The sequence below is a fragment of the Homarus americanus genome, unplaced genomic scaffold (genome assembly GCF_018991925.1).
Source record: "Homarus americanus isolate GMGI-L3 unplaced genomic scaffold, GMGI_Hamer_2.0 scaffold23578, whole genome shotgun sequence".
Taxonomy (NCBI): Eukaryota; Metazoa; Arthropoda; class Malacostraca; order Decapoda; family Nephropidae; genus Homarus; species Homarus americanus.
Window position 1 is genome coordinate 4,113,002 of NW_024733231.1, and position 71,190 is coordinate 4,184,191.

General features: G+C 38.6%; 3 protein-coding genes across 14 annotated transcripts; 2 read left to right on the plus strand and 1 right to left on the minus strand.

Annotated features, from left to right (window-relative positions):
- The first annotated feature begins 16,061 nt into the window (after positions 1-16,061).
- Positions 16,062-31,885, plus strand: LOC121869564 (zinc metalloproteinase nas-7-like). 3 transcript variants are annotated; one of them, XM_042370964.1, is made up of 12 exons: positions 16,062-17,050; positions 18,412-18,502; positions 19,730-19,836; positions 20,247-20,325; positions 21,305-21,428; positions 21,901-22,004; positions 25,141-25,281; positions 25,420-25,529; positions 25,719-25,881; positions 29,358-29,474; positions 30,615-30,740; positions 31,610-31,885. In XM_042370964.1, the coding sequence occupies exons 1-12, from the start codon at positions 16,529-16,531 to the stop codon at positions 31,729-31,731; spliced, it is 1,806 nt and encodes a 601-aa protein (XP_042226898.1). In that variant the 5' UTR covers positions 16,062-16,528; the 3' UTR covers positions 31,732-31,885. The 3 variants fall into 3 exon arrangements, with proteins under 3 accessions (XP_042226898.1, XP_042226899.1, XP_042226900.1); XM_042370965.1 differs by lacking the exon at positions 30,615-30,740; XM_042370966.1 differs by lacking the exon at positions 25,141-25,281.
- Positions 31,886-32,634: 749 nt separating this feature from the next.
- Positions 32,635-40,745, minus strand: LOC121869565 (E3 ubiquitin-protein ligase rnf146-like). Of its 2 annotated transcripts, none has more exons than XM_042370967.1 (4): positions 40,535-40,743; positions 39,380-39,525; positions 39,008-39,158; positions 32,635-33,908 (listed from the first exon to the last, which is right to left on the minus strand). In XM_042370967.1, the coding sequence occupies exons 1-4, from the start codon at positions 40,608-40,610 to the stop codon at positions 33,031-33,033; spliced, it is 1,251 nt and encodes a 416-aa protein (XP_042226901.1). In that variant the 5' UTR covers positions 40,611-40,743; the 3' UTR covers positions 32,635-33,030. The 2 variants fall into 2 exon arrangements, with proteins under 2 accessions (XP_042226901.1, XP_042226902.1); XM_042370968.1 differs by lacking the exon at positions 32,635-33,908 and adding an exon at positions 34,706-37,841 and having other exon boundaries at positions 40,535-40,745.
- Positions 40,746-43,196: 2,451 nt separating this feature from the next.
- LOC121869566 (interleukin enhancer-binding factor 2 homolog) lies at positions 43,197-60,737 on the plus strand. 9 transcript variants are annotated; one of them, XM_042370969.1, is made up of 9 exons: positions 43,197-43,290; positions 45,186-45,381; positions 45,711-45,848; positions 46,107-46,275; positions 46,732-46,900; positions 47,241-47,361; positions 50,853-50,982; positions 51,725-51,877; positions 55,777-60,737. In XM_042370969.1, exons 2-9 carry the CDS (start codon positions 45,199-45,201, stop codon positions 55,923-55,925), a joined length of 1,212 nt encoding a protein of 403 aa, XP_042226903.1. In that variant the 5' UTR covers positions 43,197-43,290; positions 45,186-45,198; the 3' UTR covers positions 55,926-60,737. The 9 variants fall into 9 exon arrangements, with proteins under 9 accessions (XP_042226903.1, XP_042226905.1, XP_042226904.1 ...); XM_042370971.1 differs by having other exon boundaries at positions 43,226-43,303; XM_042370970.1 differs by having other exon boundaries at positions 43,230-43,334.
- The last annotated feature ends 10,453 nt before the right edge of the window (positions 60,738-71,190 follow it).

Here is a 71,190-nt window from a genome sequence, read left to right on the forward strand (position 1 = left end):
TAAAGAAAAAAACACACTCCTGGATCTGATGTCTCAAAGATTCTCTCGTTCAGGTTTCCTTCTTGAGTGATGTGAGAACGTAAGGAACGCCCTTACTAAGACATGATATAAAGATGAATTCACTAACGTTCATACGACAATTTTCTCCCTTAACTAGTGATGTGAGAACGTAACGAACTCGCTCGCTTAACCTACAACACTGAGATAGATTCTTAGAGACTTGTACGGTAGACTTTCCTCTTAATTGGTAATGCGAAAGTAAACCAAGCTACCTTTAACTACGAGACGAAGATGGCAGTCAAAATGGCGTCTAAAATGCACTTTGACTCGACTGTAAATAATGTTTTTTTCCTATTTCCCTTCTATAAACACACACACACACACAAACTCTGTCACATACACACATTCACAAACTCTCTCTCTCTCTCTCTCTCACAGTACCCAGCCAACCGTGACCATCTTACATAAGTGGCCACGGCCTTGTCGGTCGGCCGGCCTTGTCGGTCGGTTGGTACCTACAGTCTTGGGAGTTACCTCACTAAATGAAAACCACCCGACGCTCTCACCCGAATTACCTTCTTCTTCTACCCACGTGAAAAATTACATTGGTGTTGGGGTGAGGGAGGGGGTGGGGAGAGGGGGGAGAAGGGGTGTGAGGTGGTGGTGTGTAGGGGAGAGGGGTTGGGGAGAGGGTTGGGGGTGTGGGCAGAGGTGTGTGGGCGTTTGGGGGGGGGGAGTTTATGAGGTGTGAGGGGTTTGAGGAAGGGAAGGGGATGTGAGAGGGGTAGAGGAAGGTAATTACCATACACCTGAGCTCACCTTAACATAATTAGGGATTTTGCTACATTTCTCTCATACATTCCATTTCCCTTTCAGTTAATTCAATTCTCAAAAGAAAATTACCTTACGAGGAAGGAATGAAGGAGGGAGTGAAGAGGGAGTGAGGAGGGAGTGAAGAGGGAGTGAATAAGTGAGGATGGAGTGAAGGAGTGAGTGAGGGAGGGAGTGAAGGAGGGAGTGAAGGAGGGAGTGAAGGAGGGGCTAGCCTTGGTAGTAGTAAAGACAACTGTATACACACACCTGTACCTGCTGCTATATCCACTACTGACGTCACATATGATAAAAACCTGTTGTGTTGTATGTGTATGTCAACGCCTAGTGTGTGTGTGTGTGTGTGTGTGTGTGTGTGTGTGTGCATTGCTGGCTTATTAATATCAATACGAGTACTAAAACATACTAAATAATAATAACAAAAAAACGACACACACACACACACCGACCCCAATACAAATACAATTCAACCCCCCAATAATAATAAATAAATAAACAAAAACACTCCCTATGGACCAGAGATGTATCGCCTCGCCCAGACACCGAATATTTATGAGACCATCCCCTTGAAAACAACAAAACAGGGAAATTACTTACTGTCACGCCATATTAAACCGCGACCCCGGAAATAGATGAAAGATAATAGTAAAAACCAAAATAGGGAAATTAAGAAGAGCTAGTTACCTATTTATTGACACGGTAGAGAGGATGGCTATTTTATAAGGATATTGCCATGAGACAGGGGCTAATGCAATGGACTATATAGGAATGAAAGTCCGTTATATAGAGTTTCGTTATATATAAAACCTCTATCTAACGGATTATATGGTGAGGAATCCGTTATATAGAGGGTTTCATTAGAGATAAAACCTCTATCTAACGGACTATATAGGAATGAAAGTTCGTTATATAGAGAGTTTCGTTAGATATAAAACCACCATCTAACGGACTATATAGGAATGAAAGTTCGTTATATAGAGAGTTTCGTTAGATATAAAACCACCATCTAACGGACTATATAGGAATGAAAGTTCGTTATATAGAGAGTTTCGTTAGATATAAAACCACCATCTAACGGACTATATAGGAATGAAAGTTCGTTATATAGAGAGTTTCGTTAGAGATAAAACCTCTATCTAACGGACTATATAGGAATGAAAGTTCGTTATATAGAGAGTTTCGTTAGATATAAAACCATCTAACCAAACCTCAACTAACTATACTCCCAGGGGTCAAACACAGCAGGAGGTAACCCCCACCCCTAGGTCACCACCAACCAGGGTCAGGGTCGATTATATTCAGGTCAACACAGTCTGGACCCTGATATACCGACCCCCCCCCACCATCACCTCCCTCCACTTCACTGACCCCTCGCGACCCTCCACGACCCCCCGCCCGCCCCCCTTTGTCCACGCCTGTCCTGCCCATCCAGTCATCCACCAGTAATTACATGACTCACGCTGCTCTCCCCGTGTCCGGATTATCGATACAACCAAAAGGTAAATTAACTTAAAGAGTGAAAATGCCATCACCACCCACAACCAGTAACCACAACAATAACAACCACAACAACCAACCACAACCACAAGAGCCCACAACTTTAAGTAAACACGATTCAACGTCAAGGAATAACCCAGGAAGATCAGACAACTCGTTAACTACACTGGCTAACCAATACCCACCCTCCCTGCCCCTGAACTCGATCCACCAATCAATTAACAGTCAGGTTCTCAATTAGTGCTAGAGAGAGAGAGAGAGAGAGAGAGAGAGAGAGAGAGAATTCTGAGGACCACAACAATTCAATATACCAAAGAAATGAGACAAAATTGGAGAGGAGAGGAGGGGGATAATTTTCCATAATAGGGTATCTAAGTGGACCCTATCCCCTCCCCTTCCCCCTCCCTTACCCCCTTCACCTCCAACCACGTCAAGGCAACATCACACGCCCTCCTCCTCCACAAACACCACCCACCACAGCAAGTTTCCTCCCCAACCAAGGACTGATTTACTCCCCGTGGTTGTAGTTCCTCCCCACTCAAGGATAGATAATCTTCCCTCTCTCCCCACTCAAGAATAGTCACTTCCCCTCTCTCTCCCCACTTAAGGGTAGACACTCCCCTCTCTTCTCCTTCTACATGACAGACACACACACACGCACTCAATCCCCCCACCTCAAACCCCTTACAGACACACTCACCTAATCTAGCAACTAACTAACCTGACCCCAAACAATCACTCTGCCTGCCTAAAATACCGAAGGAACGTAAAAAAATGCAGAATTATGCTCACAGAATTAACTGCAATCAAACAGTATTTAAATTACAGTCATTTACCAACCCGAATCTAATAACTTGCCTTTATGACGACAATTAATGGCACGTGTGGTGGTGAAATCACCAAATTGGAAGTGAGAGGGGGTTAGGAAATGAGGAGGGGGTAGGAGGAGGTGGGGGGGCAGGAGGTTAGGGGAGTAAGGGAGGGTGGAGGTGCAGGGGTGGGAGGGAGGGTAGGAGGGTGGGGGTAGGTGGGGGAGGAAGGATTATGGTGTAGGAGGGTAGGAGGAGGGTGGGGAGAGGAGGGAGGGTGAGGAGAGGAGAGGGTGGGAGAGAGGAGGACGGGGGAGGAAGGGTGGGGAAGGGGTGGACAGGATGTCAGCGCGATGTGATGGTGAGGGAAATCTCAGGGAGGGGGAGGGTTGTGGGGGGAGAGTTGTGGGGGGAGGGGGGTGAGGAGGTTGTGGGGGGAGGGTGGGGAGGATGTTGGGGTGGGAGGAGGATGTGGAGGGGGAGGGAGGGAGGGAGGGTTGTGGTGTAAAAAAATACAAAATAAAAAAAATACTACAAAAGTACAAAAATAACTAAAACAAATATACAAAAAAACTACAATAGCACACCACAAAAACTACAAAACTACATAAATCACTACAGAAATTACAAAAAAAACAACCAAAACTGACCAAACAACAATTAAAATCACTTATCATTATCCTTGGTTAGCACAGCACAGTACAGCACAGCACAATACAGCACAGCACAGTACAGCACAGCACAGTACAGCACAGCACAATTATTAGTCCTGAATGAATCACAAGGCTTCGCTCTCCTCTTAAGGACTCACAAATCGAACCATAACAATACTGGTAAGTGTAATGAGTAAAACTGGCGGCCTTTATGACGACGTGATGTAATTGTAAGCTACAACGTAATTATAACTGTTTCATAACCTCCAGAGAATTACAACACAAAGTCACAACATAATTATAACTGTTTCATAACCTCCAGAGAATTACAACGTCACAACATAATTATAACTGTTTCACAACCCCCAGAGTATTACAACACAACGTCACAACATAATAATAACTGTTTCACAACCCCCAGAGTATTATTACAACACATTAATAACTTTTATAACCCCCAGAGTGTTATAACAAATTAACAACCGTTTCATAACCTAGAGAATATTAAAGCACACCACAACACTGCCATAACCTTTTCATAACCCCCAGATAATTACAACATAATCATAACAGTTTCATAACCCGTAGAGTATTGTCATTCCCGTCACAACAAACCCCTAAAACAACATTTCATAACCCCGACAGTACCTATTACCATCACAACACTATAACAAAACCCCACAACTTACAACAAACATTACCTAACCTAATCACACATCACTATAGTGATTCAGGCGAGAGAGAGAGAGATATATCACCATTCCGGGTTGAATTATGCCCGACTCGTTTATGTCAGGTTATGTAGAGGTCATCACCACAAGAAGTATGATAATTCCAAGCATTATACTCCACAATGGCATCATTACTTCCTTATTACACCACATTGTACACCTTGGCATGATTCTTGACCTGGTTTTACAATGACAAGTGGAGGGAATTTCCAAGGTCATGTTTGAACTTAAAATCAACTGGTCATTATATTAAGAGTAAAATCATATGTCAATAACTTTCTAATAATACTTCCTAAAGACAGACAGACACACACACACAGAAAGACTCAGACAAATACAGACTCGGACACACACATACGGACTCAAGACACACACACACACACACACACATACAGACAGACTCTCTCACACACACACACTCATTGCTATTTCCTGTAACTATATCAATATTTATAAATAACCGTAATGAAAATAAACGTTCTTTTGTGTGTATAATATGATGATTGATATTCAGGTTAACGTTTATAGTAAATTGGGTAGTATTAGTAGAAATTTAATCCGAGTGGGGGGAGAGGGGAGGTTAGTGGGTGAAGGGAGGGAGGGAGGGGGTTGGAAGGGGAGTAAGGGAAGAGGTGGGATGGAGGGGGTGGAGAAGGTTAGTGTGTAGAGAGAAGGGAGTTTAGGGGGAGGGGTGAGGGAGGTAAGGGGGATGGGGGGGGGGTAGAGCAGGTGGTCAACTGGTCAATCTCTCCGGCCCTCCAGCGGTGGATCGGCTTAACTCCTCCAAGTAAACACTCGTAGCGTCAATTGCTTGTTAAATCCTCACTACCTGTGCTGTTGTTGTTACCTTAATCTCTTCTCTTATGCCCCCTGCCAGGTTATATTATCGTTTATAAGAGAGAGGGAGAGACAGACATACATAGATAGATAGAGAGAGAGAGAGACAGATAACAAGGTAGAGACAACACACACACACAGAGAGAGAGAGAGAGAGAGAGAGAGAGAGAGAGAGAGAGAGAGTCGAATTAATTCCTTTGTCTGAATCTCAATAGGTCCCCGTCACGGCTTCACGTGTGGAGTAAGTCTGTCTGTCTGTCGTGTTTCCACTAAATTACCAACACAACATAATTAAAACGCCAATAACTACCAAATTACTACTATAAATACTTCATTATATATATAGAGACCTAACCTTATGTACGAGGCCCCCTATGAGCTGAATAAAATCGTCTGTGTTAAGTCAAATTAGAAGTAGCCTTAGTATGTTTGTATGTATGTCTGCCTGCCTTGTGTTAGTATGAACGTGTGTCTCATTTCGACTACACTATATATAAAATGATGTAATTAAACAAGGTGGACGATAGTTAGGGAGGACCAATTGCTGACTTAACGACCAAATTACCCCCCCCCCCATAGATAGTTTATTTCACGATAAAAGATTAACCCATGGATTAATTAACTTAAGATTAAACCATGGATTAATTAACCAAACCCTACCTGAGGAGAGAGAGGGGGATTAGGTTAAAGTTAGGGTGGTTAATCTTCAGGTAAGCATCTCAGGGGTCAGTTGACAGGTGATCAAGACTAATTAATGATTTTATGGTATATTTTAGTTACCTGGGGAGGGAGATAGATAAAGCACATACATACTGTACATACATACATACATACATACATACATACATACATATCAACAAAGCAAAAAGCAGGTGGGCAAGGAGACGGTAAGCCAAACAAGCAATGATGTTTTACCTTTGTGTTGTGTGTGTGTGTGTTGAGGAGGAACTTTCTCAGAGCGGTATAGTTTCTCTGGTACCATCATCTCTCAGCTCGACAATGTGTCTCACCAGTTTCTCCTACCTCCCTCCTGTTTCCTCAGCTTCTTCCTCTCAGCTCGACAATGTGTCTCACCAGTTTCTCCTACCTCCCTCCTATTTCCTCAGCTTCTTCCTCTCAGCTCAACAATGTGTCTCACCAGTTTCTCCTACCTCCCTCCTGTTTCCTCAGCTTCTTCCTCTCAGCTCGACAATGTGTCTCACCAGTTTCTCCTACCTCCCTCCTGTTTCCTCAGCTTCTTCCTCCCAGCTCAATCTAGGCTGTTTTCTCCCTCTCTCATAACAACACACAATTTAACGATAACATATTAGGCTAACGACCCGAGTGGGTTAATTGACCCTTCAGGTGCCTTTACTATAAACCATTTATTAATCTTAATCATAAATCTTCATTAATCGCCAAAGTAATCTTACGTTAATCCACCATATTTAACATACAACACTGCTCTAGAAAGCATCATCTAGAACACAACACTGCTCTAGAAAACATCATCTAGAACACAACACTGCTCTAGAAAACATAATCTAGAACATAACACTGCTCTAGAAAACATCATCTAGAACACAACACTGCTCTAGACAACATCATCTAGAACATAACACTGCTCTAGAAAACATCATCTAGAACATAACACTGCTCTAGAAAGCATCATCTAGAACACAACACTGCTCTAGACAACATTAATTAGAACACAACACTGCTCTAAAAAACAACATCAACACAACACTGCTCTAGAAAACATCATCAACACAACATTGCTCTAGAAAACATTAATTAGAACACAATACTGCTCTAGAAAACATCCAAAACACAACACTACTCTAGAAAACATCCAGAACACAACACTGCTCTAGAAAACATCCAGAACACAACACTGCTCTAGAAAACGTAGCATCTGAGAGCATTAGAATGACTAGCAAAGACTTTTATGTTATGGTAGTGGACATCAGCTGATCGCCCAGGGGCATGGTACAAACAATAACATACCCCCCCCCCTCCCTACCTCCTTCCCTCCCTACCTCCTTACCTCCCTGCCTCCTTACCTCACACAACTCTTCTCACTTTCCCTCACTAATAACCTCACTTAATCTCACTTTCCACCTTACACTAATTACCTTTCCTCTCTCTCTCAGTTATGTCTCATTTAATGTTTTTTTGTTATTCTTTCACACCTGTGCTAAGACACTCACCTGGGGTAGTATGTTGTTTCTCACTTATTTCTTCAATTTTCAAGACATTCCTCCTCACGTTATAAATCCTGTCTCTCTCTCTCTCTCACTTCTTCCTCAAATTTATCAGTTTTTGTTTCTCACTGTAATATGCCAAGTGTTATCGTTCTGGGGGTATTTACTACGACAATTTCTCACTTCACACGTGTTTCTCACAGCTTCTGATAGTGTTTACCCTCATCAATGGGATATATGTTTCTCATTAATATCGTCTTGTAAACAACGTGGTGTCCAATCCCGCGCTGTGTGGATGGGAGGGGTGGGAGAGGTAGTGGTTAAAATCCCAGACGAGAGAAGCGTCACCCGTCCACACCCGTGTCTGCCGGTAAACTGACGGCCCAGAGAAGCTAGGGCTAGGTTAACGCCGCGCGCCACCACAGCCCACAGTAACACACACACACACACACGCTGCCCACCGCCACCTCCAGCAAGTCACGGCCAATGTTGGAATATAAACATGAACGCTTAATCATCACTATACGATTCCTCGTTAAACAGATACCACGAACCTAACCTAACGAGAGCATGGTGGTTTAGGTTAAATGAAGATAAATTCGTTACTGTTGGGAAAAAAACCTGTTCGTGGCTAATTTCTAACACTACACTGTTTACATTTATTACCGCCTTCCTCACATCCACAACACTTACCTCCCTTGTTTACTCTTCAATATTGCCTCTACCATCACAGATATTCAACTTTCACTCAAGTATTTATGAAAATGTATAGATCTTACAATAACCCCCACTGTATGGATGTCTGTATAGAGAATCACTTGAAAGGTGTTAGTGGTTCAGTAGTAACAGGAGTATCATATAAATTCGTATCCTGGGTTCGAATCCCGGCCTAGAACTGTCGTAGGAAGGGTATAAACGAATATGACACGACTAAACGTGGTCAGTAAATATCATAATAACGTAATGATAATTTTGTTTGTATATATCAGGTGTTCCAGTGTGTGTGTGTGTGTGTGTGTGTGTGTGTGTGTGTGTGAGGCCTCGCTGGGTCCCTGAACTGTGTATACGTTATGTAAACACGATACATGTTTCTTGAACTTTTATTTTACCTCTAAGTTTTACAGTTAGTTTCAATGTTTCATCCCCTTTATAACGTATAATAAATGCATAAGGAAAAATAATGTTTATCTTGTATTTACCGTAAGACTATGATGATGATGATGATGATGATGATGATGATGATGATGATAACATGGTATATATGATGATTTGATGATGATAAGTTCGTTCACAATATCAGCCACTGGTCACCCCCCTAAGTTAACCCAGCTGCTTAAAGGTACCTATGTTTACTTTATGGAAAGGTAGGACAGTGGAGTGGACTGTTCCCTACCTTGTCTCTCTGCGTACCGACAAAATAGTTCGGTGTACTGAACGTGATATTGGAAAGTGACGGCGCATAACCTGGTGTGTTGAGAGGTGTTGTGGTTGTTAGTTCAGTGACAGGTACCGCCATGTTGTATACCTGTACCGTCTATATTGTATACCTGTACCGTCTATATTGTGTACCTATACCGTCTATATTGTGTACCTGTACTCTTTATGTACTCTCGATAAAAATAAGTACCTCTCAGGAGTGGTTCGATGAATTTGGGACTCACCAATCGTGTTATCTCGCTAGGGTTGGTAGGCGTAATGATATATGATATAGCTATATAAACTACAGTAGTTACTTAATTTACATATATATTGACAACTTGAGGCACTGTCACTCATTCAGGGTTCAGTGAGTGCCATGACTGATAGTGAGGAGGGTCAGCGAGGGAGGTGTGTTGTCTTAGCGGGGGTGAGGAGAGGGAGGGGTGAGGGGAAGGGGGGTGAGGGGAAGGGGGGAGGGAGGAAAGGGGGAGGGAGGAAAGGGGGTGATGAGAGGGAAAGGGTCAAGGTATACTGACACACAAACGGGCGGACTAATGAACACACGCACACAAACACACACAGGCGGACGAACACACGTAGCAGTGATGAGTGGTACGTGTAATGCAGGTATTGATGAGTAACCAGGTGTTAAAGAGTGACCAGCTGTTAATGAGTGACCACTGACCAGGTACAGCATGATCATTAACCCCCACCTACTTCACACACTGTGGTCAATGTTTGTTGGTAGTCAATATTTGCTCTGTGTTGAACTGGGATGAAAGTTTATTTACATGAATAAGCCAGACGTGTGTTATGCCTCTGTGGTGTGTGTGTGTGTGTGTGTGTGTGTGTGTGTGTTAAGACAGTCAACCATCCAGAATAAAACAGACAGCGTGAGACAGAAGCCATATACCCTCTCTTATCCCAGGCTGCTGAACTGTCCAATTCGACGTCCTCTGTCTATTGTGGTGGGGGAGGGAAACAATCGTACAAAAACAGACGGGAAGTAGACGGTTCTTTTTACCAACAGGAATTAAATCGATTTGGGTGGAGGTTACCGGCGCTTGATGGCGGAAATACCATAATAATAATGTTGGTTAGTCAGTATAGGTGGATAGAGGTCACTTGATCCTGTCCTAAACCTGAACTTCTCTCCTTCCTTCCCTCCTTCACCCATCTACACTTGCCTCCCTTCCCTCATCCTCCCCTCCTTCCCTAACCCCCATCCTCCCTTACTCTCACCCTCCCTCCCCTCCTTCCCTCATCCTCCCTCACCCCCTTCCTCCCTCACCACTCCTACTTCCTCAGGTAAGTGACCACCAGTACAGGTATATGAGGTCACCAGCGTTGTCTCAGTCGACCACACCCATCTGCACCTCTGCTTCAATTACCCCGAGTGCCCGATGTTGACTGGGGGTATGGGGGGGCGGGAGGGGGGGGATGGGAGGTGGGGGGAGGCGAAGTAAGGGTGAGAGGGTAGTGGGGAGAAGATAGGAGGGACGTGGTGAGGAGGAGGAGGAGGACGAGGAAGGTTGTGGAAGGGTGATGGGCGGCTGGGTGGTGTGGTAGAGAGGAAGGCGAGGTAGGGGAGGGTGGGTGGTGAGGAGGAGAATGGGGTGTGGGGTGGTGGTGAGGAGGGCGAGGTAGGGGTGGTTGGGTACTGATGTGGAGTGGGGGATGACTGTGTGGTGGAGAGGGGTGGCTGGGTGGTGGAGAGGGGTGGCTGGGTGGTGGAGAGGGGTGGCTGGGTGGTGGGGAGGTGAATAGAGTACAGATAGAAGCAATGAGGTGGGGGTGAATGGGGTAAGAGTGGGTATTAGTGATAAAGGTAAGATGAACGAAGAGACAGAGACAGACAGACTCAGTTTCCCTAAAATACTCGTCACTTAGGGAGAAGCGGGTCACTGTGATAAGTGTGGGAGCGGTGAGTGCTGCTGATACACATACACACACACGTACAAAAACACACATCTACGATAGGAAGGCCTGGGATCACACCTCACTCATATAACACCATCTGTGAGGGAATTACTACACCACGTGAGGTCCCTCCTAACACCATCTGTGAGGGAGTTACTACACCACGTCAGGTCCCGCATAACACCATCTGTGAGGGAACTACTACACCACGTGAGGTCCCTCCTAACACCATCTGGGAGGGAGTTACTACACTACGTGTTTGCTGTTCAACACCTACATTAATCTGTATATTCCTTTACCTTTCTCTAATGAAGGCTATTGTTAAACCACCAATGTATGTAATAAGTCATTTATGTCCAATGTATATTTTCAGCCTTCGGGCTGCAGAACTTTTTCAATAAACCGTTAATTATTATTATTATTATTTATTATTACATACACAACAGTCATACATACGTACACATACACATGCAACTAGAGTATACATAAATATTTGCCACATTCGTTCATTCAGACACATACACCACATAAATTCATACAGACATACTCAATATAAATTAATACATACAAACACACATACTACACAAACATATACACATAAATCAACACATACACATACATAAATACATACCCACTGAGTCATCCACATAAACTAGGATGTTTAATCTTCAGGTGAAATAAACTGGAGCGCGTGTCTGAGCATTGGGTGATCCCAGATATCTATTAAGACAGATAATTGATACTTAGTGATAAGACGAGATATAGCTTGTCTGTGTTGTCCGTCTGTCTGTCTGTCATCCATCAGTCTGTCTGTCCGTTCGTCCGTCCGTCTGTCTGTCCGTTCGTCGGTCCAGAATCCAATATCCGGTACGTAAGTCAACTAGTCTTGTCATGGGTGTGTGTGTGTGTGTGTGTGTGTGTGTGTGTGTGTGTGTGTGTGTGTGTGTAACAGTCTTGTGTGTTACAGAGGTCAAAGGTCAACAGTTATTAGAGGTCAGGGTCAATAGTTACACTAAGATGTTGCTTGTCACCCCTTGAGTCAGTTTAATGCTGAGTTCACGTTACTTATACTGTACTTACTCTTATACACACATACATACATACATACATGCAATACATACTACATACATACACACACATATACAATCACACACACACCGTCACACACACACACACACACACACACACACACACACACACACACACACACACACACACACACCTTCTTTGTGACTTTCGCTGCATCACTCCCCTGAGCCCAACCAAGTGAATTAACATTAAAATTCCTCAAGTAATTTAAAGACAAAACATTCACTAGAGCAGAAAGATTATCAGATGATGTTTACATGTTTAATCTGTACCAACCTCACTCACCAGGCAGTAAATTGATGAGAGATGGCGTATGTCTGGGTGTCTGTCTGTCTGTATGTCTGGGTGTCTGTCTGTCTGTATGTATGTCTGGGTGTCTGTCTGTCTGTATGTCTGGGTGTTTCTTTGTCTTCATTAAACAAGCTTAATAGAGATAAACAAGATGGTTGGGTTGGGTTGGGTTGGGTTGCGTTGGGTTGGGTTAGGTTGGGTTGGATTAGGTTGGGTAATACACTACACAGCAAAGAGTTACGGTACGGTACAGTATTATCTCTCTTGGCAGGAAGAAGTGCCTCTTGCGTCATAGTGGGAAACTCCTAATACCATCTGGGAGGGAGTTACTACACTACGTGTTTGCTGTTCAACACCTACAATAATCTGTATGTTCACTGTATGTTCCTTTACCTTTCTCTAATGAAGGCTTTTGTTAAACCACCAATGTATGTAATAAGTCATTTATGTCCAATGTATATTTTCAGCCTTCGGGCTGCAGAACTTTTTTAAATAAACCGTCAATTATTATTATTATTATTACACACACTGGCCCAAGGTCTCATTATATGCACTTCAAGCATTTCACATTTCCGTCCACAACAAAAATATGAGATGTGTGCACAATAAACTAGCCACTGTAGCAAATATCACCCCCCCTCCTCCCAACAGTAAGCAGGAATTACACACTACTACTGCGAGGATTTATACATATACTTCAAGCATATGGATTCTGACCACACTCCCTGGCCGGCAAAGACGAGTAAATGTGGAATATCCAATAATAATAATAATAATAATAATAATAATAATAATAATAATAATAATAATAATAATAATAATAAAAACTAATAGAACTGTGAATATAATCAGTTGTGAGCTAACCTAACCAAACCTAACCCATCCTAAACCAACATAACCTAACCTAACACACCCTAACCTAACATAGGCTAACCTACACCTAACGTAACCTCGACGAATCTGAAGTGAAGCAATATGTGGAGGTGTTTCTAGGGCAAGCGTCAATCACACACCAAGTTTCTTATACTATCCTTAATAGAGGTGACGAGGTGAGAAGTGAGGTGAGAGGTGAGAGGTAAATTATTGACGGAGAGACTGATGTGTGTGTGTGTGTGTGTGTGTGTGTGTGTGTGTGTGTGTGTGTGTGTGTGTGTGTGTGTGTGTGTGTGTGTGTGTGTGGCCTCAAGTGTCACTCTTTTGGTTCTCACTGTCACTTAGCTGTCGGGGGGATAAACTGTCACTAAGCTGTCGGGGGGATAAGCTGTCGTAAAGCTTTTATCCAGCGTTTAATTCAACTAGATTTTCGTAAGTTACAAATATTTCGAGAATATCAAAATATCAGTTAGGTTAGGTTAGGTGTCTGTTGACCTCATAGGGTTAGGGAGGGATAGAGAGGCAGGGGAAGAGTGGGGGTAGAAAGGGGTAGGGGAGTTGGGGATAGGTTAGGTGTCTGTTGACCTCTGGGGTAGGAAGGGGTAAGGGGGCAGGGGTAGGGAGAGAGTAGTGGAGGGGTTAGGAGGTGAGGTTAGTGACTCCCTATCCGGATATGACCAACTTGGGGCAGTACTGTGTGTGTGTGTGTACTAGATTATAGATATGTTCTTTGAGGGTGGGGAGACTTTTCCATAATTATACTGCAATCTGTCTCGTTAAAATTATTACCGACATCTCCCCACCCACCCACCCCACACACCCAGTTGATGAAGGAACCCCCTCCCTTCCAGACACGTCCCTCCTAGCCAAGCAACACCTTCCACCCACACGCAAAGAACTCCCCCACCCACATCTCGAACCCCCGCCTCCTTCCCCACCCACACCTCTCCACCCCCCTATAAACAAATAACACAGCTAACGACCCATAGATGAACCATATACAGTAAACCAGCAGCCATTCCAATCAGCACTCCTGGCGACGCACTTGTGTAGGAATGAGTCATCCAATGTAAGTGTTTCTAGGGCATGTGTGTGTGTGTGTGTGTGTGTGTGTGTGTGTGTGTGTGTGTGTGTGTGTGTGTGTGTGTGTGGACTTTTCCTTAAATAGATCTAACGTTAATTAATCTTCTATTTATATAATGCATCACGTAAAGGAGGAAGAGATTAATGTTATGTTTATATCGTTTAAAGGGATGTTATGTGTACGGTGTTATGGTAATTCCTCTGTGTGTATGGAAGGTTATTTTGGGTTGTGTTAGGTTAGGTTAGGTTAGGTTAGGTTTTTTGGGGGTATTATTTTAAGTGTTTTGGAGTAAATGATGATGATGATAATAATAATAACAATGATAATAATGATGATAACAATAATAATAATAAGAATAACAACAATAATAACAACAACAACAATAATAACGAAAATAACAACAACAAAATACCATAAACAATAATAATAACCATCAACAATAACAACAAAAATAAAAACAAACAATATTACCAATTCTTTCCCAAATTCCTCTTCACACAACATTCTCGCCTCATCATCCAGTATTACCAACAAGAAGAACACACCTCACCATCCCAACACATTAAACTGAGGACGAATAACACGACCTCCTGAAATCCAATACTTTATTACTGTGTTGCGGTGTGTGTGTGTGTGTGTGTGTGTGTGTGTGTTTGTTTACGAGTTTGTGGTCACGGAGTCTATTTAGCTCGGCTATTGACCACCGGGTGTCCTACTGCCTGCCCCTCTCTCTCGTCCTTGCAAGACACTCTGCTTGCTTGACATTGTACTTGCATGAGAGTGAATGTATGACAAAGAGTGAATTATAACGCTACATACTTGATTAAAATGTGATTTCATGGCAGATTGAATGCACGACGGGGTTTTCCCATGAAGGCATACGTGCATCAGTGTGCTTGTATGACTGAGAGCGAGCATAAGTGATAGCAAGCTTACACCACACCTCGCATCTTAAACAATGTAAATGGATGACAATATACCTGCATGACGGCGTTCCTCACTGACATCTTATTGACATCTTGACACAGTCTTGCACTTGTCGACAGTGTGTGTGTGTGTGTGTGTGTGTGTGTGTGTGTGTGTGTGTGTGTGTGTGTGTGTGTGTGTGTCAGGAAATTCACAGTTACTGACATATATTAGTTGATTGCATAAAAAAATGTACCTCCAAGACACCATGCTTAAATAACCCCGTGCTTGCAAGAAGTTAAATGACCCCGTGCTTGCAAGATAATATACTTTAATAACCTGTTGCTTGCAAGAGCTTAAATAACCCCGTGCTTGTAAGAAGTTAAATGACCCCGTGCTTGCAAGATAATATACTTTAATAACCTGTTGCTTGCAAGAGTTTAAATAACTCCGTGCTTGCAAGAAGTTAAATGACCCCGTGCTTGCAAGATAATATACCTTAATAACCTGTTGCTTGCAAGAGTTTAAATAACCCCGTGCTTGCAAGAAGTTAAATGACCCAGTGCTTGCAAGATAATATACTTAAATAACCTGTTGCTTGCAAGAAGTTAAATGACCCAGTGCTTGCAAGATAATATACTTAAATAACCTGTTGCTTGCAAGAAATACAACACAATTAATTACCACCGTAGTTACCTAAACCTCGTAGTTACCTGATAGCGTACTAAAGTCACCCCCATTATACTCGCACGACAAAAACTCAGGTGTGACAAGTGCGACAGAGTAATTAAAGAGTTCAGTCACCAGAGCATGTATGAGGCATCTTGGAGGCCTTGCAACGGTATCTCTTTACACGTGGAGACAGGTTATTTCCCACCACCACCACCACCACCACCACCACATTCCACCACTATCACCACCACCAGTCGCTTCGTGTACACGGCAGTGACTGTGTGTGTGTGTAGTGAAGATAGACGTATCAGTGTCTTGTGTAGTGAAGAAACAATGGCTTAACGCACACTCACATATTCAACAATACGATGGTGAGTGTGTGTGTGTGTATCTGGTATATTGAAGACACACTTAATACGGTGCTTTGGGTGTGTGTGTGTGTGTGTGATACGTAAACAAACCAAACACAAACGGTAGTGAGTGTGTGTGTGTGTGTGGTATACGCAAGAAATACTCAAGAAAAACGGAAAAATAAGAGGAAAAATCACATAATAAACAGGAATAAACACAGTGGCCACTTAAGAAAAACGGGAAAAAACGCAGGAGAGACATATCCAAACGGAAAAACAGGAAAGTCACATTGAAAACGGAAAAACGCTAAACACTTAAAAACGGAAAACTAAAGGAAAAGTCACTCAGAAAAAACGAAAGGTGGGACTAAACGCTAAATAATATGTATCACTGGCGTTTAAAGATCATGGTGATGTGGTCACTGTTGGCGTGTAGCGTTGACAGCCTCAGTTACCACGCCGCCACCCACCAACGCCACAACGCTGGTAACCTCAACGCTAACAACGAAGGCTATAGTGTTGTAAGTGACCGTCTCAACGCTATACACGTTCTGGGGAATGCTAATGAAGTCTCCCTCAACGCCTATAACGCTCCCTACACCACAGACAACGCATCCTACGCCACAGACAACGCCTACAGCACCTCCTACGCCACAGATAACGCCTCCTACGCCACAGACAACGCCTACAGCACCACCTACGCCACGGACAACGCCATTTACGCCACAGACAACGCAAACCTCCACCCACAACTCAACGTTCGTAGGTCACGTCAAATACACAGACGGACACAGGTGGATGATCAGACGCGGCGAGGAGAGGTCAAGTCAATGACCCAACAGGTGGTGGTCATTAACTTCACTGCAGAGTTGAGCAAGGTCAACCCCTACCAGCCTCTAGTCACGGTCAGTACCTTAGTGAGGGAGAGAGAGAGAGAGAGAGAGGTGGGGGTGAGAAACATACCCCCACCAACCCCCATACACAGTCCCTTAGTCTTCCCCCTTTCCTTAAATTCCTCCTTCAATCTTTCTCCCTCATTTCCTTATCTCCATTTTTCCTTTGACCCTTGACAGCAAAACACCACACACACACACACACACACACACACAGAACATCAACAATCCTGACTCTCTCTGTTGACCCTTGACCTCCCAGTTTGACCTTACAGACTATGCAAGAGGATACCCAATAAACTAGCCTCCTCGCTCGGCAAATTCAAATTCCTCAAAAAACACCTGACCTCGCTTCTCTCTCTCTCTCAGGTCAGCAGCATAAGAGGTCAGGTTATGCTGAGACCTAACCTGACCCTGGTGGATGTAGTTGAGGTTGTTGATATGAGCTGTGGGATATTTTGGTCTTTCTTTCTTTCTGTCTCTCTCTTTTTCCCTTCTGCTTTCTCTCTCCTTCCTCTCTCTGTTTTCTTCCTTCCCTCTCGCCCTCTCTCTCTTCCTCTTCTCCCTCTCTCTCGTCCTCATTCCTCCCCTTCTATCGTCCTCCTCTTTCCTTCTCTCCCTTCCTCCTCTTCTCTCTAGTCACCCTCTCTTCCTCCTTCCTCTCTCCCTCCTTCCCGGTGAAACGCCTCTTGCTTCGTACCACACAAGGTCGTCAGATAGCGCTAGCATCTCGTGTGTGTGTGTGTGTGTGAGAGGCTGTGAGGTCATTATCATCCAACCACTTATTCACAAATTCAAGAAAAACTATAATTTCCTCTCCCGGCCATCCGTTTGTGCGTCCATCTGTCTGCGCGTCCATCTGTCTGCGCGTCCATCTGTCTGCGCGTCCATCTGTCTGTGCGTCCATCTGCCTGTGTGGTGGACCGTCACTCTCTCTACCACACGTCATCACCACTTATGGACAATCTTGAGGCGTTGTGGTTTCCGAAGACCATCAGCCTCACACACACACACACACACACACACACACACACACACACACACACACACACACACACACACACAACGTCACTCTGTTCTTGACGGATGTGTGGGCCGCTATGGGCTAACAATGTGATCTGTTATGACATTGCAATCGTCCAAAAATGTTGCAAGTTACAATGTTGTATAAATGTTGTAACTTGTAATGTTGAAATGTTTTAACTTCTCAATGTTACAGGATATTGGGGGGAAAACTAAAGAAATTTCACCATTGGAACTTGCAACATTTCTCCGGCATTTTAACTTTGAGAGAGAGAGAGAGAGAGAGAGAGAGAGAGAGAGAGAGAGAGAGAGAGAATATTGTCCACCACTAACTCAGGAACCATTAACAGGGCGAGAGTGAGGATGAAGGCACACCACTCACTGACGAAGACTGGAGCCTGGCGGAGGAGTTACTGGACCTACAACACGACACTGCTGCAGGTAGGTTGTTCAGTAGTTAGTGTCACCACCCAACACTCTTCTCCAACCATAATCACAGGAAAGAGTCACCAAAACCATATAATAAATACAGTAGCAGGAAAATAGTCATGCCTTAACCTAACCTAACCTAACCTAACCTAACCTAACCTAACCTAACCTTACCTTACCTTACTTCCATCTGCACCAGAAACACTACACTACCTTTATAAACCACAACTTTAAGTGTTACGTTAGGTTAGGTTAAGTTAAAGTTAGATTAGATTAGGTTAGATTAGATTAGATTTGGTTAGGTTAACATGTATACAACTGCTACCTATTATAATGATATCTTAGATGTGTTAAGCTGTGTACTTACCCCACACCTGCACGCTCCTGTCTCCCGCCGCCTGTAAAAACATAAACCAGTTCCATAAGACCATTTATTAAACCATTAAATCAACTCCTGTAAAAAAAATGGTAAACTGCTGCCATGATAATAGAAATAATTAAAATTCAAGTCCATTATCTTACCCCCCCCCCCCAAGGCAAACACGTAAACATAACCTAACTTATTACCCCTAACCTAACTTGCTCTACCCTAACACAAACCGCTTCTAACCTAACCTCCTTAACCCACCTCTATCATAAACACATTCCCCTCTAACCTAACCGAACCTAACTTGATCTACCTTAACCTAACCAAACACCAACCTAACCTAGTCCCAACCCACCTCTAACATAACCAAACACACTTTTAACCTAACCAAACTCCCCTCTAACCTAACCTAACCTACCTCTTAACATAAACAAACACCCCACTAACCTAACCTACCCAATAAGCCTTAACCAAATAGCAACCAAACACAACCTGTCCGAGAAGATAGACGCGACCCAAAACCTTCCCACGTATATATAGTTTTTATTTTTTATTATTATTATTATTTTTTTACAGGGAAGAAAAAACTAATTATAGGAAGTGATAAGATTAGGAGAGGAATTATCAGAGATTCCTAACAAGACTGTGAGCCGCCAATTAGTCTTGTCTCTCTCACACACACAGGCGACAGTAGGGAATCCTTTCCTCGGGGGGTTCCTTACATGGGTGAGGGGGTGGGGGGGAGGGGGTTGTTGGAGTGTTTATAATGTTAATAATAATAATAATAATAATAATACTTAAATATAATAACCAATTAGGCCTAAAAAAATCAATCAAAACACGTAACCTAACCAGAGAGCCATTACCCACAGACAGCGACGGGTTAAGAAATCCAACGACAGATGTGTTAGCGCAAGACCAACTGTTCGAGGGGGACATTGTCATCACCTCGTCTCAGGAACTAGTCAACGCCTTCATGGTAAGATCACATTTATTATTGTTGTTGTTTTCATTCTGTGGTTCATATGGTCGTTCTTCTGTTATTATCATGCTGCTTAGTGTTATTCGGTATTATTAACTCGTTTTGTTCAGGTTTTTAAGTATTTTAACTCGTTTTCTTCAAGTTATTCATCATTTTAACTCGCAATCAGTATTTCTAACTCGTTTTTCAGGTTATGCAGTATTTCTAACTCGTTTTTTCAGCTTATTCATTAATTTAACTCGTAACCGGTATCTTAACTCGTTTTTCACTATTTTTAACTTCTTTTTCACTTAATTCCGTATTTTCATTTGTTTTCGCTCCCGTATAAAGAAACACTTATAAAAAAAAAGATGTTACCGCAACTTATCAACAGGTAACCGGAACATTTTCTCACTAATTACTTACAGGTGACCAGGAATGCCATCGTCGACAATAGGAAGATGTGGCCCAAGGGAGTGGTTCCTTATGCCGTGTCTAGCAAGTTCAGTGAGTAATTTTTATTTTGTTTTGGAAAATAAGAGTAAATTGCCTTTCTCATCTAAATATATCGATTCAATTTATCTCAACATTGACGATATTTACCTAAACATGACTTGTCTTAACTAAACATCGCTCTGACTTACCTAAACATTGGCGATATTCACCGTAAACATCGACTAAATTAACCTAAACACCACCCGACTTACCTAAACATTGCCCTGACTCACCAAATGTTAACCAAACTTACATTAAACATCGATTACTGTACATTTACCTAAACACTGACTAAAACTCATCAAAATACCATAAACTTGACCTACCACACACACACTTGTCAACCACCAGCGAGACAAGACGTGCCCTGAAGGCGCTCCCAGTTTGAGCAGCCAGGCCGAGTCTGTTTGGCCCTGCCGCCCCCCCTCCCCCTGCTATATTCCAGCGCCCTACCAGCCTTACTACACCGGGATTTATTCAGCAAAACATTCAAGTGAACAATGAACGACTGACTACCAAACAGTGTTCCTATAGTGCACTCCAAGGAAAAGCACGAACACACAGCAGTGTAATACTGAGTGTGGCTGGATCTGACCTAACCTGAAGGATGGAGCACACCTGCATTGCCCCAAGCTACTGTCCTGGCCACGTGGACACACACCTGCCCAACCGTATCCAGCCCATACGAGCACGTACTGATTACTATAAGAACAGCCCAGTCCCAGCCACTGTAAAAATTATCAACACCTAATTATTATATATCATATTTGTATCACTTATGTTACCTGTGTATTATTTGTTAATCAAGAGACCCGCTCCCCAATTATGTAATTGTATATTTTCAGCTTTCCGGCTGCCATGCTCTTTCAATAAACCGTTAATTATTATTATTACACACACACCCACAACTACCCCGTCACTCCCCCACCCACGCACCACTACTCCGTCACTCCCCCACCCACCGACACCACTACTCCGTCACTCCCCACAGCTAAAGCAGGTCGGGCGGCCATAGCAGCGGGTATCGTGCAGTTTCACAGGTCCTCGTGCGTTAAATTCATCCCTTATCAGCAGGGGACCCACACTGACTACATCTTCTTCATCGCCTCCTCCACGTAGGTATTATGTTCTTATGTTCTTATTCTCTCACATTCTGCTTCGTTTTCTTCGTTTCTCTCACATTATAGTCAATAATAATGTATATACTAACCATTATAGTCAATAATAATGTATATACTAACCATTATAGTCAATAATAATGTATATACTAACCATTATATTCAATAGTAATGTATATACTAACCATTATAGTCAATAATAATGTATATACTAACCATTATAGTCAATAATAATGTATATACTAACCATTATAGTCAATAATAATGTATATACTAACCATTATAGTCAATAATAATGTATATACTAACCATTATAGTCAATAATAATGTATATACTAACCATTATAGTCAATAATAATGTATATACTAACCATTATAGTCAATAATAATGTATATACTAACCATTATAGTCAATAATAATGTATATACTAACCATTATAGTCAATAGTAATGTATATTGTTTCCACAGGTGCTCATCTAGTGTGGGTCGTCAGGGGAAGAAGCAGTTGGTTAGATTATCCAAGGCTTGTTTATCACCTGGAGTTGTGGCCCATGAATTGATGCACGTCTTAGGTGGGTGCCAACCAAATGTCACCCTGAGTAACCAAATCTCAGTCTCACTAACCAAAACTCAGTCTCTTACCTAATCTCAGTCTAACCTAATCTCAAATGGCTAATCGAATTTCAGTCTCACTAAACTAATCTCAGTTAGGTTAGGTTAGTGTTTGGGTAGTTAACCTTCAGGTGAAGTTAAGGTATATATGGTGTCTCATCTTTAAGTGGTCCTTTAAATCTTATCCAGACAATACAGGTAAAAAAGTCGCCAATACACACACACACACACACACACTACTAGCCAACAGTAATGTAAACAAACGCATTCTCCAGGTGTGTGTCATACGGGACAAGGGCAAAATGCCACACCCCTGTTATTAGTCTACTACTATTGTGTTATTCCCAGGATGAACACCGACTCTTTCGTGTAGTGTTTATGTTGTTGTTTACCTAACGACGAACAACTTTACCCCCTTCCTATACAGTAAAACCTCTATTTAACGGACTATATGGAGAGGAGAATCCGTTATATGGAAGGTTCGTTAGATGTGAAACCTCTATCTATTAAAGTACATAGAGATGAAAGTTCCGGTATATCGAAGGTCTGTTAGATATAAAAAAAACCCATTTAACGGATTATATATAGAGAGAAGTCCGTTATATGGAGGTTTTACTGTATGTGCATTAAACTTTGTCCTCAGATATTAAGTTACTCATCCTCAGTTCAGTTTTATGAGTTAATATCATTATACAAATTTACATTAACTCACCATGTATATAGACAATGCAGATGATACATTTCAGAATATATACATAGACACAGGAGGCACAGGACTGGACGCTCACTGTTGAAGAAAAAGTAACAAATTTTAGGAGAATTTTAACATTTTATAGAGCTCTCCGTATCGTCTCTCTCCTCACAATATTTGTTTACATTAACGAGGCTTTTCACCCAAAGGCCCCTTAATTATACCTTTATGTCATATATGTAAACAAGAGAGGAACGATCTGATTGGTTGATTTGTTAACCAATGAGAGGAGTCGGAATGAAAACGCGTACGAAAAACTTAAATTTGGGTCAGAAACAATAAGATGTTTTGTTTTGAACGCTAATTAATTGTCCCGCTCTTCTCCGTCACATTTGTTTTGATGCTACTCGTCTCTCATTGGTTAAAAAAAAAATCTAACCAATCAGACGCCGTTGTTCCGATAATGGATATCTATTGTCTAAATCTATGGCAACAGGAGGGGCAGGTTTATTTCAGCCGTGACTGTATATATATTCATGTGACTTGTGTGAACGTCAAACTGTTGGCACCTACACGAGGGTGCCAGCTGGTGGTTCAGGTACGGGGTGTCGCAGAAAGAGTGGTGGCCCTTGAGTTGCCCCTAACAGTGTTGTGTCAAGTGCTTGTTTCCCCACGGGTGTAATGCAAACAATATCAAGAGGGTTTTTAAAGGCCACTTGATACAATGATTTTTTTTTATCAATTTAGTGTTTTTTTTTTTAGTTTGATATTTTCTTATTTACTTATTACTTAATTTGTTTTGCTTATATTAATACTATTATTATCAGTATTAGTAGTAGCAATAGTATCCTCAATCCTATTATCATTACCACTATTATTACTATCATCATTCTAAATAAATTCCCCCTAACTCACAATTCTCATCTTGCCATTACCACACCCTCCTCACAGTCAGCCTTCACAGAACACATAAATAACAGATGATACGTCAGGACCTATGTAAGTAAGTAACCTTTTATTTAGGAGACATTTCACAGACGAGAAACACCCCCCCCCCCACACACACACGCTTGTAATATACACAACTATAAATAGCTTCGAGTGCTTTGTATATTCTGTACTATATGGCGAATTTTCCCACCTAAAACTTAATAATAATAAAAAATAATGAGAAGAAGGAAAATGGCAATAATAACAAAAATAATCACAATAATAATAATCTCATCAACATTAAATAAGAAAACCCAGTAACATAATACAGGAGACAACTACTGCCACCACACAAGTAAGGTCAAGGGTGAGTGAGGGCGGTTGTGTGAGTCAGTGTACCTAGTGAGTCAGTCAGTATGAGTCACCAGATGAATGGTTTCGAGAGATTCAGGACCACGCATTACTCTTAAGATATAAATAAGAACGGGGGGAGGGGGAGGTCGAGGTGTTATAGTCTTAAAAGATTCGTAAGTTAATTCCTCTATCAAATGGTATAGTGTTTTAGTGTAATTTAAACGTCATTTGAATCTTACGTTGAGTCTCTTAAGAAATCCGAATTTATCTCTGATTCACTGGCATTCGCGTAATTGATGATGACGTCACGAATACGGTAATGGATTCGCGTGAGTTTTCAGTATTTTAATTTACGTATTATTCTATTTAACGACTCATAAATAACTGTAATGGGTTGTGTTCAGGTTTAAGTACTAGTACAGGTAACACAGGTACAAGTAACACTCACAGGTATAGGTACAAGCGTGATACATATACAAGTACAGGTATACAGGTAAAAGTACAGGTATTAATACATAAAGAAATACAGGTACAGACGGATATAAAGCTTCAGACACAAATACATACTAAAAAACATAATTAAACCTTCCACAGGAATGATTAATGGCCAATGACCTCCAAAAACATGATTGCACTCTTCACTCAATCACAAATTAATGGTATTATTTTAGTTTCGGTCATCCGGGGAATCTTAAGAATTTAACTATTGGAATTGATAGTTTAGACAATTCTGAGACACTTTTCTTTCCCTGGCTAATGACCTGACCTGACCTCCTAAATGTCCCCCCCCACGACAGTTTTAGTATATATAGTGTCACTCATCACTATCAATATTAATCCTATAAACATTACCCTATCACCATTAATAATCATGTTGTCACTATCACCACATCACCATCACTATGTATACAGTTTCCCCATCACCGACGTCACCATCTCTCCACGACACCATTTAATGTCACCATCATTCACCATCCCACGTTACCATCTCCTACGCCACCATTCCCCTCACGTTACCATCTCCTACGTCACCATTAGCCACAATTCCCCTCACGTCACCATCTCCTACGTCACCATCCCCCCACGTCACTATTTAATATCACCATGTACACCATACTCAGGGTTTTGGCACGAGCAGGCGAGGGCAGACAGAGACAACCACGTGACCATTGTGTGGGACAACATACCAAACGACAAGAGACAGAACTTCGCCCGCAGAACCACACTTACGGCGCAAGATTTCGGCGCTCCCTATGACTACGGTATGTAACTAAATCCCCACGACTTCTGCAACGACCGACTTGAGGACTACTGAACGACCACAATATGATATTTTACCATCTATTGTACAACCATAGTACGATTGATGTACCCTAATCTACCCCCTCCCTCATCCATAGGTTCGGTAATGCACTACAGTTGGAATCACTTCGCTAAGGACCCGACCTCTCCCACCATTATAACGAAGCAACCTGGCGCCATTATAGGACAGCGGGAAGCCCCAAGTCCTGTACGTTAAAGAGACATCGTAGAGTACAAAATATCCTTCCTCCCTTGATGATAATTTTAATCATAAGTGGAGTACAACGATGACTGAGTACTGTAATGTAAATACCATATATAAAAACCTGATCCACTTTCTTATTTTTATCTGTAAATTTGCTTTTAATTACCCACTCAACCTAACCTAACCCAACAGACAGACATCTTCAAGGTAAACGCCCTATATAGTTGTGCGGCTGCCATCAACAACCCGGGTCTTCCAGTTGGACAACCTAAACCAAATCTGTTTGTAGCTCAGCCTCCACCACTGCTCACCACAGACCAGCCTCCACCACCTCTACTGGTCATAACCTCTACCCGTAAGTACCTCAATACCATCACTGTTACTCCTATCACTCTAACCTAACATGACTATAATTGACCACTAACAAGTACAGTGTTCATGGGTGCTACTCTGTACTGTATTAAATTATCGAGAAAATCCGCTAAATCTGTATAAAATAAAAGTATGTCAGTATTATCGCTTCGGTCATCCAGCGAGGTTAGGTTTAGGTCAGGTTAGGTTGAAATGATGTTTTTCCGATGGTTTTTGATGTGTTTGGAACGATTCTGACCTTAATTTCAAATAGGTGGGTGACCTAGACGATAATTTTCTCACTATAACTATTATCCAAAGTGATTATCGCCTCAGAAAGTTATGTTGGGAGATTAATCATGAGTTTGTCTTTACTATGGGTAGTGGTAGAGATAGTGTTGACCCATTATTTATCACTTAAGATACCGTAATGCTGTTCCTCCCTTGCAATATTGGCTACACCTCGCACTCAGAACACAGCCATTTACAGTCTGTTATTCGTCGACGCTCATACACAGGATAGTCTTAGAAAAACTCAGATAAAACGAAGCAGGAGAGAGATTTACCTCCTTCTAACCTAAAAATTTGGTAATAATGATGATTTCTTGTAGTATATAGCACCAGTAATGCCCTCTGCTGACACTTAATATTGTCAGCAGCTAATCATAAACTGAGGAAAATATAATAAATGTCAAATAAAAGTCCTGACTCTCTTGATACAAATAGTAGTAAATAGTAACCCTTATCCAACACTATTTCCTCTTAAAGTTTTAACTGGGATCTTTACTATTATTTCTATTATAATGGATAACTTACACATCAAAGGGCCTCTATAGACATTAACATCAAAAGACCCATTAAATTTAGACAATAAAAATAAACATCCCACATCAGTGTTTCTGGGACAATATGTAATCAAATAAATCCTGAAATCCTCTTTAAAAAAAATCATATACAGATTAAAAAATACTCAGGGTAAATTTGCTTTAAATTGTCCCTACTAACTTAAACTAACTCAACCCACCATGTTAGGTACTCACCAATATGTCAACCAGTATCATCAATTTCCAAGGTCCCAGCACTCGGGAAATGTGGGTCAGTGTAAAGTGGAAGTTGGCGTAGAACCAAAACAACATTAAAGTCCTCGACGCACGCCTGAGTAAACATTGCGTAAGGGGATTGTAGTAGTATTAGCCAGCCAGGTACAATCACTATACGCGGTCCACCTGTCGGCATTCAAACTTGGTCCATCTGAAAAGGGAGAAAATTCTTAATAAAACAAGTTTAAGGTAATAAAATAGTATATAATTTACTAATAAAATAAAATAGCATAGAACACAAGAGTATTCGCATATACCTTACTAATAGTGTAATAAATAGCATAACCTCCTACGAGTAATAAAATAGCCTATAACTTAGTAATAAAGAAATAAAATAGCACATACCATACTAATACTGTAATAAAATAGCAAATAACTTAATAGAACAACAAAATAGCCTATAGTCTCCTAACCTCACTGATAATAGAGCAACAAAATAGCCTATAACCTCAACTCTGATCTATAATCTCAACTCACTGATGTATAACTATTGTGCTCAAGACAACGCCACAAAATAAGACCTTAGCTATCATACATGTCACCACGAAAACATACTGTACATATCAGCCGCCTAAAACCTTCCAAAACACAAGCTTCGTCTCGTGTGGATGACTATAAAACACCTGCAGCTGAGTATAATGCATTAACCTTCACTAGCTGATTGAATGAGTGTTGGGGTGGTGACGACGAGGCTACACACATCACACTCTCTCTCTCTCACTCACACACTGAAAACGAAATAGAATGTTTATTTACCTAGAAGAGATACAAATTGAACAAAAACACGGATACGACTGGGTCTTCTGAGTGCTATTGCGCTCTTCAAATAATATTGATAACTACTGTACATTTACCTCAAGTAATTTATAAAAAAAAAATAATAATAATATTTCAAACTTAAAAACGTCAGCTTATCAACACTTAACCCCGATCACTCAATAACTACTTGAGGAGCGTTATTGGAGCCAATCAAAACCTTACATTTTTGCCTCAATTTGTGAAGCTGACTGTAAATTAATGCATGCAAGTGGGTAAAGGTTAACCCCTTCACACACACAACCTCCCCACGCACACCATCACCTCCCCCCACGCACACCATCACCTCCCCCACACACACACCACCTCCCCACGCACACCACCACCTCCCCACGCACACCATCACCTCCCCCCACACACACCACCTCCCTCCAGGGCCATCAGAAGCAGCCTTGAGTAAAGAGGATAATAGTAACTAGTCCTTGTTGTCTAGTCACCTCACCTTCACATGTGGTGGCTGGCTGTTGACTATGATAAAACCAGCCTGTGTGATATTGTTTTTAATCGGGTGTTTTTGGCTGGTTTCTTCATCAAGGTTTATTATTATTATCATCTTTATTATAACTATTATTATTATCTTTTTTATTATTATTATCGGTCATCAAAGTATTATTACAACATTATGCATTTTACTGTCCCATTTTGAGGTAATTTAAACATAACCTACTGTATGATATTTATCGAAATGAACACTGCAGTATGACAGAAAATTCCATTCCATTAACATATGATGATTTACATAAATATAATTACTAGTATAAAATAAGATAGGTATTTGTTCAACTCACCAACGATGACAGCAGCCCAAGAATGCCTCGGCATTTTCAAAGGTTCCTGGTCAAATTTCCCGAGTACAGTTATCTATCAATAAGAAATCCCATCCCAGTGACTCGCTAAAGTTGCGACGTAAAAAAATTATCTCAAAGGGCATCAGAATTCCACCCGAGGTCCCATTCTGGGTATCAATCTTGGGTAACATACACCCTACTGTCAGTACACAACACACTGCAGCGGTCTGGTGTGGTGTTACAGCATTACTTTACACTTGGTACATTGCGACGCCCTTGATAAATAAATAGGAATGTGTTTAACAATAAGTAAATATACAAATAAATTTCACAAACAAATTCATTTAGGTACATTATTTTCTTTCCATAGTCTACCTGTACACTGTGCTTCCATTATATTACCGCAAACTTCATTCTCCCTTTAATGTAAAATAAGAATCACCTTTACACTAGACACCCCAGATTATTTCACCTGAAGATTAACCACCCTAACGCTAGTGGCCGGACTCTCAAAGGTTTCTACATATTGTACAGTATTCCTCTTTCCCCGTAATTGGGATGAAAATGCGTTCTATTTATCTTAGTTTCAGTTAAATTTATACGACAACTCCAATTAGGGAGGGGAATTATGTTCTGGGAAGCTTATTAAGTTCTCAGTTGCGTGAGACAGAAAATGGTTTTATATTTAATGTCATGTTATTTTTTTCCTAGTTGGTGAAGTGTGATGTAATGGTTATACAGAAGAAGGAGCAAATAATAGACTTTTTTTTCTGCAGCTGGTGACAAGTGTGAGGATGTCGCTAGTGTGTGCAAGGTGTGGGCGGCTGGTGGGCAGTGTACCGTCAACCCCTCCTGGATGAACAACAATTGTCCTCGAGCTTGTGGTCGCTGTGGTTAGTACTACTCACTCTCACATATCCCCTTCTCTCACCTTTCACCTCTCTAACACAAGTTGCGTCATCACCGTCTTTATTTTAATAGTAACAGATACAGAGAAACTCGGTTAAATCCTCTCACTTACTCACTCACTCACTTATCCACTCACTAGGACAAAAAATGACATCAACTGACACGCTGCTAATAACTATTGTATCTTATTGTGACGTTATCATACTAATCTAAACTAAATTAAACTATAACTTAACTAAATTTAGACGTGTCTGGAGCTCCACTGTACAGGTCTTCTCTGTAATGTCACTGACGCCATGAAGAATGTGCCTCACTGGCCAAGATAAATTATTTCAACAGTTGCGAGACATAGATAGTTATACCGTGTGGATATTTTCTCCGTCAAATCGTCAAATACGTTCAGTGATGCATCGTATACATAGACAGTCCAATATATACATAGTGCAGGTATAAAACAGTACATTAAGATATTGCATGTATACAAACCATATAGACAACGTAGGTATAAAAACAACATTCAATACAGGTATACAAACAACAACAGTGCAGGTAAACAATCAATAATAAGCACCTAAAACACCACAGTATTCAAGACATGAAATAAACAAAACACAAACGCGCGCCTTCTCAACAGCTGGTGGTGGATGACATCTCTTAACATTAGTGTCGGCAACTGAACGACAGCCAGGTGTAGGGATTGTCACCTCTCCCCCCCTTCTCTCTCTCATGTACTGACTTGGCTCATTTCATTGTCAGAATTTTGGCGGTAGTGCACAAGACGTAAATAATTGTTGTCAGTGCGTGTCTAGGTTGTCAATGTGTGCGCGTGGATGTTGCCAGTGTTCAAAACGTTATAGCATTTCCGTACCCAAACTTATCTAACAAATGTAACCTAACCTAACCACACCAACAAAACCTAACCAACGAAGCCTCTAATCCAAACCCTCTTAGACTAACCAAACTAATATGAAATAAAACTTACCAAATCAGTGAAACCTTGACCTAACTAAACCAAATTAATCTACTTTAAAATAATCCAAATTAGTTTAATTAGAATAAAATATTTTGGCAATGATGTTGAAGTTCGTATTACTTTTCTAATGGTGTGTGCGTGTGTTTGGCAGGTGCAACGTGTAAGAACAATTCTCCATACTGCGGTTACTGGGCAGGTACCGGTCAGTGTTTCATCAATCCCCGGTACATGTTAATCCAGTGTCCCCAGTCATGCACCAGCTGTAATCTACCCCCAGGTGAGTTCCGTATCGTCTATCAATCGTTGGGCGAAACATTCAATCGGGTTTAATTTACTATATTACGAGGATATTACTTACCTTGTGTTATTCTGAGTATCGGCTACAGGAAGATTTGTTATTTGTATATTCATAATAATATAGGAGCTATATTTTATCATTCACAAGACTAAAAACACGTCAAAAATATATATCTCTGCGGACCGCGGCTACCATTTGCATGTCATGGAGGCCGCCTGCTGTTGCTGGTGTCAAGCGAGCTATTAATTATGTTTAAAAATGTACATATTAACAGCTCTCAATATTTTCAACAATTAACTTAAAAAAATAGACGTATTTAATTATTCCTATTTTTTTTACAGCATGAAATAGCCATAAATGTAATACAGTACACGGAAAGTTCCCGCCCAAAAATTCAAGCGAGGGTCTGCTTGTAACAATGGCAGCTTAGCCTTTGAAATACTTATTACACAGCAATAATGATATGACTGAGCCTTTTGAGTATAGGAGCTCTCTTGATAGCCCTTGATGAGTACTGCACATTTAACTCAAGATAATTATTAATAAACACAATGAATGGTGCCGCATTTTCATATACACAGTTTTAAATTTTTTCATTATTTTTTAACAGCGTTTTAGTTACTTTTGACTGTCATGGACATCCATAGTGACTTCAAGTTTTATCAATTACTTAGTAACCATGATTTTTTTTGCATTTAATAAATTTACCCTAAATATTAATAACAAGCCCTAATTACCTTGTATTTCCACTGCTTGCTTTCTCTTTCCACCAATAAACCGTTTATTATTTCTAGACATACACACATATACAGTATATATTTATATTAATATATCTTCTTTTATTTCAGATATTAACCTGAGTTGTTTGGACAAGTTGCCCTTCTGTGATTACTGGACCAAAAAAGGCGAATGTCAAATTAACCCCAAATATATGTTGAAAAACTGCAAAAGTTCATGTAAACAATGTTGATTGTTAAGAACGTGTAGTAACTGTCAACAACAATAATGTAACCAGTATTAATAATTGTTAAAACTTTCATGTGCCAGTAAAGCCTATACAGGTTAATGTATTCCTGTCTTGAGTTTTACTGAACTGTACCAGAAATAAAGATTACACAAACAAATTGACAGTACATGTAAATTCCTCTCACAACCAATATTAAACTTTGATTAGTTTGTATTTGTTGAAATTTAGTGAAGAACAAAACGAAATAAGTTGGGCTATTAACCAAACTGGATTCATGTAATGGAGTGTGCTCTTTGGTTATCTACAGTACTTAGATAATTTTTGTATATATCTTGGAAAAAAACTAGAAATTAACATGTGCAATTAACTGGAAACTTAAAGCCACTCACTTCATTTTACCTAGAATTTCATCCTTTAAATGCTTCAGCTACAAAAAACTTCATTCACTAGTAGTTTGAGAACATGAAATATATTCCAAAAGCTAAGGCATCTTTCAAGTCATGTTTTAAAAGCATTCAACTTCTGATCACTTCATATTTGGCCATGTTAAGGAATCCATCTGCCGGGGTAGTAACAGATAACTGAACCAAGTCATCAACTAACCTGGTTTCAATATAGGGACATTATCAACTGGCCATTATGAGCCTTCAATTCTCCACTGCGAACTTCAGACAGAAAACTATAAGCTGAATACACATCATAATAAGTACTGTAGCTATATATTTAGCTGATATTGTTGAGTGTGTAGTACAGTAAGTGTGTGTCAGTGCTGGTAAGTGTTGGTGATGGTATTCTTAAACCACTTGTGTACGAGGGTCTCACGTATTGCTGAAGAAATCCTCTGACCTGTAATGTAACTAATAATTATCAGTTATAATCATTCATCTGGGTTATAACTGTGACCTAAATAGTCATCCAATTTATTTCCACAATAAGCTACATCTTACACCATCACAGATTCAGAACTCTTGTAACACACTTCCACGATCGCCCCCAAAAAATACTGTCATTCACTCGAGGAATAAAATTTTTATTCCAGAAAAAGAAATTAAAGTCACTACTGTACTTTATAATCTTTGTCAGGCTATTTTAAAAAGACTTGAACAGCATTACTTGAAGATATAAACCTTCAAAATTCTGTCCAATATTCTGTGTAAAAATTATAAGACTACATTTTTATCTGTGTTGCTAATTGTTCCCATTAAGTGTTCACCACAGAATTTACTTAGGTGTAGACAATACAGGTATTTATAATAAGGAAAAGTCATGTTAAGCATCACAAACATATCACAAGTTATAAAATCAGAGTTGTTCATCTTCCGAAGACAGGGTTAGGTGGTATTGTTCTGTCTCCTCGGTCGAATCCTCTGTCAAATCGAGCGGATAAAACTCGGGAGCATCTGCTGATAGAGTTAGTTGGTCCATTTGGTATACGGCCGCCTCGAGGTCAGTGGTGGCCGGAGTTACACCTGGGAGGCTGGGCACAGGAACTTCATCTGGTCCGCTGTCTGTTGCTGGTGATACGGAGTCGAGGTGCTGCTGAGATTGATGGTGACTGGATTGTTGAGGTGAGTGTATAGTGTGTGCTAAGATATTATGATCACTACTTGTGTTCAAATTATGTGTGAGATGAGGAGGGATGTGCAGCTGGTGATGATGTAAGTGATGATGATGTTGTGGTAGATGGTGATAGTGATGATGGTGAGAATCTGTACTTAAAGTGTGTAAATGTGTTGGTTCGGTGGTGTCGGGGGATCCACTACTACTACTTGCTGCACTCGGTGTATGTGGGGTCTGGGGGGTGTTGCTCGGGGCGGTGGGAGTACGTGGGCACAGATCGTTGCTGTTTGTCGTTGAATCAATATTATCCACTAAATCACTCGGTATAGTGGGGTCTCTTGGATTCGGTATGTGTATTGCATGGGCTGCTGAATGAAGGGCCGATAATTCTGCCTCTAACTGGCTTGGAAGTTTAATACCTGCGACGCCCTTTTTAGGAATAGAGCTCAGGTCTCTTTTAATGCGTCGCCTCCTACTAGGATCATTTCGTCTCAGCTGTACCATTCTGTCAAAGTCAATGATGTAGAGGAACCCTGCGACCAGCACCTCACAAGCACGCTGACCAGATCCATAAGCAGCCTCGAGCTCGTAACTAGTGCGTTCATCGTACTGCCACCAGCCTGTAAGATAAATACATAAGTTTACTATACTATACAGCCCAGTACCTGTATATATTAGTATGTATGGGTGTTCATGGGGCTCCAATTATGTGTCCATATTAGCAAGGTGAACAATTCAGTACTGTAAATATGGAAACAAATCCTAACACTTAGAAAATTCATGAAAATATATGTTGTGCAAGCATTAAATAAATACAGATTGCTGAAAGAACTACTATAGAATATTATAATTAAATGAATTAGAAGTTCACCAGACACTTGAAGTGATCACTATCTAATCAACATTAATTACTGTATTAATTATGTTATGCCCAAACATTTGTGGAGGTTATGAGTGTAGGTCTTTCTGTACATGTTCCTTTACCCTCAGGAAGCAAACTGTTTATGTCACTTCCCTTTCGTTACATAACTATCATTAGTTTATGTTTAGTTCCCCAGCTGTCTGACCCCTCTACTGACCTTAAAAATATATGATAATTACATGAAAAAATCACTAATAATGATTAATGACTGAGTAATTTGTATGGTAATTACCTTCATGGTGATGAGATCTTTGAAGATATGCAGTCACCCACAGACCCAGACTGTGATCAGTGTATGCACAGTAATCAAGTTTAATGTCAACAAGACCTAACCTAACCTAACATGATGATTTAATGGCATAAAAGATGATCGTCCAAGTGGGATGACACTCTCCTCTCTGCCTCACATCATTACTCCTCTACATTCAACTTCAACCAAAACACTCCAGGCAGGTGACGAGGTGAACACAGACCATTGGTTAATCATATAAATCATCTGTTTCATTTTAACATTTATATTACTATTAACAGTGTATAAAGTAATTCAACCTTTTAAAATACAAACGTAATAGATAAAAGGAGGCACCTAAAAAAAAAATACTCTATTTTTGAAATAATACTAATTTTGTGAGCAGACCTTTCCCAAACTAAACTTCTACTAGACTATACCATAAGTTCCATAACAACAGGTAATTGTAACTTACAGTATGCCTTTTCCACCTCAGAGTAGGAAGATGCTAAACATATTGTAAAAAATAGTGTCGTGGATAAAACTTCCCTGTTATATAAAGTACATTTTGATTGGATGAGCAATATATCTGAGGCATTCGGAATCATATAACCTGCTGTCCGCCATATTGGCTTGTGGCAGGCGGAGCTTATGATTCACAATGCCTCATATAAACTGTACGATACTGAATAACTCTTATCATCTATAACCAACCAGTCTCCCTACAGGTCCACTTGGGTTCAGTGTTATATGTAAGAAAAAATTGGATTACCCTGAGGAAACCTGTGACGTTTGGTTGAGTCACACTAGACAACACCCTTCTCATGTCTGACCCAGGCAGGGATTGAATGTGAGTATACTTAATATGTATACTGGAATGGGTTAAATTAGAATACTTTTGATTAGGAATGGGGTAGAACAGGTTAAGTTAGGTCGGGCCAGAGTAGGTTAAGTTAGGTTGGGGGCAGATTACTTCCGTTAGGTTGGGGGCAGATTAGGGTCCATTAGGTTGGGATCAGATTAGTGTCCATTAAATTGGGTAAAGTCCAATCAGGTTCCCAGGTAAAGGGGCTTTACATCTGCCATATACAGTGAGATAATTAAAACTACCGTAGATTGGCCCGAAAACATGAACATACCAAGTGTCGAATACCATACATAAAGGCCGACTAAACTTGAATATCCAGGAAATAAAATTAAACAACTCACACAAAAGAACAAACAATAAAACAAAATTGGGTAATAAACAACAAGTAGAAATGGGTCATAGAATAGTTTAAAATCACTGTATTAAAAGGGTTAAAATATTTTGTTTAATGGGCTAATTTGCTGTATGTACGTACTCAAAGGGTGAAGATATCTAAGGGAGCCTATTCAATATACTGTAGTACCCCCAAAGAGTCGAGTCATTGTCATTAAGGGGTTGAAAAAGTCGACATGCTGGTTGTTGTGAGGTGAATCATGCCATCTCTGATAAAATAGCTGCCTTTAGTTTATCTTTGGGTATACAGGGGTATTAAACATAAATAAAAGGCTATTATTCAGCAGTGTTCACTTAGCAGCCACCAACCAAGAATTGTCAAGGATAACCGTAACTTTAGCTCAGGATAGAAAAGTCAAACAGAGCCAAGACATCTCCCAACCTCTTTCATGGTCAAATAATACTGTACTTCCATATTTACCGATGTACCGCAGGTGTCGGGTAAACAAGTACCTAAATATACCATCAGAAATAAACCAATCATTGCGAAGAACGTTTATAGTCTTTGCGATGATAAGATCAGATTTCTTCTACCTTCAATGTTTTTTAAGGCAATTAAATAAAAACACAACTGTAACTTAAAAAAAAAATAAATACCATGTGCACAAAATATCAAATAACACATAAGTATTCAGTCTTAAAAGATTGTCTATGTTAAAAGTGCACCCATGCATTATTTTATCATTTACATAAAATACTTAAAACTAACACTAAAATACCATTAAAATAAAATGTCTAAAATCATACAAAAATCAAGGAACAATGTGTGTGTGAGTGTGTGATAACTGAAGCATCTCACACCTAACAATGACTGGTGGAAAAGGCATAGAATAAAAATATCACATTAATACCAACAAGTCTCAATAGTCCCTTAAAACATCTTTCAATTTTAACTTCTACCTTTTACAATACTCCATCTATAATGTGGCATCATTCAATAAAATAATAATAATAATAATAATAATAATTTATAATAGTAATAATAATAATAATAATAATAATAATAATAATAATAATAATAATAATAATAAGGCACAGTACAGTTACTCACTAAAGTCCCATCGCCTCTCCTCCTGAACCACGAACCCTAAAATTCAGACTCATGAACCTGAAGCAGTAGACATTAATGACTTATTCCCCCCATAAATGCTTCGAATTCACTTGTCTGAATCTCTGGGGTTCGTGGTTCAGGAAGAGAGGCAACAGGACTTTTGTGGATGACTGTATAATTACTCAGCAAGAAGTAAGAATAAAGGGTACTGTCACCTAAAAGATCCTGTGCAGTAGTTTCCAGTGGTGTAACGTACTCTTGAAAAATGACAGAATTCAAGAAAAGAAGAGGTTTTCCATTCCCAAGTTCAGAAAAAAATGCATAAAGATAATTTTAATTAGTTCTGACTACCCAAGAAGCCCACACAACCTCAAAGTTTTTATCAACAGTCTCTGGCATTTAAGAATCATCTAAAGTGTACAGTAACAGTTTCCTTGAGCAATGAATAACACACAAAGGCCATACATTGGTGTTTGTGTATCTTACATGTCATCAGGTAAGTCACATGCAAAATTAATATAACCTTTCTCCTACTGAAGTCAATATTACACCTTAATTTCACCCACAAGAGACCATATATATGATCTCTCTTACTCTGGCTAACCGTCAGAACCTTGTGGTAATGTTTAGGGTAATTAATGTATATCTTCCTTCTCTTAGACTGTACTTCCTCTTATAGTGAGCACTTTAATCTCACATGACTCTATTACTGACATATCTGCTTCATGTGTTTTTTTTTTTGTGTAAGTAATTTGAAAATATATTTGTATTTTTAAATGAGAATCATCAGGTAAATAGGTTTAATCCTAATTTCTTTTGGACAGTTTCCTCTTGCGTCCCGACCTACGAGGTCCTGAGCCCTTGTCCCTGAGTATCTTGACTGATAGACCAGCAGTGCCCTTGGCTGCTGAGGAAACTGTATCGCGCTTGATACGTCTGCGTAGCCCCGGACACCCTGAACGGGCCTGTCTCATGTTGGCAAGGTCAATATCATAATTGTAGCCAGCTATGAGCAGCGTGACGGACGACTCTCCCTGTGTGTAAGCTTCCTCAAGGTCAGTATTTGTTCGTTCGTCATACCGCCACCATCCTGCGGGAGTCATGCACTCTCAGTACCCTCTACACTTAAGTTTTGCACCTCAACAACACAAACCCATAATACAATACAAACTATTTAACACTTTAATTCACTTTAACTACCTCTCCTATAATGTACATAATGTACAGAGTGTCTACTGTTGCTTCAACCATGGTATACAATACTGTACAGGTAGTGGGTATGCCTAGTCAAGTAGTGAGGCCACAATTACTTAGCAACATCAAAAAAATAATAATTTAATTTACAAATTATCAATCATATACAAATTAAAATAGTCATTAGCAAAAATACTATTAAATTTTACAATGCTACCATAATATTAATCATGCTTAAAACTTTTAATATACAGTAATGTACAGTGCATTACCATTATTAAAATACAGTATGTAAGAAGCCACTACTTGCTTAACATAAAATAAGTGGAAAAGAATGAATTTATTTCAAAATACATTAAAAGGGTGAAAAATGAGAAGAAAATGTGTAGAAATAGCATTCTTTAAAGTGGTGTGTGTGTGTGTGTGTCCAAATACCTATACAGTACCACCTTCTACATACTGTACATCTTATCTCATATTAAATTCTTACCCCACATCTTGCCCGTTACTGCGACTCCCCTTCTTTAAAAACATCGTCACAGGTACGCTTTGTTTACATTTTTGATGGTAAGACGGCAAAAAATACAACAAACAAAAACGCTGAGGAGTTTCCTTCAAGTAAACATTCAGTGATTTGGGAAGACGAATTATAGAAAATTTTATAAATGGACGATGAAGAACAGACCTACTAAAAATTAATAAAGGTAATGTGAGTGAATCATATTACTGTACACACGATGAAAAGCCAGTCAAAAGCAAGAAAAACAAACAGGAAACAGTCAACTTTGTAGGAGTATTGATTTTGAGAAGGCCTGATGTCTTCCTCAAGTGCTCAAAAACTTTTATCTCAAGACATCATCATTCACAACTTGCTCTTCACATCAGAAATCTATCACTCAGTAATTTCTATTCCAGGTCTTGAGTTTCAGTACAGTACTTAACTGACAATTCTTCAGACACCATGATGCTAAATTAATCAACTAAATAAAGATACAGTATCAAAGAGACAAGATAAATTTTAGAAGAAGCCATTCACTACAGAGAGATACAAGAGATGCTCACCATTACGTCCTTCATAGAACCACTGATAGCCTCCTGGCAGAACCTCCTCCTTCTCAGCCTCTATATTTGACAGTAGAGTCGGGTGGTCTAAGAAGTCCGCTGGTATCTCTTGCCGACACATGGCGCACCTCTTGCTTTGGTTCGCTACACCCTATTGTGGGCGAATAACATTTATCCATGAGCAACAATGTGTTTCCTAAGATCAAGTTAAAAAAAGAATAATACTGTACTCTTTAAAATGAATAAACAATCAGTGCAGTGTTTTGATTACAAGTACTTCTGAGAAATTCTGCTAGCAAACTTTACTTACCCTTAATATTACAATAATGAGCAATCAATTAACACAACCAGTACCATACATAGAAAACTTACTTTAACACACAGGAAGCAGAATATATGTGAGCATGGGAGTCGTACTGGGTGGACACACTTCTGTAGACAAACTGCACATTCAAGTTCCTCTTCTTCATTCTCCTCCCCTTTCTGCTGTTGCTGCTGTTGAGGTGTTCCTGTGTCAGCTGCCATGATGAAGAAATACTTTGTAAGATGATGAATATGTTTTTAAGAACTTACTTTTTCATTAAATTTACACAACAGATTACACAACTAATTTACTACGAATCAAAGGTAACTCATTCATCAGAGTCTGGCATCTAAATTATTAACATTATCTTCCAAACAGAAATTATCTAAACTTACTGGCTAACTCACACCCTTGTTCCAAAGTATTACCAGTTAAATCAGGTTAGGTTAGGCTGCAGTTTATAAAAAAATAAAGACATCTATCACACCAATCATTAGTTAGTTTAGATGCCTGACACAGTGATGCACAGTTAAAGTTGACGATGCCCCACATGGTGATTGATAGTTAGGTTAGGATTATGAGGGTGTGTTAAGATGGTATAATCTTTTTGTAGTAAATTTAAAACAAAAGACATTCTTGACATCATCTGCTCTCCAAAAAGCTGTTTCTTCAATTTTGTTCTCAATATCATGATTAATTTACTCTCCTTTAAACAGAACAATTGCCAATTTCAGTAATAACAAACAAGTAAGCAACATATACTGCACATGTATTGCAGTAAGGCAGTTCTCAATGATTCATTCTGGCTAAAAGCAGAAACTGGTTAATAATTATTTTGATTCACATGTGCTACTGAGAATGACCAGAGTTCATTTCTCATTTATATACAATTACTGTATATCTAGCAGTAAGGTGGTGAAACTGTTTTGGAAGCTTAATATATTTACCATAAATATTTGGGTGAGCAAAAGAGAATTTAAGAACATGTAACCTCACTGCCACACAAACAATAAATGGCTCCAATGTTACTCTCACACACGTTACTTATTAAGGAACAATTACCAATTACACATAAATGCCTAACAGCTATAACCATCGTTAATATCAAACACGAAAACTCCTCAGGAATTGTACGAGTGAACGAGCTGAAGGACTCACTCATTTATTATACGTTAACGAATGAAAATTTAAACATAAGGCGCAAAATATACTCCAACCTTTACCTTCACTATCATCAGATTTTTCTTTCAGTGTTCCAGCAGCAGCAGCAGCCTCCTCCTTCCCTGCAGCCTCGGCCATGATTACCCCACCAAGGCCTCCTCAACCTCGTCCTCCTTCACTCCTACAGTCAACCTTCAACCTCAAGTAACGTCCTGTTTTAACCTGTTCAATGTTTACAAGTACACCATAGACACTGTTCATTCATGTATCACTAAAACACACACACATCACACAGGATCAAGTACAGTGTTTAATGCTCTATCTAAATACAATTGATAATGGTTTCAGAACAATAAGATTGGATCCTCTTGCCACCTCGAGTAACAGTTAATGAGATCATTACTGTACTAAGGTTTCTGGTCCAGTTATGTGTAATATGATATAAAGAACACCTAAATGATTAATTAATATTACAATAAAAAAAACATCTTCAGTTAGTACAGCATATGCTAAGTCAGTGACAGCAGACCCGGTGGAGAGGCTGCAGGGAGTCAGGAGAAATGAGCAGCTTTGCACATCATTTCTGAAATGAAGTGAAGCCATTAAATTTTAAGAAGGCAGGTGATAATTTTATTTTCCAGTAATATTTCACCAAGAAGGTGAAACCCAGAGGCGAATCCAGGTATAATTACAGGGGGTGCATCCTTCCTAGGGAAAATTTTAATTGTAGGAAGAATAATTTACTGAATATATCGATGAAAGAAAACTTGCTTACCTGACCTTGAGTGTAATGCAATGTTATCAAACTAATAAACGTAAATCTACCTAACTTGTAAAATTATTGTTCCTAATACTATCCCCGAGTAACCGTGTAGGAGCTGGGGAATGAAATAATTAATCCTTGTCATTACCTTATTTGCGTGGGTATTTTTAGCCTGCGAGAGAATCATTGGCCATTAAAAATTGAAGATTATATGACCTTACCACATTTATCATTCATTTACAGGCTCACAATTTGTTTGTTTGTGCTTCTTTGAAAGCGATCTTTGGCCGCTCCTGCTCTTAGTTCTGAGTTACGTTTTATCGCCCTCAATCTGTACTAGTCTTCAGTGATTTATATATAAGTGGTTTTAGAAAATGAGTGACACAGATTCCAATGGTCATTTTCAGGTGTTAGACACCAAAAATTCGAATGGCGATACACTGATAAGTGATAGTGAAGGGAATGATCCCGTCTCTAATATGCATGTGTTCCTGTTTATCCCCAGAGAATTGAAAGTGGTTCAAAGTTTACGTTAATGCCACGCAGTATGGGACCTGGCACTATACCTAATCATCATGCACATCACATTGAATATATAAATATATTTCTGACCGATGACATTGTCAATAAGATAGTAAAAGACAACAAATAACTGTTGAATGTGCCTTACCAGAGTATGTGTCACTTCGGTGGATGGAAATGCATTGATTGTAAAAAGGCGCGAAAATACCTTGGCTTGTGTTTTTGAACTTGACGACTAGAAACAGAATATAAACACATTTACCATTACGTAGTCAGGCATACACACACACACATAGGCGAGTACAGTATTGTAGAAACAGATTTGTGTAGTAAATGAATACAGTATCCATAACGCGCGCATTTTCAGCCTATCAGAGGTCGCCATAATTGTGTGTACAGTATTTTATTTGCTACAATGATATATTTATTTATTTCGTCCACGGGATAGTATTTTTTATATATTGGAAACAACATATATAAAAGAACAACATTTTTAAAATGAATTGCTCTGTTATCAGAACCAATGTGGTGCTTACCATAGATTTTCGTAATTTATTCTGCACTTAAAAAAGACACTGCTACTGCTATGGGAATGGCGAAATTCTGGGTAAATTAGTTTTTAAATTGGCGCCCCTTTGAACCCAGCGTCCTGGGGTAGCATCCCCACACCGCATTACACCAGTGTCATCTTGGTGAATTATACCAAGATGGTTAATGTTAAAAATAATACGAACAAATATGCTGAATCCTTATTTCCTTTAATACTCAATTCATAATTCAACTAAAATAATCTAAACTTATAAAATGATCTTAGAGTAGCTTTAGATGTGTTTGGTAAATCATTCCACTTACAAGAGTTCAAAATTCAAAAATAAATAATTTCACGGTTTTATTCGTGGTATTATTTTAACACTACAATGCCTTTTCCTGTAATCAGCTCCGACTCCTCTCACATTGATTACTGTCATGCACTGATGAACATTGACCTGAATCAACAGTCATGATACCGTCCAACATGAACATAAGTAATATAAGTAAGTACGTCTATAAATCACATTGGACAATATAATGCATTATATTTCAAGATGGGCTTTTGTGACGTGCTCCTCTGGTAAATTAGTATTGATTATTTTTTCATATCGATATGTTCATTAGTCTTTCTTATAATAATTATTTGAGAAACAATTATTAAAGCGTATGTGGTAGTGTAATAGACAAATTGGGTATACGATTTTAGTAATAATGATAATAAGTTTCAGACGCATGACTCATATCATCTGTTTTTCCAATAAACTTCTAACAATGAGAAGAATAAAGTAAGTTCTTTAACAAAAATTCATTCTGATTCTGTTGTATTTAAACAGAAGAATAAATGCGTACCATATACACATAAAATAATTAAAGAATATTATACATAATTTTAATATTTCTCTTGAGATTGAAAACATGTCGACTGGAAATAACGAAGGAGGTATTATAGGAACCATCTTTAGCCATGTTGTTTTGATTTTGGACCCGGCGTCGCATAAAAAGGTGTCAACACATTGTAATCAACTTATTTATCTTTACCAGTTGTTGTGAGTTATAATAAACGTGCACTTGAGACATGCATGATACTTTTACAGGCCTCTCTTTATCGATGTGAGGTGTATGCCAAGGAAAAAGTTCACGCTGAGGCGGATAACAGGACATGAGGGGGAAATAGGAAGCCGAATGGAATTTTTTTTTCTTCGTAGTGTTGTTTAATAATGAATCACAACGTTTATAATTGTCAGTTTGATGTTTGTGTGTTATTTTAGGGTGTTTGTGAGTGTGAGTTGGGGGAGGGGGTGTGTGGATTAGGGTCGTGTTGCTCTTGTACGTGTCTTGGTAGATGTGTTCCCCCCTTCCTCCCTCCTATATGATGTGTCTCGTTATCTCTCATGTTTCCCCCCCTTTCTTAGTGTGTCCCTCTGATTAGTCAATGTGTACCCCTTTACTAGTTGATTTTTACCCCCATTCAAGTCGGTGTCCCCCTGCCAAGTCGGTGTCCCCCTGCCAAGTCAGTGTCCCCCCTGCCAAGTCGGTGTCCCCCTGCCAAGTCGGTGTCCCCCTGCCAAGTCAGTGTCCCCCTACCCGTTAACAGTATACTTTACAATGTTTCCGCTCTTAATTAACAACTATAGGGAATTAGTGTACAGAAGATAATGTATATAATAGGACCAATTATGTGCTTTAATTACCCATTGTACAGCAGTTAATGACAGAACATTAATTATTTCTGTTGATATTTCATAGTAACCATTGCACGGGACTTTATATTGATTCATATATAGAGAGATAGAGAAAAAAATGGTATTATATAGCCTATCTGTCGGAAATATATAGTTTAAGAGTTATTTCACTTTGATTTTGCTTAGAATACAAGTTCATGGGAATATATATTGTTTGCTGCTGTTTGACCAATCAGCAGAACTTACGTTTTTATCGGAAATTTTTATATTTTTTATTTTTGGTTTGGTTTCTTTAGGATCCTTTGTTTTTTCTTTTGTGTTGTTGGGTTAGGTTAGGTTTACACACTACCCCTGGATGGTAGGTTAGGTCAGGTCTTTCTTGTTTCTTGGGTTAGGTTAGTCATGTATTTGAAATTTGAGTCGTTTGGTTTTGTTACTTATTTTTCATTTTTTTACCTCACTTTCCCTGTACTTCTAAGTCCTGTAATTACACTTTTGCCGAGAAAGTTGCTATTTTAGATACAGTGTGTGTGTTACTCATCTCATTTAAGAATACAGTTTCCATCTATAAGTTGCCCATTTTCTAACTGTAGGCTCCATGTAGTGCATTCTGTAAGACAAGAGTTAAGCTTATTAATTACTGTATATCGTGCTGCTCCTTATGTCCATGACTGATGTTATCAAGGTGGCATTGACTGTTCATCCCTTAAAATTACTTTGTGAAAGGTATCCAATTGCATTCATATACTGATTCATAGCTGTAGTCACTCATAATCACTGTACTATAGTTAGTATCTGAAATATTGTTTGCCTTACTAATACAGTACAGTCTTTTTATTTTTTATTTTAATTTTGGTGTGTGAATTCTATTACATTACCGTACTGTATCTGATATATTCCCATGTGTTTCGTCCACTTAATAATCGTCATTAACTTTTAAATTAATCTCAGTACAGTATTCTTGTACTCTATATATGACGTGGGGGTAACTGATATGTTTGTTGTAATGTATAACATGCAAGTACCGAATATAGCATTAGGGTGTTTCATCATCAGGTGAAATAAGCTGGGGTGTCTAATCTTCAAATGATATTTAATTTCGTTAACATTTTAAGTTCAGTACAACTTCATAGGTTTAATGTTTCTAAGTTAATGTTAGATATTTACCTTTCTAATAAAGATAAGTTGAAATAAGTAATAATTTTGTGTTAAAAGGTGTTGACAAGACATGGTAATGACCCGAGGACGTGGCCGAGGAATGAGAGGAGGCATGATGCGTCCCATGGGACCTGGTCCACACTTTGGACCCAAAATGAAGCAATTTGTTCCACGACTTCCCTTCGACATGGTTCTCTGTGAGTCTGCATTCCCCAGAGTCAAGCCAGCTCCAGATGAGTCAGCATTTACACAGGTAGGTTCAGAGAAGTTCAGAGAAGAATATTTAGTGCAGGAGCTCAGTTAATATTAGAAGGCCTGTTTAGTATGGACTCTGAGGTCTTTTATCCTATTTACATATGTGTGCTGTAACTGAGTGGGACTCTCTCCCACCATAATATATAGTTCCAGCACCGTGATAGCAGGCCTTACGCCCCGGGAGGAAACTGTTATCATCTCCTCTCGTTGGTTTACGAAATTAGTTCATGGTTTAGGTTTTATGGGGGCATGATTTAGCTTTTCCATTGCTTACTGAACTCTTCAATTGTGACTTACTGTAATATAAATTCCATTATCCACATGTAGGCTCTTCTCAAGAGAAATGCTGACCTATCACCAACACCAGCTGAGCAGGCTGCTGTGCTAAACCTAGTCACAAAAATCCAAGCTGTGATGGACAATCTAATTGTTGATCCGGGCAATTTTGACGCATGCGTAAGTTCCGTAAGTTCGTTGCACGCCAATTGCCTGTTGGGTGGGTGATTTTCCCTTGTATGTTGTGTTTTGTTTGTTTTATAATTTTTTTATATGATTCAGTGATCCATAGCTTCTCATCAGACATGTTATTTTGTGTGATATAAATTGATGTTATGTTTAAGTGCACTTTAATGATTGAAGTATAGTTTGATGTTAGGGTTAAGTACACTAACTCCTTTAGCTATATAAGCCACAGTGATAATACACTCATGTTAACCTCTGCAGCAAATTGAAGAGGTGCGCCAGGTGGGCTCGTATAAGAAGGGCACAATGATGACGGGTCATAACGTGGCGGATATTGTCGTTATTCTCAAGACGCTGCCCACGAAAGAGGCGGTTGAAGCACTGGGTAAGAAGGTCTGCGATGATCTGCGTACTCAGGAGCCACAGGAAGGTAAGCCTGTACATTTAGTTGTTTTTCCTCCTGCACTGCTAATGTGGTTTTATATCTCTGCTATTATCTGACTGTAGAACCATGTAGTAACTTTGGGGTACAGTATACTGTATTTGGTGTGTCATTACTTAGCAAAGTTTGTGTCCCATATGCCAGTTGAGTTGAGTTGTCAATTACACAAATATTCCATGCAAATTATTTTGGCTGGTATTATTGTCACTAGGTATTAACCCTTAAGCCCCGGGTTAGGGTGCTGCTGGCAGTACCCCCCCTTCCCTGCGGGGTTAAATCGTGAAAAAAAATCAACTTAAAAAGAAAAGGCGGGAAAATAGGCGGACGTTCTGGAACGTCACCGGGGCGCGCTAGTCTGACTTTCTGGAACGTCACCTGAGGCCTGAGGGTCAAACACGCCTTTCTTTGTACTGTTGTGGTATTAAACACACTTTTCACCTACAGTGCTGGTATTAACAATGCTTCCCAACGACCGAGGGTTTGAGATCAGCAACAGTGAGGCCACCGTGCGTGTGTTAGTCACCACCATCCACCAGAACCTGCGCAAGTTGGATCCAGAGCTTCACCTTGACCAAAAAATTCTTCAGTCACACCTAGCTGCTATCAGACACAGGTAGATAGATACATCAGTCATCTATATCAATTAACCTTTGTTATGTGTTTGTGGGTATGTTTATTGGGGGGGGGGGCGCAGGTAAACACTCAATATACCTGTGCTATACAAGTTAATTATATATCTGTAGAAAGTTCATGTTTTGAGGATGTTTTAGTGGTTTGTTATACTGAACTTATCCAGTTATTATATTTAATGTTTTATGCATCAACCTATTGGTATTTTTAATCTTCGGTCGTCTTAGTCCTAATTTTAATCTATTTAGGTCTCTTGAGCAATTATTTACGTTTGTCCACAAAATGTCTTCCGGAAGGTTAATGTGATTTCGTTTCATCCTCAGCCGCTGGTTCGAAGAGAATGCCCATCACTCCACGATTAAAGTTCTTATCCGATTACTACGAGATCTCCGCGGGCGTTTTGACGGTTTTGAGCCTCTGTCGCCGTGGATGTTGGATCTGCTTGTGAGTATATAACGAGTTTAGTCATTCTCGGGACATTGGTTTATCCGTGTTATGATTACATGTGCCCAATTATGATTTTGTGTTGCCTAGGTTTTGTGAATTTACTTACTTTTCATTCATTGTTTTATTTCATTATGCATTTATTAAATATTACAGTATTGTCACATGTACTTATAAGATGTATTCATTATAATGTGTCTAATTTGTGTAGCTACTAAGAAATTCCAAACATTATGAGGCATTAGTTATCAACCTTCAGTTTAACCAGAATTTCTTTCATATGTCATGGCACTGGTCACAGGGTTGCCAGATAAAAGAGTGAACCTGTACCACTTAAATTTGGGGTTTTACTGTATTCTTTATAAAATCACAATATGAATCAGGCAGTAACATATCTCGGGTAACAAACCATGATGCCATTTTCAAACTGTGTTGCTCTTTTCTGTGAGTTATTATTTTATCAGTTTCAATCATTCTGTGTACTGATTGATTACAGGCTTTCCCTGGGTTACATACGAGTTCCGTTCATACGGATGTTCTCAATAATTACAGAACAATGTTTAAAATCCCACTGTATCATAGCCTAAGTCCTTATATACACCGAAAATCACTTAATTTAAGAGAAAAGAAGAAATAGAATGATAAAATAGAGTAATTTAAAAATTCAATTGCACTTTACCAGTAAGTTTTAAATCACCTTAATATACATTTTCTTATAAATATATTCTATATTATATGAACACTTTAATTTTCATTTTTCAAAAAATTTTGTTTGACGTCAAAAATAATCCTGACCTATTACCTTAGATTTTGGCATTTGGGGTCATACTGTGGATTTGGATCAAATTTCATACAGGAGCCATGATGAAGGCAGAAAAATGGAGTTAATGATAAAAAAATGCACACACACACACACGTTAGCCAGACAAGCGTAAGGAGTACAAGGTGCGTGGCTGGGTGACACTCCACTATGCTCTGCCACGCAAACTAGTTTTCATTTGTTACTACGATCAGTTGTACTTATGATAGATTTTTAAATAACAGACTTTATGGGGTTAGTATCGGTCGATTGTTCGTATGCTGGACGTATGTTACCCGAGGACATTCTTTATTGGACAAATTTTACATACCAAGTACAAGTGAAGCTTAGCCTGGGTATATTTAATGTAAGGGCTTTGATAACTACCATAAAGACAAAGAACAAATTATGGTTCAGCTTGGCATGGCTTAGAGTTTTTGGATAAGTAGGTATGGATATTTATTTTAAACTAGTGAAAAATCTTTCGAGCCATTGCTGAGTAAAGCTTGTTTATTTAAGATATTTTTAGCTTTGAATAAACATAATTTGCATTTACAATAAGTATATTTTTATAGCTAATTCATAATACAGTATCTAGCAATTTTACGTAGCTTTGTGACATGATTTTGAATAACTTAAAACAACACCACACAAAGAAAACATTGCATTTAGGATCAAGACTTTCAATTAGGGTAATGCACAACAGAGCAGAAACACTTTATATGTGATACCTGAGCTTAGATGACGAAGGAAGCCGTGTGTTTATTTATTTACGAAGCCTCTTGTTATCCCTGATTTTTTCCATGAACTTTAACGAATTGGCATCGAAATAGCATCTGTCAGGTCAACTAAATACAGTCGACCCTCGTTAATTCGGACTAATAGGGGGGGAAGGGTGTCCGTTTTAGCCGATTGTCCAAATTAACCGATTTAGGGGTTAATATTGCATTATATTTCAGTCATTGTTTTCGTCACGATTTTATCCCACTTTTCACTGTAATACGTACGTAATTTCAGCAAGAATATTACATTTCCGTGAATGTATTATATCAAACACAGTATGAATAAAATATCACTGTAATATAACAGTATTTTAACCGAAAACTATTAAAAAAACGAATAACATCTCAAGAACATCGGAAGCTTAGGTAAATACATCACGTTTCAGCAAAACTACTATTTATTTCCGAGAATATATTCATTCTTTTCCAGTTTAGGTAAAATATACGTGTGATGTAACAGTTTTTTAACTGAAAATGATTCGAAAAACACGTACCCTCTAGCCATGTTCAAGGAGAAGACTGGGAGAAGCTGTTTGGTGCTGCAGACGATGACAAGGGAAATGATTTGGATGGATTTTAATGAAAATATTCAGAAATATGGTATCGTAGTATTTATTCAAGTCAATTAGGTTAGAATATTATTGTAATACAACAGTTTTTTAACTGAAAACCAATCGAAAAGCGATTACGGTAACATCTTTTGAACGAAAGAAAGCGAAAGTCATTGTTTTCGTCACGATTTTATCCCACTTTCCACTAATACGTACGTCATTTCAGCAAAAATATTACATTTCCGTGAATGTATTATATCAAGCACAGCATGAATAGAATACCATTGTAATATAACAGTATTTTAACCAAAAACTATTAAAAAACGAGTAACTTCTCTTGAACATCGGAAGGTTAGGTAAAAACTTTTGTTTTCGTCATGTATTTTATCCTATTTTACATTAAAATACATCACGTTTCAACAAAACTACTATGTATTTCCGAGAATATATTTATTTAGGCACAGTTAAGGTAAAATATACATGTGATGTAACAGCTTTTTAACTGAAAACGATTCGAAAAACACGTGTACCGTCTAGCTGATACTCAACAGCTGGTGGTGCGTCATGCTTCGTTGTAAACAATAGGAGGTTGAAGTAGATTACCGGTTATTATATTAAGTGTGAAATATCGAAAAGGTTTTTATTACCGGTATTTTTTGTAGATCAATGAGAACTGTGATACCGTATATGATATGATAAGTTAGCCTGTGCTAAGAACTTCAACATAGACTACTGAAAACACGTTGTAAGGTAATTTAGCCTATTGTAAGTTGGTGAGCTTCATTTGCTGAAGGAACTGCACAACTTTTCATTACTAATTGGTACATATTTTACGTTTCCATTGTTTACTGGCAGTAAATGGTAAATATTTTTCATGTCTGAAGCTAAAAGTTGCATCCCCCCCTACACTAGTGGTGATGTTACATTTAACCAAAAAGATGCTGGTGTTTTATCCCAGCAGTGGGTGGACCAGCATTTTAGGTTAAGGTCCGCGTAGGTAATATTCCTACAAATCTAAAAAAAAAAAAAAAGTTCAGATTTTGTCCGAATTATCCGAAATCCGGATTAAAGGGATCCGAATTAACGAGGGTCGACTGTAGTAGCATTTTTTCCTTGGCTTAAAGATTACTAATGGTGTGTCAGATAAAAGCCAAGATGTACTGTATATATATATATATATATATATATATATATATATATATATATATATATATATATATATATATATATATATATATATATATATATATATATATATATATATATATATATATATATATATATATATATATATATATATATATATCAGATAATTGATCTAATGTCTGTCTTCCCCCTTTTCTTTATGTGTATCTTCAGGCACATTACGCTATTTTGAACAACCCCAGTAGACAAGCTCTCCCAATCAACTCTGCATTCCGACGGTGTTTACAGCTACTTGCCGCAGGTCTTTTCCTACCTGGATCTGCAGGTGAGTACGTAGTTAAAGGTAATAAGTCAACCTACAACTTGATGTTATATTTAAACTTGAGAAACTATTCCTGTTGGATCTGAATTTTGATCTTATTTGGTTATATGAAGTTAAAGAGGAAGATAAAAATTATTTTTTTTTGTTTTAGGGTTTTCTATTTTGCCTCACATAAGTATTTACACAGTGTCTTGGGGTTATTTACCAATGTCTGAAATGGCAAATACTGTACTGTACAATATACTGAGATACTAAATGCTAGGGAGAAATGACAGTGTTTTATTTGAGGATATATTTGTCTCTTTAAGAAATATTGCAGGTTAAACAACACTGCCATTGAATGACTCAGTTCGTAGTGAGGTGTATGATGTGCTGTACTGTACTCATTCTTCGGCGTCAGTAGCTCAGGAGAAACTGTGAATTTACCCCAAGTTTTATCACATCATGATACTGTATATACTGTAAAAGTTATAGAGTGTTCGCTTCTTTCACTTTACTCAACAATTGTGCCTTAAAAGAATATGGAATTATTGTTCACAGTATAATTACAGTATTATAATTATTAATGTGTAGTAAATATTAGAGCTATAACTTGTATCTCAAAATCATACGGTTTTCAAAGGAGCATTTTGATATATATTTTTGTCCAACTTTGAACATAATATCAGTGTAGAATATCATTTTAGACAAGTTTATAATTAGGAAGTATTTCTTGCATTAAGAAGTGAAGGTACCAACCCGATCATAGACACTTTATCTGCAGGCATCAGTGATCCGTGTGAGGGTGGTAACATTCGTGTACACACAGCAATGACCCTGGAACAACAGGACCTGGTATGTTTAACAGCGCAGACACTATTACGGGTACTCTCCCACGGTGGCTACAAGCAGATCCTGGGGCTAGAGGGCAATTCAAGTAAGTTCTTTTAACCCTGATTTTTTTTTTTTTTCGTTTTTTCCATTTTGGGTCTTGCACTGTGTGAGCAAATATGGTTCTTGTTATCTTAGCATTTCTTGTCACGTTCTACATGGTTCTTGCTCTGCTCTTCCTCTTACTTTAGGATTCTGTAATCTCCCTTTATCCACTGACAGAGTAGGAGTCAAGGTAAATATTAGATGCTGTCACTGGGTGTTCATATTAATGCTACTTGTTAATTTCCACTTGACACCGACTCTACCAGTATGGGAACTTACAATTTATATATATTTTCTACTCACCTTCTTCTTGTATACAGTAGTACCATTGTTTAATAGGTCTTTAAATGGGGAATCATATACAGTAGTAATCACCTTGTCTCTCTGACCATCTATTTATTTCTCAGTAGTTCTCTGTCTATTCTGTAATTTAGCTCAGTAATGCTTCAAGCCACTGTCATAGGTCTCATCTTTTGTGCCTCAGTTTGAATTGTCTATTAACCACTCCTTCATACATGATAGCTGTTCCCCGTATACTCTGGCTGCTGCCTCAAAGCCTCTGTGCTAAGATTTTTTTTTGCTTTTCTTTAACCATGGAAGATGCACGTGCCTTGGTCTTATGAACCCCTCCATTGGGTCCTCCACACCTCTCACATCAGCAAGGAACGATTTGTATTATAGACCAGAGGAAGCCCTAGAATTAGTGGATGAGTTTAGTGTGAAGGTAGACTTTTTAGAAGTAGAAGAAATATAAAAAACTGACAATAAAGTCTTAAGTAAGAGAACCACTTCACAAGGAACTGCAGCATAAGAAAATTTAGTACAAGAACACTGTTGTGCCTCATAATTCAAGAGTAATGCGTAAAAGCAGTTGTTAGGAGGAAGTTTGTGAAGCAAAGACCAATCTTACCCAATAACAGGTACACAATAACAGACAACTTCTCTTCATAAATCAGAGTGTGGGGCAATTACCCTCCCTCCTTCCTCCCTCACATAACTTCTGTACTTTTACTATTTATTTACTGCATTAATATACACATACAGTATATGATAGTTAAAGGGTTTTAAGTAAAAATGAGCACTATTTAATTAGTTTTTTATTTATGTGTAAATGTACCCTACATGTACAGTAGGCGTGTGTGTAAAAAAAGTTAAGTACTCTACGATAATAGTTAAAACAGATTTTTAGATTCACGGTAATTTCTAGAACGTAACCCTAGTGAACAGTGAGGGGTGAGTGTATTCCATTAACTGTGATGAATGTGCGTTTTCCAAAATAACTTATGTAACTGAGAGCTCTGTTGAGGTGTCTGTAATGTGAGGTGTACTGGGGACTCTTGAAGTGCTTTATGAATGCTAAAATTGACACACTTGTGGTCTCATATGAGGAACTTTGCTTTCTAGGAGTTAAATTCTCAGGTACTTGTACAGTCCCCTTCACTAATGCGTTTACAGGGGCTCGTCAGGTTTTGTGTAGTGTGGCAACCGTGTGTTTGTTTACATTCGACAGAAGGAAACTCACAATAGTAAACATACTATGGAATCAAAGTAAAACAATATTAAAACAAATATTTCAAAGATTATGATTTGTGGAATGTTTAAATGACGAACCCCTGTAAACACACTAGTGAAGGGGACTGTTCTTGTTGATGCATAAATAATTGTTCTCTCCTTACTGTCCATGATGCTTCTTCATTGATACTAGCTACCAAATATGATCACTTATTATTTTTCATCTAATTTTAATGGCATTTGACAGAGTTACAATCCTTTAAACACTAAGAGAATCTATGGTTTTAGTGTATACAGAGGACTACTTATGCATCTACTGTATATGCACTATATTTATTTAAAAAAATTTTTAAGAATAAGTCAACAACCATTATGTGCAAAAAAATGAGATGTTACCTATGGAGAGTGGTTTCAGCCCAAAATTAGATTTCGCTGAAAATCACAGTATACCCTGTAGGTACCCCTGAGTATGCTGATTCCAAATACTGTACTGTACGTATATGGTCCACGATTCGATTGCGGTGTAATTAAGTGGCTGTAATGATGCTTGGAAGATTTTAATAACATTATTTCAATCAGGGTGTCTACTGGCCAGATAAAACAAAATTCTCTGGCTTTTCCAGTTTTTCCGTGTGTAAATTTGGAAACATTTTAGGTTCATTAATTCCGTATTTATTACGACAATAATAAAATTGGAGGTTTTCAATAATATGTACTGTACCCCTGTATATACTATTGGGAAATTTAAAGATGATATATATGATATTAATCAAGAAATTTGAGACCCTTTCGGGACACACCCCAAGCTAATCTGACAGAAAAATTATTATACAGCTATGAATTTAAGTACAGTGGTCCCTCGGTTAACGAACACAATCCGTTCCAGCAGGTTGTTCGTTAACCGAAAAATTCGTGAACCGAAACCATTGTTTCAGTGGGTTTTTGGGTAATTGGTTCCAGCTCACCGAAAATTGCCTAAATTCAACAAAAATGGTAGAAAAGTTCACTTACTTTGAGGTGTGTATGTAGAAGGCTCCTGGATGATGATGATGATGATGATGGGAATTAGAATGGGGGTGGAGGAGAAGGAAGAAGAGAAGGCATTGGGGTGGAAGAGAAGTCACCCCATGGCACCATTTCACCCATAAAATTTTAGTTCTCTTGGTGTATTTCAAGATTATTTTCTTTAAATCAACACTGCACTGCATTATATATTGTCAATATGTAAAATATATTTCAAAATGACCAATAATTTGCTTGGAAACACAGAAAAAAGCATTTAGTTGAAGAGAGTCTCAAGTAAGATGTTACCTCCAGTGAAAACAGAGAGAGACTAACGCCTGTTTGCTGTGTTAAGAGGCTGGATGCCGCGCTTTAAACTAGTCACTTTACCTTCAATTATGTTCAATAATTGTTAAAATGACTAAAAAATTGAATATTAAACTTTTAAAATTATTGAATAGTATAAACTTCTTGATATTTCCTAAAATAGTAAGGAATTTAAGCCCTAGAACCGATTTATGTATTGGCGGACTAATACTAAAGCTGGTTGACCGGCCAGTGCAAGCGAAAACATGTTGAGGTCGGTTCGTAAGAAATTCGTTAACCGAATTTTTGTTCGTTATCTGAATTTAAGAGTCTTATGGGAGGCAGTTCGTTAACCGAAATTTCGTTAACCGAGGCGTTCGTTAACCGAGGGACCACTGTATTAATTAAAGTATGTACCTGTGATTTTCTGGCTAAATACCAGTAACAGAAAGCTGTCTGACTATTGTATTTAACCAGTTATTATCATGATGATCATTAGGGCTAGTGATGAACATCGGCTAAGATCTTGACCCTCCCCCCATATTTTTCTCCTCGGATTTGTGAGATTCACGTGGGTCGACCTGGACGTTTCAAAAACTCCGGAAATCCGGCAAAAACGAAAAATCACTCCTGATCCACCAAAATGACTTATGATAAATGTGTGGAATAATCCACTTAGATAAATTCACTTAATTATAAGAACAATTCATCTCTGACAATAATCATTGCAGCATTAATAGATAAAGTATAATCTATAATATTTGATCACTGGCATGAAATATCATAGGTACACAAATAATTCAGTACAGTATTGGAGTGGACTATTTACTGGAATTTATTCCTAAAAGTTTAATTACTTACCTATTATATAGTACATCATTAATTTATGGTAATATTGCTGTCAAAATAACAATATATTTAAAGTTGAATTGAATTCACATAAAATTTCAGGTTTATTTATAAAATTCCCTGACGTTTCCAGGTTTTCCAGACCAGTGAATCTATTGATAGATGCATTAAAGAAGGTGTGACATAATACACATGTGCTTCCTAGATTACATTCTTAATTTTGTGTTGCAGGTATAGCAAGTGAAATGTCAGTGTGGGACGGCGTTGTGGTGTCGGCACTAGAAAAAGCGTACGAGAAGCCTCCTGAGCGACCCCCCCAGGACGATGACACAGATAACATGGACGCTGATGATGACCCAATGGAGACAACAGATAATTAAGAAGACAAAAGAAGAAAAGAGTAAAGGGGATTCTTCTTCAGTAATTAGAACTGTGTTTTGGACTGAGATTTCAACATGTTTAAACAGGTATCTCATTTTTTTTGTAGAAGTAAAAATTTGTTACTGAGAATAATAATGTACAAGTGAAGGGAATTATTTATATTTTTGTGTTTTTATTCTTGATGTACGTCAATACTGTATTAGATTTTAAAACTGTTAGGTTAGAAAACCTAGTGATAAGATCCCTCCTAAAGCAAGATGTATGTTGAACAATGCTAATTCCTGCCATCTGTAATACTACTATAGGTCAGATTCCATGGGGATTTTTGTTTTAGTTTAGTTAAGGACATCTGTGTGAATCTTTGAGTTTTCATAAATCTTAAATGGAAATCAAGTAAAATATTCCAGATTATCAAATTTAATGGTGTCATGATAATTAACCTTTTATTTACTGAATATTTTTTTATTATAACTTTGTATTGTAATGAAAATTGTTTTTAAAATAAAAAAGATACAGTATAAACATGTTGCAGTTCTAAGTCCTATGTATTATATTGTTAACCCTTAGGCCCCGGGTGACGTTCCAAAACGTCCGACTATTCCCCCCCCCCCCCTTTTTTTATTTTGGAAATATTGATTTTTTCTCGATTTAACCCTGTGTGGGGGGTACTGCCAGCAGCACCCTAACCCGGGGCTTAGGGTTGATACCAATTCAGATTCCAGCCCTTTGATGAAAGACGGAGACTTGGTGTCAAGGTTTCTTATACAAGCCTGAGGAGAGGTCAGAGTGCAGTGCTCTCTAGTTGTTAACAGTCCAGTCAACAAGGAAACTGTCTTATGTGAGCACCATGTTTTGTCGAGTCAAGGAGTAGGAGAAACATTTACACTTACTCTGTGTAACTTCTTTTCTCCTGTAAACTTAAAAACTTTGAAAAACTGCTCTTAAGTTAATTTGAAAATTGGTTTGTCCAGAAACTCGGTTTTCAGATCGTGGTCTGATCTTGATTTGTAGTAACCTGTTGAGGGCATTTCTGATTAGATGTGATTAAAGTTGATATATGAAATTACAAACAAACTAAAGTATGTCTCAAATATTTTACCAGAATGATTTTTATAAAGTATATGGTGTGAAGTAACATTATGAAACTTTACTTTTATTTGCTTATCAGCATTATTTTGTTGGCAGCTCAACAAAGTCGGGCATGAATGAAATCTCATAGGAAATATGATATATAAATTTCATCCTCAAGTGACTTCTGTTAAGTTTTGCATCATTTAAATGTTTAGAAACTTCACTTTGCTTATTGTAACACTAGTAGACAGTTTGTCCCCACTGCTTTGGTCTCTGGTCCTTTCTTTATTTGTGGTTTGTCACTCCTGGAAGTCATATGTTATTGTGGTGGTACAGTGTGTGGCATCACACACACTGTCTCTCCAACAACTGTCACACGTCTGTTCTGCTGTAGTTTTCCCCTTCCAAAACACCAACTCCAAAATATTCAACTGGTTACTGTATTTCCTGTCACTTCACACAACTTAATACCACACAGTAGCAGCACCTCCATCCACAAGAATAGGTCACTGATATTGTGCTGGGTTCTTATAAATTAACGAGCTGACTCGGTCAAATGTGTTGTTTTGTCTCCCTCATACCTTCACACTGCACTAGAGTACAATAATCTTCAATGTTTTATTGTAAATCATACAATATGCGGTAGAATGCACAACATGTCTGCATATCTAGCTCACAGTTTATTCATTACTAGTGTGATCTGGAATTTCCAGAGGAATAGCCAGTGACCATGCAATGGTAGTAAGAAATTGACACTGGAGGTACATAGAGACAGGAATTTCACAGACCAATGAAAATCGGCAGTAAGGAAATATTCAAGGTGCTGAGCTTAGATTTACTTTGTTTCACACAACATGAGTTGAAGATTAGTGGATTATAGGTTCAAGTGGGTCTGGTTGCCTGTTTATTCCCATTAGTTGACAGCTCTCATGAAGATTGTTATAACTGAGTTTCATCAGTTATTGTGATTTCATACAGAATGTTTCAAAGTGAGGGTGACAGACCTTAAACAGAGAACTGATCTGCTGGGCTGAGATTCATGTGGTTGCAGAGGTAGTGATAACAGTAGTACTACCTTTACATGTAAGTAGTTAAGGCAAAGCCAAAGGGATGATGTTGCCAAATATAGTTGCAAAGATCAACTAATCTGTACTTATATGAAGTTAATTGTTGGCTGCTCAGGTGCAGGTGCAACATTTGATGCTCCAGCCATAGATGGTACTGTTATATCTTCAGACCCACGTTACTGCATTTTCATCCTTGTTCTTATCTTGGTTGTGGGGACTGTTAAAATTGAAAGTATAACTTCAAAATATTATTTTATAATTGGAAGAATGTGATCTGTTGAGCAGTTAATAGAAACAAGAAAAACTGATTGTGAGTTACTGTACAATATTTGTTTGTGACAAAACCAGCTTTTTGTGGTTGCAACTAAACTTTTCATTATGATTCTCATAGTTGTAGTTGGTTGGCTGTACCCTATTTATGAGTGCTTTCTTTCACAAAAAGTTCTTACCTCAGCACTTTTCTTTCAAATTATATAGAATATCCTGGTTTGAGTAGTGTTACAATGCTCCTATTGCCTGACTGGATTTTCAGATCAAATAGTGTGTTGCTGAATGGAGGCACAAATCTAGTAATTTAAGGTGATGTCCAACTTTTCATTACTGACAGTCCTTAAAAGTATTTGCATTTAATTTTGAAGTACTTTATATGCATTGGGTCACATTAGCTGTCCACCCTAAACTTCCTTTTATTTGTCAGGTTTAGTTCTTTGTCTAGCCAGAGAGATGTGGAGGGCAAGTTTTCCAAGAAGACTATGTTAATATTTCTCCCTATTATATATTTATGGAATGGGCCAGGATCCCAGTTGAGACTGAAGTATAGAACACAGGGCTTGATTAGCAGCGGAGTGTTTTAGGAGGAAGTAAGACAGAAGTGGCTTAAGCACGCTGATTGGTCAGCTTGGAATAATAAGGTAAGAGGAGCATATCTTCTCAGAAAATCAAGTTGAATCTTAGTTTGTTATTTACATTGGATTGTGTTGGCTTTAGGAAATTGGTGTTGAATATTGTTGTCTGATAACTGTATTCATACTTTATCTTTTTATTTACTAAAATATTTTCTTACAAGTATTTCGTGCATGGTATAGGTTGGCCGGCATGAAAGTAATAATGCAATTGGTTCCTTGTACTGTTCACTCATACCTCACTTAGTGTTCTAGGTATGTTCCTAGGGAAGTGAGCACTAATTAAATCTGCTAAAAGGGGTCGTTATACCACTGTATGTATGGAAATGTATTCCTGGCAGTGTTAATTCTTATGTATAAATGATAAATGAGGGCTACTTTGTGAGTATTAGTAATGCGTTAATAATCGAGATAGTAAACATAATTTTGGAAGCATGGAAAATTGATGGTTGATATAGCCAAGTGTAATGTGTGACTCGCATCCACCGTATGTTTATCTGCCTTGACACTTGCATTTAACATTTAAAGTGATGCTTTTTGTCACATTTCCAGCCTAAACACTTGAAGGCATTTTTCTACAGATTATGGTATGAAATGCTGACAAATATACATTAAAAAATTAGGTAGAGAGAGAACAAGGCAGAGTAAACAATGGTCAGGGGGCTGCTTTCAAAACTGAGATGAGCACTGGTTGGCTCAGTGTACGAGGCTGTCATTAGTGGTGGTGTGCTCCCTCAGCGAGCACTGTGTCCTCTTGTGTATTGTGTAACTGTAGAAGTGCTGTGTGGATTGTTTTTTTATCCAGGATAATGAGCTCTATAATGTATCAGTATTTTAAGGGGTAGAGCTAAGTGAGGTTTGAGTAAATTTATTATGGCAATTTAGTTTTCACCTCTTTAAAAAAAAATTGTGATTTGAGAGAAAACTTATATGATTTGACTTTATTATTGGCAACTGATAAATCATTTACAATATACACCTACTGTATTGGAAATAATCTTGGTTATATCAACATAATTATTCAACCAGTAGTGTTTTAGAACAAGGCAAATGATTTAAGAGAACCAAATCAATTGGTTGTCATTCAAGTTTCCTTTTAGTGTACCAAAGTGCTTTGAAAAGGATTCTACATGTGCCAGCCAAGTGAAGAGAAATGATTATTGGATGATAGGTCCATATATAAGAATTTTCTTTGCTTGTAGTTGTAGATATTCAGTATATAGATGTGAGCAGAAAAGCTAAATGATGTGATGAAGTAATTTTGTGCCCTGAGGGAAATAGTATGACGATTGGATAATGAGAAATGCCCTTGAAAATTTGGCACGTGTCATTGCATTTTCCGATTAGACTGTAACTTCTATGGGGAGTAATTACTGCTTGGTTTTGGGTTTTGATGACAACCAAGCACTGTCACATTGTTGCAAGTAGTACTCTCTCAACTAAGTTTTAAAGTAGCATGTGTACCATTTCAATTTTGACCTACTTGTTGTGTGTGTCTTGTTGATTTTGGTAGAAAGCAATGGAGACTGATCTTTTGAAAAGAACAAATTTGAGTACCAGTTCTCTTACGGCTGTAACACTTTGAATGTGAGCAGCAAGCAAGTTGGAAATGCTCTAACACTGCCAGGATGAATTGTGGTTGTTGATTTATAAGCCTGACTTTAGGAATATTTGAGAGTATCACTGTACTGCATGGACTTTATAAAGATTGTCTTGTATGGGGAAAAAGTGATGTCTTGAGTCTCTGAATAATGAATGTATTTTAAAATGACGTAGATTTTTTAATCCCTTGGACATATGCAAATGAAAGTTGAAAGTTTGTTTAGTAATTACTTAGAATTTCACAAATAAAAGTTTATTTATTTCTTATTTCTATAAAACTTCTCTCTACTTATGGAGATTTCTATTTCTTGCAAATAAAGTGAGTGTTGCAAAAGATATGTTTTTATGATGGAACTCCTTCAGTACGGTGGATAGTCATATGTTATCATTAAAGGCTTGTTATTAGAGCTGTCGTCATCACATTTTTTTTATGTTAACCGACATGTGCAGGTTTGGTTGGAACATTTTTGGACTGGTTACTAGTAAGATGGCAAAGTTCCTCCTCCTTACTTTGCAAAAGCTACAGCCCTCTGAAGAGATGTGCAAGCAGTTTTGAGCTCCACCTAAGAAGCATTTCAGGTAACCAAAACTATATAGAGCCTTGGTGTCATTTAATGGCAAATTTGGGTGTTTGAGGACCCAAGGCTAAAGCCTTGGGTGTCTTTTTTGGGGTGCTTGAGGCACCCAAGGCTTGGGTGCCTTTTTTGGGGTGTTTGAGGCATAGCCTTGGGTGTCTTTTTGGGGTGTTTGAGGCACCCAAGGCTATAGCCTTGTGTGTCTTTTTTGGGGTGTTTGAGGCACCCAAGGCTATAGCCTTGGGTGTCTTTTTTGGGGTGTTTGAGGCACCCAAGGCTATAGCCTTGGGAGCCTTTTTTGGGGTGTTTGAGGCACCCAAGGCTATAGCCTTGTGTGTCTTTTTTGGGGTGTTTGAGGCACCCAAGGCTATAGCCTTGTGTGTCTTTTTTGGGATGTTTGAGGCACCCAAGGCTATAGCCTTGTGTCTCTTTTTTGGGGTGTTTGGGGCACCCAAGGCTATAGCCTTGTGTGTCTTTTTTGGGGTGTTTGAGGCACCCAAGGCTATAGCACCCAAGGCTATAGCCTTGGGTGTCTTTTTTGGGATGTTTGAGGCACCCAAGGCTATAACCTTGGGTGTCTTTTTTGGGGTGTTTGAGGCACCCAAGGCTATAGCCTTGGGTGTCTTTTTTGGGATGTTTGAGGCACCCAAGGCTATAGCCTTGTGTGTCTTTTTTGGGGTGTTTGAGGCACCCAAGGCTATAGCCTTGTGTGTCTTTTTTGGGGTGTTTGAGGCACCCAAGGCTATAGCCTTGGGTGTCTTTTTTGGGATGTTTGAGGCACCCAAGGCTATAGCCTTGTGTCTCTTTTGCAGCTGACACCCAAGTAGCCTATTTTTGGTGTTTGAGGCACCACACCATAGCCTTGTGTGTCTTTTGGGTAGTTTGAGGCACCCACATAGCCTGTGCTTTTTAGATGTTGAGGCACCCAAGGCTATAGCCTTGTGTCCTTTTTGGTAAAAGACCGCTATGCCTTTTAGATGTTGAGGCACCCAAGGCAACCTGGGAGGCACCGTCATAGCCTTGTGTGTCTTTTTTGGGTAAGTTGAGGCACCAGGCTATAGCCTGTGTGTCTTTTTGGGAGAAGTTGAGGCACCCAAGGCTAAGCCCAGGTGGTTTTTGGGATAGTTGAGGCACCCAAGGCTATAACCTGGGTGTCTTGGTGTTGATTTGACCCACAGCCTTGGGTGTCTTGAGGAGTTGAGGCACCCAAGGCTATAGCCTTGGGTGTTTGTGAAGTTTGAGGCACCCAAGACTATAGCTCAGAGTTGAGGCACCCAAGGCTATAGCCTTGTGTGTTTTTTGGGATGTTTGAGCACCCAAGGCTATAGCCTTGTGTCTTTTTGGGAAGTAGCACCCAAGGCTATAGCCTGGGTGCTCTTGATAGTGAGCACCCAAGGCTATAGCCTTGGGTGTCTTTTAGAAAGTTGAGGCACCCAAGGCTATAGCCTTGTGTGTCTTTTTGGGTAGTTTGAGGCACCCAAGGCTATAGCCTTGTGTGTCTTTTGGGATAGTTTGAGGCACCCAAGGCTATAGCCTTTGTCTTTGAGGTTTGAGGCACCCAAGGCTATAACTTGTGTGTCTTTTTTTGGTATGAGAACCCACATACCCGAGTGTCTTTTGGGATGTTTAGCACCTGGGCCAGCCTGTGTCTTTTGGAGCAGTTTAAGGCATAGCCTTGTGTGTCTTTTTTTTGAAAGCTTGAGGCACCCAAGGCTATAGCCTTGTGTGTCTGGTATTGAGGCCCAAGGCTATAGCCTGTGTGTCTTTTTGGGATGTTTGAGGCACCAGGCTACAGCCTGTGTCTCTCTTTTTGGGTAGTTAGCACCCAAGGCTATAGCCTAGTGTCTTTTTTGGGAAGTAGGCACCCAAGGCCATAGCCTTGTGTCTTTTTTGGGATTGCTTGAGGCACCAGGCCATAGCCTTGGGTGTCTTTGGGCATTGAGGCACCCAAGGCTATAGCCCTGGGTGTCTTGGGATGTTTGAGGCACCCGGCTATAGCCTTGGGTGTCTTGGGTTTGAGGCACCCAAGGCTATAGCCTTGGGTGTTCTTTTTGGGTAGCTGAGGCACCCATGCCATAGCCTGTGTCTTTTTTTGGGTGTGAGGCACCCAAGGCTGCAGCTGGGTGTCTTTTGGGATGCTTTGAGGCACCCAAGGCTATAACCTTGGGTGTCTTTTTTTTGTAGTTGAGGCACCAGGCTATAGCCTTGGGTGTCTTTTGTAAGTGAGGCACCCAAGGCTATAGCCTGGGAGCCTTTTTGGGTAGCTGAGGCACCCAAGACTATAGCCTTGTGTGTCTTTGGGAGTTTGAGGCACCCAAGGCCATAGCTTTGTGTGTTTTTGGGATGTTTGAGGCACCAGGCTATAGCCTTGTGTCTTTTGGTAGTTTAGGCACCCAGGCTATAGCCTTGGTGTGTTTTTTTTGGATGTTTGAGGCACCCAAGGCTATAGCTTGGTGTCTTTTTTGAGATGTTTGAGGCACCCAAGAAGCCTTGTGTGTCTTTTTAGGTGTTTGAGGCACCCAAGCAGCAGTTTGGGATGCTTGAGGCACCTGCTGCCAGGCCTGTGTTTTTGGGATGTTTGAGTATAGCCTTGGCAGGTTTAGGCATAGTTTTGTGTGTTTTAGTGTTTTGAGGCCCAGTATAGAAGTTTAAGGTTTGAGGCACCAGGCTATAGCCTAGGGTGCCTCAACACCCTAAAAGACACTCATGTTCAAGCCTTGGGCCTCAAACACCTAAAGACACCCAAGGCTATGCCTCAAACACCCAAAAAGACAACATGTATAGCCTTGGGTGCCTAAACACCCCAAAGACAGGCCTCAAGAGTTAAGCCTTGGTGCCTCAAACACCCCGAAAGACACACTCCAAGGCTATGCCCCAAACACTCTTACAAAGACACCCAAGGTATAGCCTTGGTGCCCCAAACATCCCAAAAAGACACACATATAGCCTTGGGTGCCCCAAACACCCCAAAAGACATTCAAGGCTATAGCCTTGGGTTCTCAAACACCCCAAAAGACAACCAAGGCTATGCCCAAACATTCTAAAGGCACCTGGCCAAGCGTTTTATGCCTCAAACACCAAAAAAAGATATACATATTTATATATATATATTTTTTTTTTCTGGGGGTTTCATAAAAATACCTGATAGATTTTTTTTTTATTTAAAGCAAATAAAATGAAAAAAAATACAAAAATAAAAAAATAAAATAAATAAAGTGAAAAGAAAAATTGTTACAACATAATCTGATATGGTTTCTACGTAAAAGATGTTTTTAAAGTCTACAAAGACGTCTATCGTATCTAAGAAAGAGATGCCTACTCAGTACTGATAGTCCAGATACTGAACTTAGCCGAGAGGCAGAACAGATAAATGTCACTAACTTGACATAGAATATAATAATCAACACCAAACATGTGACCTAGGAAATAAACAAGTCATTGTACATATAAATACATGTGACAATGTAAGAATTTAGCAATTTTGAGTGCACAAAACATCACATGATTTTGTCAATCATTCATTTTCACCAGAATTTTATATACTAGAGAAATAGCACATTTGAAATACTTTTAAATAAAATCCTGAACTTAATTACATTTTTGATCCTTCTGTTCTACCTCTAAACATATTTATCAATAGTTTACTTGTGACCTAAGTCCAACAATTTATTATACATACTAAGTAAATAATCAAAGTTAATTAAAGAATTAAAATGCATCCATAACGAAACAAATTCAGATGCACTAAATAAAGTGGCACAAATTAAATGGCAAATGCAAATTGACTGTACAAGTGTAAGAAAACTTTGGTCTATGGGCACATGGGTAGAGACACAGCCACCTGAGAGGAGACACTATACTGACTTTAGCCAACAGTATTACACTATTTTTACTCGACAATCTCTGACATCATAAAATGTTCACCACCATTCTTTTTATTGATTAAGTAATTTACTAGTCACAACAAGCCGACTAGAATATTCAGTAAATGCCAATAATTGTGTTTCTTGCACACACACAGTTTCAGTCTTACAAGCTTCACCCTGTCATAGGGTTCGGTAACTAAAATCAAGCATAATACAGATTCCCCTTATTGGTCATTCAGTCTTATCAGATGTACTTATATATAATACATACACACACAGTATATACAGTACTGTATATAGTAAAAAGAAAAGTCATGTTACACCTCCCTAGTGTGATGTTCCTAAACCCATGAAGAACTTGGGTAAAGTGGCAGCAAAGTTTCGAGGTTCGAATCTGAACAGGGAACTTTACCCAAATTCTTTGTCATGGGTTTCAGAACATAAGGCATGTTAAGGTAAGTATAATGCAATTATTATAATTTTCTAACTATACATACACACACATTTGTATAGTACATATATACATGTATGTATATACTGTGCATACACACATACATATGCATATACAGTATATTTATAAAATGTCTCCCCTAAGTCGGCTGTATCATCTACCACAGAATATGGTGGGACATGGATTGTCAAATTGGCTGGTGTGTGGTCTGGCCACATAAGGGACTCAGATGTGAAGGTTGTCTATACAGACATTATGTGCTACAATACTTATGTTGTTAATGAAGTTAGTTCTCACAGCTGTGTAGTGACAACATTCATTAGGTCGATATATAAAAATGACGCTAAAATTAGATATTTTGTGTGAATCTTTCGGTATCACTTTATAGCATCAATATGCTTTCAATATCAAATTTTTGTTTTGTAATCAAAAGAACAACTTTTTTCCTATGAGTTTATATAAAAAATATGCCACAAATGACTTAACCCACAATTAATAATAAGAACTTTGTTTTGATCTCCTCTGCTGGATGGCACCACCTAGGCAGGAGGGTTCAATATCAGTCACGTTGGCTGCGACAGTGACCGGCCTTGTGCATACCATAGTAAATAACAACCCACCAACCTTGCCTAGCCCTGAGCAAAAACCTGGGTCTCATGATTACAAATGCAGAGCATTATCACTGTACAGTACAGTAGGGAGTGAACATACATAAGTATCCCTGTTGTACTAAGGGTACTGAATATACATTAACAGTTCTTATTTATGTAGCTATTCAAGAACTTTAATAATATCCTCATGACTAGACAACATATTTCATATGATTTACTGTCCTCCTCTTGTCATTAAAGTACATGTTATAATTCATTATGTCCAACTATGGACATTTCAAGGTTCCTATACTGTGCCTAGCCTACAGATATAGATACAGTACTGGGTATTTCACAATAACTACTCAGTGGGCATAATATGATTACCATACATCAAGACACTCACAGTGATTCTAACTATTCATTTAAACATAGTCATTTTACAAGAGCTAGATGTGCATCACACAAGTCCCCTAAATGGCTTGTACAGATCCACCAGCATCCAGCTTAGAGGAGGCTTCTGGAGTTACATTAAATAATCATCCTTTTATATCGGCATAACAAGAACTGGCAACCCTGCCATAACAGAATATAGTCTCTGGCCATGCAATTACATTACCTATTTACTTACCTCAAAAAAAAATTGTTGTTAAAAAAAGATGAAGAACAACAATGATCCATCCATCATACTTTACAAAAACTTAAACATTCAAGACATTTATTAAGTACCAAACTTATTATCCTGATTATTATAATATATTGTACACCTTTATGGAGCATATGTAATGCAAAGCAACAATGATACTCACAGTTTGCAAGTACCCAGCAACTTGATTAGTAAGTACTGTACTCAGTAATTCAACTTGCAATATTATAGTGAAATATCTGGCAACAACAGAATTTGCATGATCATATGCACTCAACAAAACTTAAAAGTGAAATCCAAGGATATTTTTAGGCAAAACATAATATTGGGCAGACTCATGGAACTGTAAACATTAGGAATTCACTAATCTCTCACTTTGGGAAAACAAGATTTAATATTAATATTTTTCCATAACTTGAGTTTTTTCCATAAAATATATATTAAATACATCAGAAATTATCATGTCAAACTCTTTGGTTTACCTCAAGATGTTAACAAATAAACTTCCTTCACTAACTTGGTTTTACAGCATCATCTTCTTATAAAGACATGAGAGAATTATAAGATATAAAAAATATATATGAACTGGCATTTTTCTCTATACGATACATAACCTTGATCAATCCTCGTGTAAAAACACAAGCTGAATCACAATCACCTTGTAAGTACAGTAGATAATGTTAATACAGATTTCCATCTACAGTATTTGTGTTATCAATTGCCCCATATAGAAAAAAGTGAGAAATTGACTTGTATTCTGGATATTGTGTAAATGGAAAAATATGGTTTCATTAATTGTTGACGCACATCACATCTCAGACGTTTGTCAGTATGTACACCAAATAATTAGTCCCCGTTTCTCCAAGATGCGAACTATCTGAGACTTGTCAATATTGGGTACAAACGAGGCCAGTTACTATGACTCCCAGAAAAACACTTACACAATATACACATAATTTAATTTGGTAAACCTTCGACTTAAAAAGCTGACGAGTAAGCATTCTTGTGCAGGACAATGCATGTTCAGAAATCTTTATTTTTTTACTGAAGATAAGTTTTATAATTCAATTCATTTTTGTGAATTAAGATGCAGACGAAAATCTGCTAATGTCAACAGAGACAAAGATATGGAGAAACAAAAACATGAGTACTAAAGCTCACATGTGAGTATAGATGAAGACACACACAAGTATATACATTAATACTATCAGATTAGGTCTACAGTAGTTTTACTTAGATGAAATAAAATAATAAAGGTACATGCCTTGTACACACTCTCACTGAAGTGGTATGTTCATATCATGTGTAGCATATGAACACTTCTTTACTGATTATTTGTACTTATACCTGTTAAATCTATAAACAAAATTTCACATGATTTGCTTCAATAAAAAATGGTTGAAAATATCCAAAGAAATAGATACGTGACTTAAAAAATAATTGATTGGAAATTTCAGAAGTATAAACTGCTTAGAAGAATGAATTGCTCAAGAAAAGTACAAGCACTGCATTGTATCCATGATGATGACTGAGGATACAGTTCAAGGGAAGTGCTGTAAATATTTCCATTAAAGGAAGTCTCAAATACTGAGCAATTGTCAGAAAAATATGGCTGATATTGTTCTCAAGCAATCATGAACCTAAATAATTTTGCAAAGTAAGAGATTTTAAAGGTAAACAATTAGACCTAATGGAAATGGCATATCTGTTGACAGCCAAAATGAGCTGAAGTTAATTTGGCTAGCAACACACTGAACAATCCCCAGAATAAGCCCAAAACCAAAGTTTACACTAAAAGACAGAAAATGGATGTCATCATGTTGCTTTGGGGGATAAATTAGTGAAACATTTATACTGGATGTGACTTTACAATATGTTAGATGCATCCTTACTATTCTTGATTTGTTACTCTAGTAAAGTAGACACAATCATCTGAGAGCAGTATTAATGAATAATACAAAAATATAAATATGGACTGGAACAAGATAAATAAATCTAATGATACAGAACAGAAAAAATAAAAATGGACATTCAAAGATACAAGAATATAAAACAGAAGTGGATGCAAAACATACTTGTATCATTACTGACACAACAGAAGAAATAAAGGTGATCCCTTGAGCAAAGTCATTTATGCTCACTGACAATCCATATTAAAATGAATACTGTATTGAAATTATTTTGTCACTTAAGTACAATTATTTGATGCATCATGACCTAAGAAACTGGAATTTTAGAGGTCATATCAGGGGTTCAATGTTGGCACAACACTAGAATAGAATATGTGTGTGTGTAAAAATAACACACACACCACCCCTTGCACATACACAGTGACACTGTGTAACACAACTCCATTTAAATAGGGATATACAACTTAAGCTAAACAACAGCTGCTGTCAATAATTGGAGTGAATGAGTTGATGACATATATAGAGAACTTACTGTAAATATAAACCTTTTTTCATTTTAATTACCTTTACAAACAGGTTCCAAAATTAGTATTGTGTAAACTTTGGATCCCTGACATGACCCCTTCAGAGAAATAAGAGCTTGAGTGATGAAATAAGAATATCAAGAATGACAACTTGACACAAGACAATTATTGAGTACAAGACATTTGTATGTGACAAATACAGTATACTGTACATGACACCAGCTTCTGAGCCAGAAATATTATTATATATGCTGCATAACTGATTATGAAAATATTTGGTTTGGATTTGAAAAGTTGTTGGGAGTGACTGAATGATAAAATTATAAAAGAAGGCACTGCTGAAACAGAGAGGTGCATGGACGGAAGCAATGTGAGGGTGTATATAAGGCAACACATTCATAGTGAAACTTGGCTAATACTGTATCTAACAAAGGATACATACTAGATGGACATTTGCAAAACAAAGTTATGCAGCACATGTAAGTACACAGGGAAGGTGGGTGTATAGCCAACAATAAGTACTAAACGATCATTATAGTCCCAGATAAAGATACAATTGGGCAAGCATTTGGTAGACCAAAATATGTATGATTACAGAGCCTGAATAAGTGAAAGAATGCCACTGGCCTGTCTCAGTCCTGAGTATTGTGACAAAAACAAATGATGATCTGAGCATACAAGCCTGATGCCTTTGTCCTAAACAAACAAAAGTAAGATATATATACATACAGGGGGGAGGTTACACTGTTGTCCATACACAGATTATTAGTACAGTAAAATTCAACTAAACACTGCTTTAAAATTTTTTTTGTTTACTTTATAAGCACCATACCCTAATATCTCTCAGTATTGAGAAAACACTGCACCCATCCTTGGTCACAAGTTGCTTTTTATTTATCTTTAGAAGAGCATGATGTACTAATCATAAACAGATAGATGGGTTATGCTAATTTAACCCCTCCCCCAAACAGTCTATTTGATGAGCAAAATAAAAAAGGCAGGCAAGTCATGAACCCCTTCAACTCACCTACTTCAAACTCTCTTTGGGCATTCTACTTAAAGAACACCCTGGAACACATAATTATGGGGTAAAAGCTTTGAGCAATGATGCTGATAATTATCATTTGAATTTAGTGTCTACCAAACACTGTACCTGTCCGTACCTACTGTGACATAGTAGGGGATTACAGTATATATACAGAACAGATAAACATCCAAACTTCATATCAACTGCAAAGAAAGTTAAGAGAGAAAATATATGAAAAGAAAGAAAAAAGACAACCAACGAAAAGTCAAACGTAATATTACTTTAAAAGATTTACATTTTCATTATTGTGAACTGTGTTAATTAGTTCAAGATTAATGAAAACTGTCACTGAAATAAAAGGTGATGTTAGCAGACTTCCTCCACTAGAATTGAAAGTGCATAGTCCTTATCACATATACTGTATTAGCTCTAATGCCTTCAATTATTTCCAACTCCCCGTCGGAAACTTTATAAAAAATTCTCAATCCGTCAATATAAAAACAAATATAAAAGGTACGACACGACGCTCACCCATCGATAAACAATTTCGCATTAGCATTAGACCGTGTACTTCACCCTGTGGTCTTGCAAACGTCGAAACACCACAATAATCAGAGAAGCTACATCTGTATTACATAAAAAAACAAGGTTCACATTAAAATCATTAGTTGTAAAAGAGGAGACATAACATATGACACTACATTAACACACTATGATTAGTTAACCTCCACTAAGAAACTTTGCCTCTAAGCTGGTATAGTCTATTACTATTGCTGACTGATTGAGGTAGCTGGATTTAACAACATGGCATGGAATCATTTGGTCAATGGTTGAGCAATGTGGGTTCACAAAGCCTCTGAGGAAGGGGTCGGGCAGGCCAGTAATAACAGAAAAACTCATTAAGGATCAAGAAACAAGACAAGCCAGTCAAATATTAAAACAGTGTGTACAGTACAGCTTCACACTTTGTTTCACTGAGTACAGTTTCACACTATGAGAACTTGGTTAAAACTCTTCTAAAGTGAGCAATAAT

Coding starts and splice junctions, on each gene's coding strand:
- LOC121869565 (XM_042370967.1), bottom strand. CDS start 40,610: ATGGCCGAGGCTGCAGGGAAGGAGGAGGCTGCTGCTGCTGCTGGAACA. Junction 39,526..40,534: donor AAAATCTGATGATAGTGAAG/GTAAAGGTTGGA, acceptor TCATCATGGCAG/CTGACACAGGAACACCTCAA. Junction 39,159..39,379: donor TCTGCTTCCTGTGTGTTAAA/GTAAGTTTTCTA, acceptor CGCCCACAATAG/GGTGTAGCGAACCAAAGCAA.
- LOC121869564 (XM_042370964.1), top strand. CDS start 16,529: ATGTATCACTGGCGTTTAAAGATCATGGTGATGTGGTCACTGTTGGCG. Junction 19,837..20,246: donor AACTAGTCAACGCCTTCATG/GTAAGATCACAT, acceptor AATTACTTACAG/GTGACCAGGAATGCCATCGT. Junction 25,882..29,357: donor ACTGGTCATAACCTCTACCC/GTAAGTACCTCA, acceptor TTTTTTCTGCAG/CTGGTGACAAGTGTGAGGAT.
- LOC121869566 (XM_042370969.1), top strand. CDS start 45,199: ATGGTAATGACCCGAGGACGTGGCCGAGGAATGAGAGGAGGCATGATG. Junction 46,276..46,731: donor TACTCAGGAGCCACAGGAAG/GTAAGCCTGTAC, acceptor TTTCACCTACAG/TGCTGGTATTAACAATGCTT. Junction 47,362..50,852: donor CGTGGATGTTGGATCTGCTT/GTGAGTATATAA, acceptor GTGTATCTTCAG/GCACATTACGCTATTTTGAA.